Raw genomic sequence first — 72,089 nt, 5'->3', positions numbered from 1 at the left:
TTTTGAGCTCATGTTTGTTATAATGCTGCTGGATCTGGGTTTGTAATATGAATGTACCAAAGGAACAACATCATTGTTAGATTAAAAAACATCAGTGAATCAGGTGATTTCATGATGATTATGAAACCATCAACTGATAGCAGCTATCACACAATCTCATGTCACCTTAGCTTTCTTTGATGTGCTCAACAAACACAGTCACAACAGCCAAGAAAACAAACAAAAGCTATAATAAGATTTAAGAGCTCAACTAATGGAGACACTAATCACTGTTATGGTGTTTAACTATTATGCTGTTGTGGAAATTAAACATATTAGAGTTAAAGCCCTGTTAATTTTCAATAAGAGATAAGAGCTTTTGTAGACGTCTGACAGAAATAAAGTCAGGTTAGTAATAAATGAATCTGGCAATGTTGTTTGTGGAGTTGTTTAATCCTCCTCTGCTCAGAGATATTTAATGTGCTGCCATGCATTTCACCCATTGTTGCAGTGTGGTGCTTATTCTAACCAAAATTCAACGTCTGACTGATGTCGGAGTTTGACGTCAAACAAAGTTGGGTTTAGACATCAACCAGACTTTCATTTTAAACCAAAATGACTGACTGACGTTGGATTATTTGGAGTCCAGCGTTTTCCTGACGTCACATTGATGTACTGTGCCTGCTGGGGTAGTTCACTCAAAAAAAAAAAAATTCTGTCATTAATTACTAGGGATGGGTACCGAAACCCAGTATTAAAATGGCCCCGGGGCTAATTTATGAAAGACCGTAGTATCAGTAAGATCTGACGGTATCGGTTCTGCTTTCGGTACTGGAGGGGAAAAAATGTATGTACTATGTATTTTTGCTTAATAATGTTATCGTGCACATTTTATCTCACCAAACATTTCTAATGTGCGATCATATTAAGACGTTTGTCTGTGAGATCTGCAAGATCTCTCATTGGCGCCGCGGAGGCTGTCTGTCAGTCACACACACACACCACAACGAGCCTGGCGCATGCACAGACATAACAGTATGAAAACTCCCACTTAATAATAAAGAGTGACGATGGCGAAGAGATTTGCTTAATAATGTTATCGTGCACATTTTATCTTACCAATCATTTCTAATTTGCGATATTATTAAGACGTTTGTCTTAAAATCTGCGCGATCTCTCATGCGTGCCGCAGAGGCTGTCTGTCAGTCACACACAGAACAAGAACGAGCGCGGCGCAGACACACGCATAAGGGACCATTCACATATTGCGTCTTTTGCGCGCTCAAGTTCTTTATTTCAAATGTAGACACGTGGTATGCACGCTCATAATGGAAGCGACGCGGTCACGACGCGCACATGGTGCGACGAGCTCGTTTTGTCCAGGTGCGTCCGCCCCGCTTCGAGTTATTAAAAACATCTCAACTTTTCATAATGCCACAAGCGCATCGCAGGTCATATAACTTCCTCACCCTTTCCGTAACATCGTTGAAAGCTCAGCCAAGATGAAGGAACAACTGATAGCTGTATGTGGATTTTTTAATTAATTTAGTAGCAGTGCTACTGCAAGCAGTTTTTAGTGCTGCAAATCCATTCATCCATTGCTGAAATTTCCGCGTCTTCATGGAGAGAGCAGGTCATGGTTGCTTAGCAATGGCAGACTTCTCAGGAGCGTGCCTAGCGTTTTCCACGCATTTTTAGACGCGATATGTGAACGGCCCCTTACAGTATGAAAACTTCTGCTTAATACAAAGAGTGACGATGGCGGAGACAGCAAAACATTCCAAAGTGTGGTTATACTTCACTAGAGTTGATGCAGACAACACTGGTTTGTCATAAGTGCAACAAAACTTTTGCATGTAAGGGCGGAAACACAAGCAATCTGTCAAAGCAACTTTCAAAAGTGCATTATGTGCAAACAGAAAAATGCTAAGTTTTCGACATGCTTAACACAACACAAAGTACCGATAAGAATACTGTTAAAGTACCGGACCATTAAGCAGTATCAGTAAGAGTAGTAATACCGTTAAAACTTTAACGATACCCATCCCTATTAATTACTCACCCTGATGTTGTTCCAAACCTGTTACACCTTTGTTTATCTTCAGAACACAAATTAAGATATTTTTGAAGGGTCCTACCACGATCAAGGATAAGAAAGGTACCAAGAACATCGACAACATGTGACATCAGTGGTTCAATCGTAATTTTATGAAGCTACGAGAATACTTTTTGTGAACAAAAAATAAATAAAAATAACAACTTTATTCAACAATTCTTCTCCCCCGAGTCACCATCTGACTCCATTATGGAGAGTACCACGATGAATGTGCCTGCTTTCCTCTGAACATACACTGTAAAAAATTGTGCCATTAAATAACAGCAATTTACTGGCAGCAGGGGTGCCAGTAAAGTGCTGTTAATTTACAGCTTTCAACCATTAATTTACTACTCTTATTTTTTACAGTATTTTACCATAAATTCTACCATGAAAATTAACTCCACGCCCAGTGCTTCAAACTGTTCGAGTTTAAAAGTTAGCATTGCTACGATGTTAGTACTATCACAACTTATTTCATTTGAGTCCACTGAGAAGGAACATTTCTTAATATAAAAATGTAAACACTTAATGTGTAGCAGTAAAGAAACAAAATGCACAACTTTTACTCAAATCACTGCATCTCATTATCAGCTATAGCACACATGTATGTGCTGAAATACTCAACACAGAGATCACCACTGTATCAGCGACTCCACATTTACTGCCTTTATATAAAGCAGCAGAAGATCAGCGTTTGTGGCTCATCATTGACTGAAGCACAGGTTCTACTCTCCAGCACAATGGTGAACAACAAAACTACATTAAACTAACAGATCTCTCTTGTGCAAACAGACATTAATAAAGTCGAGTTCAGTATTTACTCTCATTATCAGTGTATGACTACATAAATTTATTTCTATGGATGTTCATAAATATTTTAGTTAAATTAACTTTTTTTTTTCATTTGGTAAATCTGACATTTACATTTTACAGTATATTACTGGTTTTCCTTGACTTAACAGCAACAAACTGTAGAAAAACACTTTTTTTGCTGGCAACCATTAATTTACGGCAACAAACTGTAGAAAAACAGTTATTTACTGGCAGCAGAGGTGCCAGTAAATAACTAAATATTTCAAAATCTCCAGTGTTAATTTAACACTCTGAGTGTGGACCCATATAAACTCTGAAGCATTGTTAAAAGTAACACTGAAGCAGAGTTAAAGTTAATGACATAATTAAGAAGTTAATTGAGTAATGATTGACCACTACTGAAGACACCTGATGTTAACAAGCAGAATCACCAAACAAGAAAATCACAACTTGTGTGTCACCATTATAGTGGTCAGTGTTTGCTTTAGTTGGGATCTTGGCTTGTGACTTTTTAGTTTTAAAATTAGTTTGGGAGGTCAAGAGCAAATCTCATTGGGTAGTGATGATTGTTTTAATGTAAACATTGTTTGACCTGAATCACTGAACTCATTTACAGTCTTTTCTCTCAGTAAAGCTTCCATTATTGATTGTAATAGCTGCGATTCTACATTGAAGGAGTCTGTATTTTCTATACATTTTGTAGGCATATCCAGCAAGCGGTTCTGATTTTATTTATTTTTTATTATTAAAGGGGGGGTGAAATGCTCGTTTTCACTCAATATCCTGTTAATCTTGAGTACCTATAGAGTAGTACTGCATCCTTCATAACTCCAAAAAGTCTTTAGTTTTATTATATTCATAATAGAAAGATAGTCTGTACCAATTTTTCCCGTAAAAACACGACCGGCTGGAGGCGTGATGTGTGGGCGGAGCTAAAGAATCACGAGCGCCAGTAGGCTTTTGCGTTGAGAGCATGTGGAAACTGTGACATTACCGTGAGGGAAAAACCATCATCCAAAACAAACCATGGCTTACAGTCAGATTCAGCCGTTTATTTATGATCGAGAATCAGATCCTGAGGCTGAAACTGAACGAGAGCAGCAGCAGCAACGACTCGAACCCGGTTCTCCGGCATGGGAGGGGACACACTAACAAGGAGGCAGAGATATTTTAAGCAGTTTTACTCACCGCCTGCGGTTCCAACACACGATCGTGACCCTTTTTCGTTGGGATTGCATCATCCTTAAAAATGAACGATACGCAAATCCGTCATCAAACTGGGCCTTGTTTGCAAAACAAGCATCTTCGAAATGCAGGGAACAAACAAAAACACTTGTGCAACTCCGTTGATGCTCTGTAAAAATAAACTCCATCCACTGGTCCATTAATGCTGTTTTTTTTTTTTTTTTTGGAAATCTGTGCAGGGTTGTCTTGCCCTGGCAACCAAAAACACACTTCTTTTGTGACTTTTCGCGATGCTCTCGCTCTGATCAGTGAAATGTCTGTGCTCAGCCTCGCTATACGGGAGCACGCGCTCTTCCGGCAGAAGTGCCCTAGGACCCATATAAGGAAATTCCGCTCCCATCTAATGTCACACAGAGCCATTCTCGAAAAAAACTTTCCGAAACTTGTGACAAACCGGAAGGAGTATTTTGGGAACAAAAATACTCCTTCAAACGTACAACAAAATTTTTGAAACTTTGTCCATGTTTAGCATGGGAATCCCACTCTTTAACAGTGTAAAAAATTCAGTATACATGAAATAGCATTTCACTCCCCCTTTAAAGGATCTTTATTTTAGGCAGACACAGATAAAAAGAATCAGCACATGAATCTCTACAATGGTGACAAACAACAAATTCAGATAAACTGATCTACTCTGAACATCACAAAACTAGATACTAAAAATTCACATAAAAACAGCAAATATAAAAAATAGTTAGAATAAAAATGTACAAAGACAATTCAGCTCATAATTTATTCATGCCGCAATGCATGATGGGAACCATGGATGAGTTTTTATTGGCTACAAAATGCTTTTTTGATGGTCAACATTATTCTGATGCTCATGCTGATTCTGGATGTCTGCGTGTCTAAAATAAAGATATATTTCGTTATGTAGAACTAACTTTTAAAAACACAATGCTAATAATTGCTGGATCTCTTTTTTTTCCACCTAATTTATGTGCACAATAAAGAAACCCCAACTCAGGCATTCAAGTCAATCCATGACAACCAGTTCAATACACAATCAATACCACATGATTGCCTTTGCTCTGGTCTGCCTGTATGTTATAAGCAAGTTGCCACAACCACACAAAATTTGAAGTTGATAACTGAAGGGTCAAGATCCCAACTAAAGCAAACACTTACCACTATAATGGTGACACACATATTATGATTTTCTTGTTTGTTGATCTTGCTTGTTAACATCAGGTGTCTTCAATAATGGTCAAACATAACTCAAGTAACTTCTTAATGATCTCATTTAACTTAAACTCTGCTTCAGTGTTACTTTTAACACTGCTTCAGAGTTTATATGAGTCCAAACTCAGAGTGTTAAATTAACACTGGGGAATTTTGCTGTGTAAAAAAAATATGAAAATATTAATTCAAAATGTTAATTCAATAAAAATGATAAATGTACTCTAAACATATTCAGTGGTACAAAACGTTAATCTCAACATTATATTTCATCTTGTTTTTATTTTAATGCATACAGTGTCAAATTTCATGTTTTCTAAACTGTGGAAAATGTTGTTAACCAGTTTGAAAATGTGAAATTGGCTCACCCTTAGCTTCACCCTTAATATTTACACAGATATTGAGCCATAAACACTATGAATGTGTAAAAGATTAATTTAAATATAATTACCTGCACAGTAGGCTGAATAGCAGACAGTTGGACTAACCAACTCATAAACATAATAATTGCCAGGACATGCTTTGACTTTAATGGGGTAAGACCCATAATAGCAGCAGTAATTATTATAGTGACCACAGACATCTCGAGTGACGACTCCATCTTGAACTGTTGGGTGTCCACCTCGAATCCACAGTGGGATATGAGTGCCACAGCTGTACTGAGCAACACACGTGTCTGCAATCTGAGCGCTCAGACCGTTAATAAAGAGACGATACCAGCCGCTCCAGGTGACTGACTGGTCACACATGTAGTTGTAGTAGTAGTAGTAGTAGTAGTAGTAGTTGTATGATGATAATTGATTGCTGGTGGCTCTCCGTGGATCGTACAGCACAGTGTAGTTGAAGCAGGGATCAACAGAGAGATCATCTGTAATGGAAACATATATATGAAAAATATGTTGCTTAAAGGACTAGTTCACCGAAAAATGAAAATTATGTCATTAATGACTCAACCTCATGTCGTTCCAAACCCGTAAGACCTCCGTTCATCTTCAGAACATAGTTTAAGATATTTTAGATTTAGTCCCAGAGCTTTCTGTTCCTCTATTGCTGAGTTTAGCTCCAACCCTGAAAAAAACCGTCCTGTATTCTGAAGACCTTGAATAGCTTGTTCAGGTGTGTTTGATTAGGGTTGGAGCTAAACTCTGCAGGGACACAGGCCCTTCATGATCAACGTTCCCCACCCCTGCTCTATTGTAAGTGTATGTACTGTCAAGCCAAGTCACCGTTATTTATGTAGCGCTTTAAACAAAATACATTGCATCAAAGCAACTGAACAACATTCATTAGGAAAACAGTGTGTCAATAATGCAAAATGACAGTTAAAGGCAGTTCATCATTGAATACAGTGATGTCATCTCTGTTCAGTTTAAATAGTGTCTGTGCATTTATTTGCAATCAAGTCAATGATTACGAAGCACCAGTTAAATCAAATTATTTGTTTGCGAACCAGATATCACTAAACTGCAGTGCTGTGAACACGGTCACAAGAGAGCCAGAAGAGAAGACAATGCTAAATAAAATCGCCATTTTAGTTATTTTTGGACCAAAATGTATTTTTGACCTATTGATGTCACATGAACTACCTTGAAGATGTTTTTATTACTTTTCTGGACATGGACAGTATAGCAGACACACAGTTTCAATGGAGGGACAGAAAGCACTCAGACTAAATCAAAAATATTTTAAACTATGTTCTGAAGATGAACAGAGGTCTCACGAGTTTGGAACGACATGAGGGTGAGTCATTAATGACATCATTTTAATTTTGGGTGAACTATCCCTTTAATATATGTTATAATATATATATATATATATATATATATATATACAGTGCAAGTAAACAGAATTTTCAGTGTAACATTTTTTTTTTTTTGTAATTATATTGTACCTATTCAGTAGCTCTGTGTAAGTATAAATGTGAAATTTGGGGAATAAAGATTTTCCACATATACTGAAAGTATTTTGAAACTAAGAGGTACCTATTCTTATTTCAACTGGTATATATAACCTAGGGGTGGGCAATTGCGCGATATTTAAAATATATCAAAATATTTTTTAAACAATATATGGATTTGGATTTTGACATATCATATATATAGATATATTGTTTTTATTTAATTCTGATTCCGCCACTTTGCTTGTTTGCCTTCTCTGTGCTGTGCTGATTGACCAATATTGAAGACACCTAATGTTAACAAGCAGAATCACCAAATTATAAAATCACAATTTGTGTGTCACCATTATAGTGGTCAGTGTTTGCTTTAGTTGGGATCTTGACCCTTCAGTTATTAACTTTGGATTTTGTGTGGTTGTGGTAACTGAGTTGTAACATACAGACAGACCAGACCCAAGGCTATGTTATGGATTTGATTGTGTATTGGACTAACTGTCATGGAGTGGCCTGAATGCCTGAGTTCAGGTTTCTTTACTCTGTACATAAATTAGGTGGATAAAAAAGTGATCCAGCATTTTTTACATAATATGACATGCTTTTAAAAGTTAGTTCTATATAAAGAAAGAGTTCTTTAGTTTAGACACACAAACATCAAGAATCAGCATGAGCATCACAACAACGGTGACCATCAAAAAAGCATGTTGTATCCCCAATAAAAACTCATCCATGGCTCCCATCATGCATTACGGCATGAATAATTTATGAGCTTTTTTAGTATCTAATTTTGTGATGTTCAGAGTAGATCTGTTTATCTGAATATGCAGTTTGTCACCGTTGTTGAGATTCATACGCTGATTCTTGCTATCTGTCTGTGCCTAAAACTCTTTAATAAAAAAAAAAAAAAACAGAATCACAAGAGATGCTACAAAATGTATAGAAAATACAGGCTCTTTCGTTGTGGAATCAAAGCTGTTACTATTGATAAGAAGCGAATAGGCTGTAAATGAGTTCAGTGATTAAGGTCAAGCAACAATTAGATTAAAACATAATTACCACCACTCAATTATTTTTACTCTTGGCTTGACACACACATTTGAAAATGAAAAAGTTACAAGCCAAGATCCCAACTAAAGCAAACCCTGACCACTAAAATTGTGACACACAAATTGTGATTTTCTCATTTGGTGATTCTGCTTGTTAACATCAGGTGTCTTCAATAATGGTCAATCATAACTCAATTAACTTCTTAATTATCTCATTAAATTCAACTCTGCATCAGGGTTAGTTTTAACACTGCTTCAGTGTTTATATGTGTCCACACTCAGAGTGTTAAAATAACACTGGGGATTTTGCTGTGTATACTGTAAAAAGTGATTTTCTATATTTATTCAATAAAATTGTGTCAAAAATTTACAAGCAATATTATTAATAAATTTAACACATTTTAATTAAGTAGAATTAACCATTCAAAATGAGTAGAATAACAAGAAAAAAATAAGTAAAATTTACACAAAAATATTGATTTCATTGGATAAAAAACAAACAAAAAAAACTATTCTAAAGAATACTATGTTATGCATGCCAGGCCAGTAGTTGGCGATCATGAAACACCCTTCGAAAACATTATATGCATACACATGACATCAGGCTTTTTACAAATTCACATTTTTGTTGCTTACATAGATATGATAAAGGCATCATGTTCAAAATGTTGTAAGGCCCCAAAACAGAATTATTGAGGACACCTAAAGTTCACGAACAGAATCACTGAAGGAAAAAAAAAAATAACTAATTTGCTTACCATTGTAGTGGTCAGTGTTTGCTTTAGTTTGACTCTTGACCCTTAATATTTTTAACTGATTTTTTTTGGGGGGGTTGTTATATGTGATACAGCTGCTAGACAAGCCAAGATGGAAATGAGATCAGGTGGTGTTATTTGTTTTTGCATCATCACTTGATCTGAGTTGGGTGTGTCTCATCATTGAAAGGTGTCCTGTGGATGTACAAGATAAGTTTAGGGGTTTTCAGCATCATTCTAGAAATTCTTAGAAGAACCTTTGATCAAAACCTTGTTTAAAAAAAAAACAAAAAAAAAACACAGACATCAAGAATCATCCTGAGAACATCAACAATGGTGACCATCAAAAAGCATGTTGCACTGCATTCTGGGTGCCACCAATCAAAACTAATTTATGGCTCACATCATGCTTTGCGGCATGAATAAATTATGAGCAACAATTCTATAGTAGCTTGTTTTGTGATTATAACAGTTCATCTGAATATGCTGTTTGTCACCATTCTTGAGATTCATACGTTGGTTCTTGATGTCACTGTCTGCCAAAAGAAAGTTCCCCTCAGAATTCTTAACCTCCCTTTTACTCTGAAAACTATAGACCTTTTATTGTTAAATCACAGAGCTGCTATAATGCATGTTAATTTAACTCAGATATTCAGGTAAAACAAAGATTATGTAAAAGTATAACCAACACCACCTGATCATCTTTTGTTCTTAGCTTGGCTAGCTGTTATAACTGACATACAACAGCAATGCTAAAAGTAATGTTAAAACATCAAGGGTCAAGAGCACAACTAAAACAAACACTGACCACTATAATGGTAACCAATAATTTACCCTTTGATTCTGTTTGTGAATTTTAGGTGTCTTCAATAACTCTGTTTTGGGGGCCTTAAGACACAGCCTTTTGAACATGATGCCTGTATTTTTTTTATGTATGCAACAAAAATGTGAAAATTTGTAAAAATGTTGATGTCATGTGCATGCATATAATGTTTTCGAAGGGTGTTTCATGATCGCCAACTACTGGCCTGGCATGCATAACATAGTATTCTTTAGCATAGGGTTTTTTTGTTTTTTGTCCAATGAAATCAATATTTTTGTGTAAATTTTACTTAATTTTTTCATTTTATTCTACTCATTTTGAATGATTATTTCTATTTAATTAAAATGTGTTAAATTTAATTAATAATATTGCTTGTAAATTTTTGACACAATTTTATTGAATAAATATAGAGAATCACTTTTTACAGTGTATGGAAATACTTTGGTTTTAAGGCGTCGGAAGAACAGCAGGAGGTTGACTACTGTAGGGCCCTATGATTTCCATGATGCGGAAAATGCGGACGGAATCCAGTCATAAAAACAGAATTTACAGTTTAATGGAATGTCACGGAATTTGTCAAATTTTGAATGAATTAAACAGAAGTAGGTCATTACACTTACATCAAATTGCTATATGGACTAATATCTGCAAGTATTAAACCTGAAAAGCCTATTTAACAGAGGTGGGACTTTCAAGTCACAAGCAAGTCTTCAAGTCATATCCCAAGTCCTCAAAGGGTTAAGGTTAATGCGATAATTAATTAACCAATTAAATGATGATTGTGCACTAGTGATGAACACCTGCTGTTATTGAGAATTACAGATTTTCAGATGTTGATGATTTATTGGTTAAAATTATGCCACCATCATGGAGATCAGTGTTTGCTTTGGTTGAGCTGTTGACCCTTGAAAACTGTCACCACTGATGAGGATCGTATGGTAAGGTTGCATGTCTAAAAGCCTGAACTGACAGCTCCCTTTTTTGTCTTTCAATGTTGAAGCATTGCACTGATGTTTATTGGAGGAGCTTTTTCTTCTTTTTTTTTTTTTACTTAGTAATAGAGTGCCAATCAACAATCCAAAGATAAAGACTATTTAATGATGTTCATTCATCATGAGTTATAAGCAGAAAAAACATAAAATAAAAGTTACTGCAAGGTTTAATTCTGCAATACATACATGCTTGTTGCGAAAACAATACTGCAATTGTTTTGAATCAAATTGCTTTAAATTACTAAAAGGGTCAAGAGACTCACTAAAGCAAGCCTTGACCTCAATTATGGTGGCATAGTGTTTTTTGTTGTTGTTGTTTTTTTCAGTTGGAGGCTGTGGCTAAATTCAGTTGTAGTTCTTCTGTTTCTCTTTACTTCAGTGATGTCGATTGTTAACAGCAGATGTTCATCACTTTTGCACAATCATCATTTAATTAGTCACTTAATTATCTCATTAAATTTAACCCTTTGAGGACTTGGGATATGACTTGAAGACTTGCTTGTGACTTGAAAGTCCCACCTCTGCTATTTAAATATGAATTCTGCATGTTCTGCATGTCTGTGTTAATGAATGGCGCAGAAGCGCGTCTTAGTCTATTACACACACGGAACCACGTGTGATGCTCGCAGTGATTTCAGCGTCTGTCGTCTAACTAAATGAGGATGTGAACACATGAAGAACATCTCTAGAACAGCACTGAGAGTCACTTCATGAGCATCTGACCATTTGATTTCAGTAAAACTAGCGTCATATATCACATCATAAACTGTAGTATCACATACACAGAACTGTAAAGGTAAACCCGTCAAAATAAAAGCATTTGCCAGAAATCTATTACTTTTGTTCAGCAGAATGTACATAGCCCACTACTACTAATATTAAAATGAAACGAACATATTTGTTTAAGGAATAATCACACAACATTTATTCCATGTTTTATTTTTAATAGTAAATCCCCTTTGTTTACCAAAAAAGTTTGCTTAATTTTAAATAATTCAAAGATAAATTTAATTAATGTTTTATGCCTTCATTTGGTAACCAGAAAAATTTAAATACACAGAATTTCTGAAGGGGAAAAAAAAAATCACATAAGGCTATTTTAAGAATTTATTTTAACTAATTAAGTAGTTTTTATGCATTTCAATATATATATATATATAATAAATATAATCACCTGCACAGTAGGCTGAATTGCAGACAGTTGGACTAACCAGCTCATAGACATAATAATTGCCAGGACAGGCTTTGACTTTAATGGGGTAAGACCCGAAATAGCAGCAGTAATTGTTATAGTGACCGCAGACACCTCGAGTGACGACTCCATCTTGAACTGTTGGGTGTCCACCTCGAATCCACAGTGGGATATGAGTGCCACAGCTGTACTCAGCAACACATGTGTCTGGGATCTGAGTGCTAAGACCGTTAATAAAGAGACGATACCAGCCGCTCCAGGTGACTGACTGGTCACACATGTAGTTGTAGTAGTAGTAGTATGATGATGACTGATTGCTGGTGGCTCTCCGTGGATCATCCAGCAGAGTGTAGTTTAAGCAGGGATCAGAAGAGAGACTCTCTGCAACAGAAATATATAGATATAAAATACTTTTTTTTGTATATATATAACTATTGACTGTGTTACAAGTATACCACATAATACAGACCTAAAAAAAATCAGAAAAAACAGTCATTTCTAAAATGTCAAACTACAAGTTATTGTCAGCATTTCAACCTCAATAAGGGTGACCTTACAAAAAAGAAAGAAAAGAAAAGAAAAAAGAAAAGAAAATGATGCTGGAATGATGATTGCAGAATTTTTTTTCTTTTTTTTTTTATGGTCACCATTGTTGAGGTTCATATGCTGATCATTGACTGAGGGCCAATGTAGAAAAACACATACAGGCTGTTAAAAAAAAAAAGGAAAGTATTTTAAGTTTAAACCACTGGCTGTTAGATTTTTTTTTTTTACTATGAATAATCCATCTTACTCTTTATCTTAGACATTACTGTTATAGATAATGCATTTAAAGGAAGACAGCTCAACTTACATTTTGCTGAATATGTAATGATTCATGCTTTTTGTACTTCAATATAAAGCAGTGCTGTACTTTAAAAAATATATATACATATATATTTTTTATTTTAATTTAAAATGTCATAATAGTGTTTTTCTAATTATAAATCCAACAGCACAAGGTAAAATTGCTATATACATAAGGGAGTGGAAATGGCAAGTAAATACATGAATTTTGGAGAAAAAAAAATTCACCACTGATTTGCAGAAAGTTTTCTGTGATGGTTACTATTAGGCAGTATTGCAAGGCTACTTTGGAAATGTAATAGGTAACAGTTTACAGGTTACCCTTTTTAAAATGTAATAAGTAGTGTAACTATTTCATTTGCTTTATTTAAGTAATGTAACAGACTACATCTGCTGGTCCTTGCCTGGAAGCTCCTGAAGCACCTCTCTGAGGGATGCCTGTTGGGTCTCACTGAAGTCCTATGGAGAAAAATCCTGGAAATTTTCCTAATAAACCTTCCTGTTTATTGTTGGCGTTTGCACTGCGTTTGAGCTCCGTCACTATATTCTTTTTATAGACTATTTTTGATCATAAAAATAAATTTTATACGCTATTGTTTCTATAACGCGTGAATATATCCTGTATCGTATTCTACAACAAAAACAATCAGAGCGCCTCATTATCACTAGTTTTATTTTGATCTCCCGGGTCCGCTATTAGTTTATAGCCCGTTAGCATCAGCGGCGTGGTTGCAGCTAACTGCGCTTACATTGCTGATACTCTATTCACACACATTACCACTGCTGTACTCACTGTTACTTGCTTTAATGGCGGATGAATGTCTACCTTTGATTGCAGGTGAGAACACGTTCGAGCTGCATTCAGTACAGAAGCAGATTCGTGACCTGGAGGTGAGGCAGGACCAGCTGAGAGAGCAGAGATCCGTGCTGGAATCATCCCGGGCTGACGCTCACAAGTCTGGGGTAAGGATACAGCACGCTGCTAACAGTCCCACCATGTCTACTCCGTGTGATTTTCTGCACAGGCCTGGTGCACCCAGGACGTGATCTTCCATGATGTCCTTCACTCCGGTGCCGGGACACCATGGACCCTGGGTGCATCCACAGCGGAGGAGGCGAGCCAGGCCCGGGCGATGATTTCTCTCCCTCCGGTCTTTGAGATCTCCACCCAGAACTGCTTCGCTCCCCTCTGTGAGACAGGATTCGATGCTGTGATCATCAGAGACTCCATCATCCGACAAATCCGTGCTATGTTAGCCGAAGGTAAAGTGCACACTCATTGTTTCCCTGGTTATTGTGTTCTCGATGTTTCTGCGCAGATACCCGAGATCCTGAAGGCCGACGAGAGCCCCAGAGCGGTCGTGCTTTACGCCGGGGTTAGCAACACCGCGTTGAGGCAGACGGAGACGCTGAAGAGGGACTTCAGCAGCCTGATCGAGACGGTTCGCAGCACAAAGCCCGCGGCAACAATCACCGTGTCAGGACCGTTACCAACGTATCGACGAGGACACAAAAGGTTCAGTAGACTTGTTGCTTTAAATGAATGGTTGTTGTCATGGTGTAAAGAACAGAAACTGCTATTTGTTAATAATTGGAATCTTTTCTGGGAGCGTCCTAGGCTGTTTCGCGCTGATGGCCTGCACCCCAGCAGAATCAGAGCGGAGCTGCTCTCTGACAACATCTCCAGGACACTTCGCTCCATGTGACTAGTAAGACAATTCTCAAATAACTATTATGATGAGTTTTGTTCCACCCGCTTAAATGATAAACGTACTTGCACTGTACAATCTATTAAGACTGAATAGTGAGGTCAAAGTATACATTTAATGTAGGATCTAGAAAAAAATCTTATCAGGATTAAACCAGAAAAATGTAAAGTAAATGAACAAAAACAATTTTTAAAGTTTGGGCTCATAAATATTAGATCACTCACACCAAAAGCAGTTATTGTAAATGAAATGATAACAGATAATAGTTTTGATGTATTCTGCTTGACTGAAACCTGGATAAAACCAAATGATTATTTTGGTCTAAATGAGTCCACTCCACCAAACTACTGTTATAAGCATGAGCCCCGTCAGACTGGTCATGGCAGAGGTGTTGCAACAATGTATAGTGATATTAGCAAGGTTACACAGAAAACAGGATACAGGTTTAACTCTTTTGAAATACTTCTGCTTAATGTTACACTGTCAGACATGCAAAATAAATCTAATGTATCTCTTGCTCTGGCTACTGTGTATAGACCACCAGGGCCATATACAGAATTCTTAAAATAATTTGCAGATTTCATCTCAGACCTTCTGGTTACAGTTGATAAAGCGCTAATCATGGGGGATTTTAATATTCACGTTGATAATACAAATTATGCATTAGGACTTGCATTTACTGACCTAATAAACTCTTTTGGAGTCAAGCAAAATGTCACCGGACCCACTCATCATTTTAATCATACACTAGATTTAATTATATCGCATGGAATCGATCTTACTGCTATAAATATTGTACCTCAAAGTGATGATGTTACAGACCATTTCCTTGTATCGTGCATGCTGCATATCACTGATATTAACTATATGTCTCAGCGTTATTGTTTTGGCAGAACTATTGTTCCAGCCACCAAAAACAGATTCGCAAATAACCTGCCTGATCTATCTCGACTGCTATTTGTATCGAAAAATACACATGAACTAGATGAAATGACTGGCAACATGGGCACTATTTTCTCTAATACATTAGAAGCTGTTGCCCCCATGAAATTGAAAAAGGTTAGAGAAAAACGTACTAAGCCATACATAACAGTAATATTCACTCTCTTAAGAAAGAAACTCATAGTCTTGAATGCAAATGGAGAAATGTTTAGAATTGCATGGAAAAACAGTATGTCCAGCTATTCACCTTATTCCACCCCGCCCACTTTTAATACTTTGCATTTCCGCATTTTGTCATCCGACTTCCGCTAAACCGATACGGCACGTCCGGTTACTAGTTTAGTATTTGTAAGATTGTTTATAGCTAGCTATAACTGTGGCGAAATGACAAAGAATGTTATGTTATAAATTGGGAGCACGATAAAAATGGTCAAATGGTCTCAAATTGTCCCATCCATCGTCGCTGTTAACGTGGGTAATGTTAGACGATATGAAGAAGTGGCCAGAGTTAACCTATATATTTAACTGCCCTGTCAGGAGGAGTTGATGGAGCAGCAAGGAAAAATGATTAAAAAAAAATGTACCGAGGCTTACCAGTATTTACATAGTGAGACAGTGGGTAGTGTACTGTTACACAGCGAGGGTTTTTAAAATTGAACGTGCAACCAGCCAGTCGAGCAATCTAATCTCTCAGCATGGTGCTGGTTAGTTTTGTGTGTGTGTGTGATGTTAATATACACGAAGTTATAAATGTTTAAAAGTATAATAACGTGTTTGATGACCATCATCAGACTAAGTATTTTGTCTAATAACTTAATTGCACAGTGGAGTAAGGTAAGTGAACGTTTATCAATTATGCATTAGAAAAGGAGGAGGCTGGAACTTGGAAGTGAAAAACGCCTTATATCCAGGTATGCATAATTATTAGGCAGATTTTATTTTACAGATAAAACAAGCCAAAAAATATTATATATTACTTATAAAAGATTAAATGCAAAATTAATAGTTAAGATTGGTTTGGTTTAGAATTGGTAAATTTTACCAAATAATATGATCGGTAAATCAGCTTGCCTCTTAATTCTGCACAGTGTATATGCAAAAGGTAAGGTAAAGGTAAGATTTGGTAGCTGTACGTCAAGTCTAATCAATGAATAAGGTAAACGTCAAGTGTAATAATAATGAATGATTCTGAAATAAGACAACTGTGAAAGCTTTGAAATGTATTTTAGGTTTGCCATGTTCTGTACAGAGCTGAGGACCTGTAAGCTGCTCATCTGGGTTCCATCACAGCAACTTCGGTTACATGTCACATACAATCAGCAATTCTGTGCCAAGACTGTAGCTAGACTACAAACCTTTTATTTTAAGTGTATGCTTCCTCGTGTCAGATGAGTTTCAGACAGGCTACCTGCTGCTTTCAACAAGATAGTTGCAGCTTTGTAAATAAGCAGGAATGAGAATAATTAGGATAAGGATAGGATATTAGGTAATTGGGATGGGATGCAGAGGGTGTGGGTGAAGACTAACTATATGAAATCAGTTGTGTTAAACAAGAGACAGACTGTGATTTGTTTTGTAGAACATGGATAATTTAATATAAGTTGTATAAAATCATTTGTGATGCGTTTATCAGTGTTTGTTGTTTCAGGAAGCAGGAGACACCTTCTACTGACCATCCTATAAAATTTCAACATTTAATTTCCATATGTAATAAACCAAGATGGAATTAACTTACAAACTTGACATGACTTATTCCTTCAAATCAGAGATTAAAGATAAAAAAAAAAATATCAAATTAAGATAGATAAATAAAAACTATTTACAGCAGGTAATGTCAGGTGACACTGTAAATGTTCATAATAACTATTACAGCAGGTAACTTCTGGTGACTTTGTAAAGGTTCATAAAAAATAACTATCACAGCAGGTAACTTCAGGTGACTTTCAGCGAGATCAGGGGCATGTGGATCTGATCACCCTCACAGTTGTCCACTGCATGACTGGCGGTCATCGATACATCTGTGGAAATAATTAAACATTTTTACATTAGTACTTGCAATACATCATGAGAATTAATATATTATTTGACCTGAACTTAGAACTGTGTGTGTGTGTGTGTGTGTGTGTGTGTGTGTGTGTGTGTGTGTGTGAGAGAGAGAGAGAGAGAGAGAGAGAGATGCATTAGAGAAAAAAACAGTATACACACTGTTAACTGTAGTGTTCAAACGTAGGTCAGTATCTGAATGAGAAATGAAGCTAGCTGGCCTGCTATCACCTGCAATCTCTGTAGCAGGAATAATGTGAGCTATTGTAATGTACTATAATATCTTGTACTACCGTAAATATTAAATAAATAGGTGGACAATGGTAATCATGGAAAATTCGTTGTACTTTGTTAACTGCCTGTTACTGATCATAAATGTATTCATAGAACGGACTTCATAAATCTAACGTTAGGCGAGCAAACACATAGCTAGTTAAGGGTTAGCTTACCCGAATCTGACAACCTTTTCATCCCCGGCGTGACCTCTTTAACGGAACATCGTAGTCGAGCCATTTCTCGGGGTAGGGGTGTTCGTCAGTCGCCTTCCCGTCCATGAAATGGTACGAACACACATAAGAGTGCTTGGTGGGCGCTTCAAATTTAGCGCAGTCATCCATTTCCTCAGGTGCTTCTCTTCTTTAGGTGGGTGTAAATTGTAAAGTGCACCACAACACTCCGACCGCGTCACAATGTGTTCGCTACATCGTTGGTGCAATTGTTTTTTTTTTAATACAATTGTTATGCAACCCCTAACTGAGCATATATCATACTTCTGTTCGTTCTGCGTTCTGTTATCTAGCCAGCCACTAGCTTAGGTACGTTACATCCGGTCCCTCAGCCAGAAGTAAGATGACAAAACGAGCGCAATGGCGGCACCGTTGTTGCCATGGAAAATAAGGTGAATAGACAGGCTCTAAAAACTGCTAGGGCAGAGCATATATACAAACTCATAGAAAATAACCAAAAAAATTCAAGGTTTTTATTTAGCACAGTGGCTAAATTAACAAATAACCAGACACCACCTGATTCAAATATTCAATCAATGTTTAATAGTAATGACTTTATGAATTTCTTCATTGATAAAATAGATAACATTAGAAATACAATAGCTAATGTAGATTCTACAGCATCTAACATTTCAGTTTCATCCATCGCACCCAAAGATAAACTGCAGTGCTTTACAAGTATAGGACAGGAAGAGCTAAATAAACTTATCACTGTATCTAAACTAACAACATGTTTATTAGATCCTGTACCCACTAAATTACTGAAAGAGTTGTTACCTGTAGCTAGTGATGGGAAGATGAAGCTTTAGGCCAGGGGTGCCCAACCCTGCTCCTGGCGATCGACTGTCCTGTAAAGTTTAGCTCCAATCCTAATCAAACACACCTGAAGCAACTAATTAAGGTCTTCAGGCTCACTTAAAAATTAAATTTAATTAACCTTTAATTTTTAAGTGAGCCTGAAGACCTTAATTAGTTGCTTCAGGTGTGTTTGATTAGGGTTGGAGCCAAACTTTGCAGGACAGTCGATCGCCAGGAACAGGGTTTGGCACCCCTGCTTTAGGCTTTTCAGTCCAGTGGTTCGCAAAAGGGTTAATTTCTGGAAACTTAATTTGCTCACAATACCACCTGGTGGCCAACAAAAGCAGATTGTAAAACAAGCAGATATATTACAGACAGAGGCGTAAAGTCCAGGGGTCAGAAAGTAAAAGTCCTGCCATATTTTTGTTCCACTCATGAACTCAGCAGCTGATTTCATCAGATGATTAACCAAGTAATTCTTTTCAAGTCACAAACGAGTCTGAAGTCAAATCCCAAGTCATCAAATAGTTAAAGTCAATGAGATAATTAAGAGACTAATTAAATTATTGTGCATTAGTGATGAACACCTGCCATTATTGTGCGCTAAAGAGGATCAGATGATAATGTTGTATTGGTTAAAATGATTGGGTTAGGATTAGGGTTAGGGTTAGGGTAACCACTGTTGACGATCATATGATAAGTGCTCATGTCTAAAATCCTGAGCCTGTACAACTTTTAACCCCCCCCCCCATATTTAAGCATTACAATGATATTTGTTTAATAAGACTTCTGTTGTAGTTCAGTAATAGCTGAACATCATGTAACAAACCAAAGAGAGACACCCTCATGAAGGTCATTTAAATGTTTTACATGATAAAAGGGCAGTTTAATTTGCTATTTCAAGCTTTTAATTCTGCAATGTGTTAATATCTACCATGTAACACAACCACAAGTGTTTAAAAGCAAATTACTTTGAATTATTAAAAACTAAAGAAAACACTGATCTCCATGATGGTGGCATCATTTTAAACAATAAATCATCCAATCCTCTGTAATTCTCAATAACAACAGGTGTTTAGCACTAATGCACAATCATCATTTAATTAGTCACCTAATTATCTCACTAACTTTAACTCTTTTAGGACTTGGGATTTAACTTTTTAAAAACTCGTTTGTGACTTGAAAGGTATGACTCGTTTCCTCCTCTGGTGAAATCAGCTGCTGAATTCATGGGTGGAACAAAAATATGGCATGCATTTTACTTTCTGACCCCTGGACTTTACACCTCTGTCTGTAATATATCTGCTTGTTTTTACACTTGTTGGCCACCAGGTGGTATTCTGAACAAATTAAGTTTCCAGAAATTAACCCTTTTGTGAACCTCTTGGCTGAAAAGCTTAAAGCTTCATCTTCCCATCACTACCTGTAGCCGAAGAACCGCTTCTCAATATTATTAACTTGTCTTTATCTTCAAGTCACATCCCAAAACCATTTAAGCTGGCAGTGATTACGCCCCTTATTAAGAACCAAAACTAGAGCCTTGTAGAACTGGCAAATTATAGGCCTATTTCAAATATTCCATTTATGTCAAAAAATGTAGAAAAGGTTGTGTCTGCTCAATTGAGCTCCTTCCTGCAAAAAAAAAAAAAAAAAAAAAAAAATCTGTATGAAGATTTTCAGTCACACAGCAAAATCTCCAGTGTTAATTTAACACTCTGAGTGTGGACTCATATAAACTCTGAAGCAGTGTTAAAAGTAAAACACTGAAGCAGAGTTGAAGTTAATGAGATAATTAAGAAGTTAATTGAGTTATGATTGAGCATTATTAAAGACACCTGATGTTAACAAGCTTAACCACCAACCGAGAAAAATCAGAATTTGTGTGTCACCATTATAGTGTTCAGTGTTTGCTTTAGTTGGGATCTTGGCTTTTGGCTTTTGCAAGTCAAGAGCAAAAGTCATCGGGTGGTGATGATTATGTTTTAATGTAATCATTGTTTGACCTGAGTTACTGCACTCATTTACAGTGTTTTCTCTAAATAAAACTTTCATTATTGATTGTAACCGCTTTGATTGCCATCTCTTGCAAGTGATTGCAAGTTGTTTTTTTTAATTAAAGGATTTTTATTTTAGGCACACACAGATAACAAGAATCAGCGTATGAATCTCAACAACGGTGACAAACAGCATATCCAGATAAACAGATCTACTCTGAACATCACAAAACTAGATACTAAAAATTCACATAAAAATAGCAAAAATAAAATATAGTTAGAATAAAAAGTTAAAAAGACAGTTCAGCTCATAATTTATTCATGCCGCAATGCATGATGGGAGCCATGGATGAGTTTTTATTGGCTACAACATGCTTTTTTTTGATGGCCACCGTTGTTGTGATGCTCACGCTGATTCTTGATGTCTGTGTTTCTAAACTAAATATTTATGTAGAGCTAACTTTTAAAAACATGTCATGTTGTGCCAAAAATTATGGACTGCTATCTTTTTTTTTCACTTAATTTATGTATACATTAATGAAACCTGAACTCACACATTCAGATCAGTACATGACAATTAGTTAAAACCACAATCAATAACACTGTATGTTATAATTCTGTCACCACAGCAACACAAAGACTAAAGTAAACATCTGAAGGTTCAAGATCCCAATTAAAGCAAACACTGACCACTATAATGGTGACACACAAATTGTGATTTTCTCGTTTGGTGAGTCTGCTTGTTAACATCAGGTGTCTTCAATAATGGTCAATCATGACCCAATTCATTTCTTAATTATCTCATTAACTTCAACTCTGCTTCAGTGTTTTACTTTTAACACCGCTTCAGAGTTTATATGAGTCCACAGACTCCACACTCAGAGTTGTTAAATTAACACTGGAGATTTTGCTGTGCAGGTTTCAGGCCCCACCATAGCACAGAAACTGCACTTGTTAATATTACAAATGACCTACTTCTTGCGTCAGATCAAGGCTGCATCTCATTGCTAGTTTTACTTGATCTTAGTGCTGCGTTTGACACCATAGATAGGGATCCTCAAATCTGGACCTCGAGATCCACTTTCCTGCAGAGTTTAGCTCTAACCCTAATCAAACACACCTGAGCATGCTAATCAATGCCAATGAATGCCTTTGGGATCATTAGAAAATCCCAGACAGGTGAGGTTGATCAGGGTTGGAGCTAAACACTGCAGTGCATTGGACCTTCAGGGCAAGATTTGAGGAAGGGGGCCATAGATCATGACATACTCATAGAACAATTACAAACCTATACAGGTATTCAAGGGGCATGCTCTAAGATGTATTAGATCCTACCTGTCCGATGGCTACATTGAGAAAAAAAAAAAAGTTGCGTCAACTGAAAAAAATAAGGCAACTTATTGCAAACACAAGGCCTATTATCTATAAGCATACACAATTTAACCCCTTTACGTGCGAACATCGCCGACGGCCCCAGTTTATTATTGTTTCACTTTCACAGCACATTAAACATCACTGTCTTACTTCATCTGGACAAACTGTGCATCAATGGAAAGTTTAAAGACTCTAGTTTCGATATTTGACCAATATTTTGATAAAACATTGTTGCAGTGACAGATATTTAGTGATTTATGTCAGAAGTGCAAAATAATAAATCCGTATTATGCCACATTTTGAATAGAAATTAATCACTCACTCATATTCAGTCACGTCAAGAGCGGTTTATTTGTGTTCACATAGACTCACTGAACAGCGTCAATAAGGATTTTTAGACCAAAGATGCATATCTGCGGAGATATATGGATATATTTACTGATGTTTACTTCATATTTCTTCAGACAGAATCGTCATTTCTATTCATTTTCCACGGATTTACGCGATCTGATGATAAACAGCCTCTCCCAGCGATCTGTGTGTGTGCGCAGTGGTGTCAGCTCGTGCGGTGTGTGACTCAGACTCTGATAGGGCCTTGCAAGTGTCAATCTTACAGTGTCATATATGGACACCGCCACATCGTGTCACATGCTTCCTGCACACTTCCTGGTAGTTATCTGGCCAAAACAACACTGAAACACCTCTGTACACACGAAATATCCAAATAATAAACCCGCGATTACGATAGTAAAGCTTGGTATGAGAATTTCTTGAGATCTGGGGCGTTTTTATTAAAAAAAATCGAAAATGTACATGGGAAATGCTAACTTGTGCAGCGATGAAAAAGGCTACAAATAACATATTTTTACAACAGTAAACGACCAAATTCCACCCCTGATCGCTAAAGGAAGTTATTATAAACACTCGATCGGCGTTTAAAGTGAGTTTTGAGTAAAAGTGTATTAATAATTTCATAAATTGTCTGCTGTAGCTAGATGCTAACGTTAGCTACAATGCTACTAATAGCAGGTGCTTTTCTTCTTCATAATGCATTTTTGTCTCAATAATTCACGTAAGGTCGTAAGAAAATGTTTTGTTGTATTTTTATAGTAAGACTTTTGATAAATAAGGGCTAAATGCAAAGAGAGACTGAAGTGAGATCGCTGCTTTGTTGCTTTGTAAAGCCTGAAAAACCACAATCAAGGCTAATAAAGGTGGAATAAAAACAAAAGAATAATGATAAAAGAATAATGCGGATAATGTGTCATACCTGGCGGAGGTGTGAAAGACTCGTTTGGTGAGAACAATACAATCATGAAACGGGCAGTTTTCACAGCCAAACACACATATAAAACACACATCAGTGTTTACATGTGAGATCTTACAGAGATGACAAGGGCCATAAATCAATCTGATTTGCCTTCTCTAAAAACACACATGACATGGCCTTAGAAAATATTTCATAAAATTCACAGTTTTACAGATTCGATTATGACATTTTTTATGAAGTTTTGGAAGACTTGTGGCCTTAGCTACACTGTGTTTTCAAACTCATTTCCTACATCAACAATTTTTTAAATACATTTAAAACATATGTTTTTAATATTTTTATTTTTGTTTTTATGTTTGAGCTTATATATCTCTATTATCATAACAGTCTGGGTGATTCTGATTCCTGAACAGTAAACTTTAAAGTGTCAGCTTTGTGAACATATGTTGATTATGTATCTAGTCAGAAAGAATCATGAGCTGAAACCTTTTTATTTTGGGTATGTCATTTCTGTCTCCATGCCAAAAAAGGGGGGTTACTAGTAAGGGGTTAAGTGAAAAAAACTGAAAAGTGACGTGGTGTTCTGCCAAGTATGGTGACCCATACTCAAATTCATGCTCTACATTTAACCCATCCAAAGTACGTACAGACACACACATATCTGGTCAGCTATCCTTGTGTGGACTCTCCATAGGCGTAATGGTTTTTATACTGTACAGACCATATTTTCTATCGCCCTACACCAGCCCTACACCTAACCCTAACCCTCACAGGAACTTTCTGCATTTTTAGATTTTAAAGAAACTTCATTCCGTGTAATTTTTTAGCTTGTTTACCCATGGGTACCTCAATTTAGGTCCCCACCGTGACCCCATGAGTCTGTGTGTATTCAGGTTTAAGTCCCCACCAGAATAGAAAAACAAGTACACACACACACAGCAGTGTTCAGAAGGCATAAAAAACATTAAAAAAAGACGTCATAAAAACATTCTGTCTCCTCAGTGGACGTCTTTTCAACGTCTGCAAAGACATAAAAAGACGTCCACTGGACGTAACTTTGACCAGTGGATTAGGTTGATGTTAAATTACGCAATATAGTAATTTTCAGGTAATAGTTTCTTCAAAAACAAACAAAAATGTTAAATACATGTGACTTCATGCAACAAGACTGCAAACATACAAAGGTATAATTACGGGCCAAGCACCAAAGGTGTGTAGGCACCTATTTTAATCGTTGGCATTCTTTTTCATCTTCTTCTTCCATTTCTTCCAACGCAAGTCTATGGCAGCCCATAGAACCAATTGTAGAAAAATTTTATAATTTGGCACACTGATAGAGGACAGACAAATTTGACGTAAAGCACACAAAAATTGTGTGCGTCTTACCCTGGTAAAGACATGCTGAAAGTGGCGCTTGATTTTGCGTTTGCCTATCACGGGACTGCCCAGTTTGAATCTGCTAAATAGTCAGGCGTGGCCAAAGCCAGTGAAAGTACTTAATTCGCTGTTTTGAAAGCACTTGTCAGAAGAAACAGCCGAGCAACAGAGAAAGACAGCAGCTTGTAAGTGTTTTGTCTTGTTTTCTCATTAGACTACTGTGTGATCGTCATTGCCAGGAAAGTTTTTGGTTTAAATTGTGTGCATCTTACCCTGGTAAATACGTGCTGAAAGTGGCGCTTGGTTTCCCATGACTACCCAGTTTCGATCTGCTAAATAGTGAGGCATGGCCAGCTGACTTAAATCACAGGTAATCAGGCAAATACAAAAGCGGTAGGTTTCACCGTGGCAGCCCTCGTGTGAATCCTTCTCGTGTGAAGACCGACGAGTGTAAAGACAATTGACTCTACCTGCGCAACTCCACCGAGCAAGGACATCGACAGGGCAGTTGAGTATTGCTTTTATCCTCTTTCTCTTCTTTTTGTATAGCTTGTTCTCAATTTTTTCTTACACTTGTTGTCACTATGTGCTTTCAGATCTCTACTATCACTACTAACACTCGAAGAGCACGCTACGTACATCGCAGGAAGGCATGTCTGACAAACCTATGGCCTGTCCCTCTGGCCTCTACTACTACGCTCTCTATTCCAGTTGGTCTCTGGAACTGCCAGTCTGCAGTTAACAAAGCAGACTTCATTTCTTCTATTGCTACTCTTTGCGGTTTCAACCTCATGGCACTGACTGAGACTTTGATCAAACCTGAAAACACTGTCACCCCCGCAGCCCTCTCCACTAATTTCACTTGTTCCCACACTCCTCGTACCACTGGGAGGGGTGGAGGTACTGGTCTCCTTATATCAAAACAATGGAATTTTGATCTTCAGCCATCACCTACAGGCAATGGTTCCTTTGAATCACATGCCATTACTGTAACCCACCCTGCTAACCTGACCCCCCATTATGGGACTCACAACTGAAAGTGCTCTACCTAACTTATAATTGTAATAGTTTCCTACTTCAGTGTGTTATAAACATAATTGTGGTGTCTTTAGAAAGAAGACCCTTTAGGCTTTACTTTTTATCAACCAGATTTGATAATGCTCAAAAAATATTAAAAGTTATAGACACTGAAGTGTCTTGAATTTTTTTTTTACCACTCTTAATTTTTTATTTGATATAAAAATACATGAAATGAGTCCTGGAGCAATCTAGAAAATTAATGGGTTGAAACCCACATGTCTCATGAGTTTCTATTTCAAATCTGATTAAAATATCATGAAAAATGAGACTCCTGCAAATATTTTTATGAGACTATGTCTATACCCCCCACCCCGCAAATATAAGAAAATATATTTCCCAATAGTATTGAAGGCTTCTACAAACTATTTAGTCAGTAAACATACACTGTAAAAAATTGTGCAGTTAAATAACAGTAATTTAGTACTGTTAATTTACAAAGTACTGTTAATTTACAACTCTCAACCATTAACTTACCACTCTTAATTTTTTTTTTTACAGCATTTTACCGTAAATTCTACCATGGAAATTAACTCCACTCCCACTGCTTTAAAGAGGTCGAAAAAAAAAAACTAACATTCCTACGATGTTAGTACTATGCACTTCTTTCATTTGAGTCCACTGAGAAGGAATATTTCCTAATATAAAACTGCAAACACTTTAAAGTAACTTAATGCATGACTTTTACTCAAATCACTGCAGCTCACACGTATGTGCTGAAATACTTAACACAGAGATCACCACTGTATCAGGAATATCCAAATTAACTGTCTTTATATAAAGCAACAAAGATCTGAATTTGTGGCTCATCATTGACTGAAGCACAGGCTCTACTCTCCAGCACAATGGTGAACAACAAAACTACATTAACATATCTCTCTTGTGCAAACACACATTAATACAGTTGAGTTCAGTATTTACTCTCATTATCAGTGTATGACTTTGCATATTTTTTTGTATGGATGTTCACAAATATTTTAGTTAAATTATTTATTTATTTTTTCATTTGGTAAATCTGACATTTACATTTTACAGTATATTACTGTTTTTTCCTTGACTTAACGGCAACAAACTGTAGATAACCACTTTTTTTGCTGGCAACCATTAATTTACGGCAACAAACTGTAGAAAAACAGTTATCTACTGGCAGCAGGGGTGCCAGTAAATAACTGTTTTTTCTACAGTCTGTTTCCTGTAAATTAATTACAGTTTATTACTGTTAAATTATGATTCATGCCGTTTTTTTCTTCGTCTTAAATCTTTAACCCTTTAAACCCCACAACAAAATCCTCAGTTTTAAGTGAACCCTTATAATGTGTAAACACTACAGAGTGTTTGAGTAACACTGAATTAGTTACGTTAATGAGATAATTCTGTGATTAATTGAAGATTGAGCATTAGTCATGAACACCCGCTATTAACAAACAGAATCACTAAAGGAAAGAGAAACATAAGGGCTACAAATGGCTTTAGCCCCAGCCTTGAATTCATCAAATCTCTCAAGATCTGATTAAACAACTCCTAAAACAGCTTCACCAGATTCACATTACTAACCAGACTGACTTTATTTCTGTCAGATGTCTACATAAGATCTTATTGAGAGTTAAATAGGTTTAGGTGTTTGTTTTTTTCACTACCATGATGGAGATCAGTGTTTACTTTAGTTGGGCTCTTGAACGTGACTTTTCAACAACTAAGGTTTTTTTTTTTTACATGCTTTAACAATGCATTTTTTGAACTTGTAATAGCAAGTATCGGTATTGTTGTTTATAGATTGACAAGAACAAACACTCTATTGCTTCTGATTCAATACTGTGTCCTTTCTCTTACTGAATATTGATGAAGTTATGAAAGACTGTTAAGAAAATTTAACTCATCAAAAAAAAAACATCAAGAATCAGCGTATGAATCACAACAATGGTGACAATCCACAAAATAAATAAACAGATCAGTTCTGAAGATCACAAAACATGCTACTAAAACTTAAGACATAAGAATAATTATAAGCACATAAGAATTCAAGAAAATTAGTGAACAATTCAGGGGCATAATTTATTCATGCCGCAATGCATGCTGGGAGTCATGGATGAGTTTTATCCTGTGCTGGTACCCAGCATGCATTGTATCATGAACCTTTTGATTGTCACCATTGTTGAGATTCATATGCTGATTGTTGATGTCTCTCTTTGAGTGTTGTGGACAGTGCTGCCCAAAATATTTAAAACTTGGTACCTTCAGCTTAACCTTATGAAGACATAACTCCTGGTGATTCCAGCTAACCCATTGTTTCATCACAACTTCTCTATACAGCTGGGTTCGTCAACCATTACTCCTTCAAGGACAGCCAGAATCCTAGGAATTGTGATGGATCATCAGTTAAGCTTCACAGATCACATTGCTACCTTCCAATCTCAAATCCTACAGCTGAGTTTCTACTCATTTTCAAGAAATATCTAAAATCTCATCTTTTTCGACAGCCCTTAACCAACAAATTCCAGCACTTTTCCTTTTCTTGTCTCTTCATAAAAAAAAACAAAAAAAAAAACTGGCTATACGTTCTATACTAGCCTAACTGAGACTTGTCATGAGGCTATATCTCGGCAGCGGTTTGGCATTTTGAGGCCAAACTTGGTGTTTGTTATAATAACTATGACCTGAGACTACCTGCAGTGTTTCGACACAGCGCCACCTAGTGGTCAGGGGATATTGAAAATGCATATTTTGGCTTATAACCTCTGAATGGTTTGGCCAAAAATCACACAACTGGTCTCTTTAGATTCAGTGAGTCATGTCGAGTCGAATGATATCCAATTTTCCTGTGTCAGCCATTTTAGGCGTCGGCCATTTTGAATTATGTTTAAAATGCTGTATTTTTTGAACGCAGCATTGTATTGTTACGAAAATAATTACAAAAATATTCAGCTCCATGCCCTGAAGGTACTCAAAAAGATTGGTGGCAGTGCCACCTTGTGGTCAAAAGTTATAATGAAATATCACAAAAATGGCAATAAATTTTGAATAAATTAGACTTTTGAAATGAAAATTGTCTCTCTATATTCTGTGGGTCAGGTCGACAGCATCAATACCAATTATGCAAAAATTGACCATACTTCCTGTCCGCCATTTTGATTCATGTTGAAAACCTACTTTTTCAAACTCCTCCTAGACTGTTAGTCCAATTTTCACCAAATTTTACGTGGGTCATCTTCAGACCATGCTCGCAAAATTTTATGGATTTCGTGTTGATATACAAAATGGTTCTCATTTAGCGCATCAACAAATTTGCTGGAAGGGTGCCAAAATGCATTTGAGGCTGTATCTCTCCAAAGCTTTGACATATTTGCACCAAACTCTGTATATGTCATCGGCACTTCACACTGACCATGCCGCATTAATTTGGTAACAGGGCTACCTATTGGTCAAGAGTAATACACCATTCATTAATGGTTAATAATAACACTTATAACAATGCAAATATCTTTTTAATGCAAGCCTATTGCAATGAAAGTGGTCTCAAAATATTCCCTGGCTTATGCCGATAACATAGATACTAAATATGCCAGAGTTAAGCCGAACTTCCTGTCCGGCATTTTGATTTATGCTGTAAACCTACTTTTTCGAACTGCTCATCAACCGTTAGTCCGATTTTCACCAAAATTGAATCAGATGATCTGTAGACTGTGCTGACAAAATGTTATGGATATGTTATTGTCATTTCACACAGAACACACCAAAATGATTTGATTTTATTTTTGTTCCCAGAACGTTCTCTCAAAAGATAGGGTAACATTCTCTAAAAACATTCTAAAAATGTTTATTAATAACATTATTAGAACAGTATCCCCTAACATTCTTATTAAGATTTAAGCAGTGATTTAGATGTTGATGTTGATGTCTGTTTAAAAGTAATGGTTTGGTTTGATGTCACCATAATGGTGGTAAGTGTTGGGTTTAGTTGTGCACTAACTTGTTGTGTTAGTGATGTGCTTTGACTGCTGTAATCTTTATTATTGCAAAAACAGCAAGTGAGCATGTGGTTAGATGATGCTGGTTGCTTACAGATGATTAATTCATCCCATATGTAGTCTGGCTACCTGTTTTAACTCAGTCTAATGTATGGTGTTAGCTACATATTATTTATTAATGTGACGCAATTGGTCAACAGCCTGTGACCCAGCTGAATTTAAAGCAGATAATTTCAAGGCTTTGAAAAAAACACATTTCTTTGTTACACAAACAATGAATCTCAACAATGGTGACATGCGTCATGCATTGTATTCTAGGTACATCATACAAAACTCATCCATGGCACCCAGAATGCTTTGCATCATGAAGTATGTCACCATTGTTGAGATCTATACAGTAATAATTGAGGTCTCTGTGTGTCTAAGCATTCTCTGTTTCATTGACCATGTAATAAAAAAAAACCAGAAAAAATATGATAAATTTGAAGGCTCTTAAGCACTGCGTCTACTGTCGTCACTAATATTAAATTAGTAGTATAGATTTAACTCCAGATAAAACCAGTTGATCAGTTTACTAAAAGAAATAAGTTCTAATATCTTCAAGTAACCAAAATCACCTGATGAAATAAATCTTGTTTATAATAAGTGAAGTTGGTAATACTGTTTTTGGAGTTATTTACGCTGGAGTTTGACACCAATCAGAGGATGGGTTTTCACTTTCAACCAACATTTGACCTCTGAGCAATGTCAGTCCACATCTAGTGTGATGGGCAGCTTTATTAGAATGTTAGAGAATAATGTTGTAGCAATGTTATCAATAGACATTTTTAGAATGTTTTTAGAGAATGTTATCCTACCTTTTCTAGGTGGGACAATGCTCTGACAAACCTCTGCTAGAGTTTTAATGGATTTTTTGAACCCACATTTGAACCTGACTGTGTTAAACACACTGCATACTAAAGAACATCAAAGGAAATACTCTGCTTACATTAATGTATAATATCAGAAAAGAAAATTCTGCTAACAATTGTGTGTACATGTGAGTTTCTGTTTTTTTTTTCATCAATCAAATCAATAATCCTAAATCAGCAAAGAAGGCAATATAGCAATGTTCTGACACACCTCTAAACATGACCATGTTATACAGGCATCATAGAAGAGAAGATAATAATGATTAAAGAAAATCAGCCAATCAGCTGTGTTTAGGTCAGTGTACAAAGAAGGAAAAAGTTTATTCAGGTCATTTGAGTGACAGCATTAAGCATTGACATTACAGGCAAAGGCAAGAGAAAATTATTTCAGCTGAATAACACCATTCTCACACACACTGACAACACAGATAGTTGTCACACATAGATTGTGTGTGTGAGAATGGTGTTATTCAGCTGAAATAATTTTCTCTTGCCTTTGCCTGTACTGTACTTCAGTTCAATCAAATGTCATGAAGTCTTTGGCAGAAAGTTGAAGGTGATTGCTGATAGGCTGTCCCAATCAGTGTGGTCTGCACAATCCACGTTTGAGAGGGTTTCCGAGTTTTTTATTTTGCACGGATCCGGCGTTTTGGAAGAGTGAAACCGATGTTTTTTGAAACCGGGTCCCATAGTGGATACATTTAAAAACACAACCTTTGCGTTTTTGTTTGGACAGCGAATCCATACATTTTCTGAAACGATGATGTCATCAGTCCATGTCTTGCCCCTAGTCAGACATCGCTACGTCATGTAAAAGCAACAAAAACATGAACAAACACTGAATGATTGTATTTTTATTAACTAACATTAACACAGCTTAATATATGTATTTTTCCATGTTCGTTTGTGTACCACGCACAAGGTTTATCTGTGGCAGAATTACAGTGCCACATGCTGGTCTGGCATGTATACTACATTGCTTTGTGGTTTCGTGTGGACGAGGATATTTCTTGAGAGACGAGGAAAAAAAAGAATTAGCTCAGTCTCCGTATGGAGGGTGCAGAAGAAGTAACGGGTACTTACGGTTATGGATAGAAATTTAGCGGAGTAAAGAGTACAATATTTGCCTCTCAAATGTACTTGGGTAAAGTCATGAGTACTCCCCAAAAATTATTCTCGAGTAAAGTACAGATCCCTAAAAATTGTACTTAAGTACTGTACTCAAGTAAATGTACTCTGTTACTGTATGGCTCTGGTTAAATGTAGAGCATGAATTCTGAGTATGGGTCATCATACTTGGCTGAATGTCACGTCACTTTTCACTTTTTTTCACTTTAAAATTGTGTATGCTTATAGATAATAGGCCTTGTGTTCAGTAAACAAAAAATATTTTGTTCTGATATTTTCTAGGTTAATATGACTATTTATGTTGTGACAACTTGTGATATCAAGTTATTATTTTAAGTTGGGTGGACTTTAATCCCCGCTTGTTAAGTCAAAAAAGCGCTTGAGATAAGTTGCCTTGTTTTTTTAAGTTGACGGAACTTTTTAATTTTTTACAGTCTACCATTTTGTTTATTTAAATGTGGAGTCATCTCATTTATCAACAGTAAAATATGGAGTTCCACAATGATCTGTCCTAGGTCCCCTTCTATTTTCAATATACATGTTGCCCCTTGGTAATATTATTAGACAATACAGGATTAGTTTTCACTGTTATGCTGATGATACTCAGCTATATATCTCAGCGAGACCAGATGCAACTTCTAAATTACCTAAGCTAACAGAGTGTGTTAAAAATGTAAAAGATTGGATGACCAATAATTTTCTCTTATTAAATTCGGATAAGACAGAGATATCAATTATTGGACCAAAAAACAGTACACAGAATCTTGTAGATTACAATTGCAACTAGACGGATATAATTTTACTTCCTCTACAGTCAGAAATCTGGGTGTTATATTATGCAGCCACTTGTCTTTTGAAAATCATATTTCCCATGTTACAAAAACTGCATTCTTCCATCTTAGAAACATTGGCAAGCTATGAAACATGTTATCTGTTTCTGATGCAGAAAAGATAGTTCATGCGTTTATGACCTCTAGACTGGACTATTGTAATGGACTTTTAGGTGGTTGTCCTGCATTTTCAATAAACAAGCTACAGATAGTCCAAAATGCAGCAGCTAGAGTCCCTACCAGGTCAAGAAAATATGATCATATTACCCCAATTTTACAGTCTCAGCACTGGATACCTATTAAGTTACGTATCAGTTACAAATTATCATTAGTTAAGGCCCTAAATGGTTTAGCTCCTGCATACCTAACTAGCTTTATACCACGTTACAATCCATCATGCTCCCTAAGTTCACAAAATGTTGGACTTTTGGTAGTTCCTAGGATAGCAAAGTCCACTAAAGGAGGTAGAGCTTTTTCACATTTGACCCCCAAACTCTGGAATAGCCTTCCTAATAATGTTCGGGGTTCAGACACACTATCTCTGTTTAAATCTAGATTAAAAAGCATCTCTTTCACCAAGCATTCGAATAATGCATCTCTTAAATTGTGACTGCAGTTGGATCTGATTAAATGTGCATTCTTATTCTTTAGCTTGGGTTAAACTCATTAGTTTTACTTTTTGGAACAGCAGCTATGCTAATTATGTCTCTATTTGTTTCTCTGTTTTCCATGGGATTTACATCCCGTGGTAACTAGGATTTTCACAAGCTCCAGTCTGGATCCAGAACACCTGAGAAGAGATGATGCTGACCCCTTAGAGGACCTCAGATGATGCTAACCCTGAATCAACAAACAGAACTAACAAATATTGCTACAAGTGTGACTGCATCATATAATAATTGCTGTTAATAATGTTCATCATCTGGCTGACTACGTTGTGTAACAATTTTTCTGAAAAATCCTGTCATATGTTTACAAACTGACATTCACCACAAATAAGCTACTACTAAATATTGTAGAAACATAATTTTCTGTAAAGTTGCTTTGTAACAGTTTGTATTGTAAAAAGTGCTAAACAAATAAACTTTAATTGAGTTGAATTGAATTCATCAATAGAGACAACAGAGACAGTGTGTTACATTACCAGTTGAGATGGTTGCTGGTGTGACAGTTGTAGATCTGGTGTTAATGTTGCCGATATCTGAAAGTTTGGATGATAGTGATTAATGAACACTAACACATATCAGAAATGTAGGAGCTCATGTAAATATAATCACCTGCACAGTATGCTGAATTGCAGACAGTTGGACTAACCAGCTCATAGACATAATAATTGCCTGGACAGGCTTTGACTTTAATGGGGTAAGACCCGTAATAGCAGCAGTAATTGTTACAGTTACCACAGACATCTCGAGTGACGACTCCATCTTGAACTGTTGGGTGTCCACCTCGAATCCACAGTGCGATATGAGTGCCACAGCTGTACTGAGCAACACATGTGTCTGGGATGTGAGCGCTCAGACCGTTAATAAAGAGACGATACCAGCCGCTCCAGATGACTGACTGGTCACACATGTAGTTGTAGTAGTAGTAGTAGTAGTTGTATGATGATAATTGATTGCTGGTGGCTCTCCATGGATCTTCCAGCACAGTGTAGTTGAAGCAGGGATCAACAGAGAGATCATCTGTAATATAAAAAATATATATGAAAAATATTTTGCTTTATATTTTTGAATATATATATTTATACTTAAAATAATTTTCGTAACACTTTAGATTGCAGCCCACAATTTACAGCGCAAGCAAACCAAATTTTCAGCGTAACGTTTTTCTGCAATTATATTTTACCTATTCAGTAGTTCTGTGTAAGTATAAGGGAATAAAATGTGAAATTTGGGGAATAAAGGTTTTCCACATATACTGAAAGTATTTTGAAACTAAGAGGTACCTATTCTACTATGCCCTGTTATATATAACCTACTATGTTAAACAGCAATCTTTTATTAGCAAGCAATTAAGGGAACAGGAGACAGCTTGAATTGTTCTTGAGACGAGTCTTTCGAGTTTGCAGCGCTCATGAGAGGAATGTGTGCAAAATAGAAGAAAACTAATCAAAGTGAAGATTTTCTTAAACTGACTGGAATGTGTTCTTTTTAAACTGGAGGGTTTTCCCAGAGTACACTGAAAAAAGTAATAAGTAAATTTACTTAATTTTTATTTGGCAAGTTTTTGCACAAGCATTTTTCAAGTAAATTTAACACATTTGGAAATTAAGTAAATCTACTCAACTAAGTGGAGTAAAAAAAATAAAATAATAATAAGTACATTTTATTGAGTAAAATTTAATTAAATAATATTAAATTAATGGATTTAGCAGACACTTTTATCCAAAGCAACTTACAGTGCATTCAGGCTAACAATTTTCACCTATCATGTGTTCCCGGGGTATCGAACCCCCCAACCTTGCACTTGCTAATGCAATGTTCTACCACTGAGCTACAGGAACACTTCAAGATCTTGTGAAAAATAAGTGAAAATTTCACTTACTTACTTTTTTATTTTGGAAAAGTTTTTACACTAACAAAAAACCCGAAACAGATATTCTAGAAATTTCTAAATGTAAAATATTTTTTTTCAAAACAAGTAAATAAGTCTCTCACTTCTGTCCCTTTAAACCAGTTTACAGCAAAGACAGCACGAAGGACTGGATGCACATGATAAATATTCTGCAATTAAGAAAACAGACAAAAGAAATAGCACTGTAAAACCTGATAAGTAAACTTTACTCAAACCGTTTGAGTAAATAGAGTGTCTTGATTTAAACCATGTAAGTTTTAAAACTTTGCATTCAAGTAATTAAGTGATTAACTAAGTGCTGATTGAGCATTAGTGATGAACAGCTGTTAACAAACTACTACAACTGACTTCAGACACAGACTTAGATGAAATCAACTGAAATAAAATACATGAAATCTCTCAAGATCTGATTAAACAACCCCACAAACAGCATCACCAGCTCCACTTATTAATAACCAGACTGACTTTATTTCTGTCAGACGTCTACAGAAGATCTTATTGAGAATGAACTAAGGTTTAGATGTTGATTTATTTTCATTTGAAGTAACCATGTTAGAGATCAGTGTTTGCTTTAGTTGGGCTCTTGACCCTTGATTTCTGTCTTAGTATTTTCTCTGGCTGTTATAACCATGTGTTTCTAAAACATATTTGTTGTAACTCAAAAGCCCAGAAGAAATGCCGTCAGGTGTTAACCTGTACAAAGGTGTAAGGTTGTTATACTGTATATAGGTGATGATAATCATCAATTATTGAACTGTATGGAGTTTAATCGCTGATGAAATAAGTGTTGTGTAATTTAATTGATTAGAGTAAAAGTGATTCTAAGTGCAAGTGGTTCTGTGAAAATCAGTTAATCTGAATGACTTTTCAATCAGTGTGGTCTTCTACGGTGTCAAACAGTCACACAAAGACATCAATAATCAGAATATGAACCTCAACAATGGTGACCATAAAAAATGCTGCAGAGCATGCTGGGAGCCATGGATGAGTTCTGTACTACAATTGTACCCAGAATGCATTGCAGCATGTTTTATTTTGTCACCATTGTAGAGGTTAATATTCTGATTATTAATGTCTGTGTTTGACCAATTACTGGCATAGAAGAAAAAATGTATGTGTACAAAATGTTTAGAAAGTCATTTTTATATTAACTGATTATCACAGAATCACTGGCTCTTAGTGTCACTTTTACTAGAATCACTTCTACTAATTACACAACACCTACTTCATTAGACACCATACAGATAAATAATTGATGATTATCATCACCAATATAAAGTATAACAATCTACACCTAGGTACAGGTGAACACCTGATGATATTTCTTCTGGGCTTTTGAGTTACAACAAATATGTTTTAGAAACACATGGTTATAACAGCCAGAGAAAAGACTAAGACAGAAATCAAGGGTCAAGAGCCCAACTAAAGCAAACACTGATCTCTAACATGGTTACTTCAAATGAAACAATAAATCAACATCTAAACCTTAGTTCATTCTCAATAAGATCTTCTGTAGACGTCTGACAGAAATAAAGTCAGTCTGGTTATTAATAAGTGGAGCTGGTGATGCTGTTTGTGGGGTTGTTTAATCAGATCTTGAGAGATTTCATGTATTTTATTTCAGTTGATTTCATCTAAGTCTGTGTCTGAAGTCAGTTGTAGTAGTTCTTGTGTTTCTCTTTTCTTCAGTGATTCTGTTTGTTAACAGCTGTTCATCACTAATTCTCATTCAGCACTTAGTTAATCACTTAATTACTTAAATGCAAAGGTTTAAAACTTACATGGTTTAAATCAGGGCAATCTATTTACTCAAACGGTTTGAGTAAAGTTTACTTATCGGGTTTTACAGTGCTATTTCTTTTGTCTGTTTTCTTAATTGCAGAATATTTATCATGTGCATCCAGTCCTTCGTGCTGTCTTTGCTGTAAACTGGTTTAAAGGGACAGAAGTGAGAGACTTATTTACCCTCATTTGATAAAACTGTTTTGAAAAAAATTATTTTACATTTAGAAATTTCTAGAATATCTGTTTCGGGTTTTTTGTTAGTGTAAAAACATTTCCAAAATAAAAAAGTAAGTAAGTGAAATTTTCACTTATTTTTCACAAGATCTTGAAGTGTTCCTCTAGCTCAGTGGTAGAACATTGCATTAGCAAGTGCAAGGTTGGGGGTTCGATTCCCCGGGAACACATGATAGGTGAAAATTGTTAGCCTGAATGCACTGTAAGTTGCTTTGGATAAAAGTGTCTGCTAAATGCATTAATTCAATGTTATTTAATTAAATTTTACTCAATAAAATGTACTTATTATTATTTTATTTTTTTTACTTAACTTAGTTAAGTAGATTTACTTAATTTCCAAATGTGTTAAATTTACTTGAAAAATGCTTGTGCAAAAACTTGCCAAATAGAAATTAAGTAAATTTACTTATTACTTTTTTCAGTGTATTTTCTCACAACATTGAGCGGTAAAGCCTGAAACTAAACAAGTCGAAATTAAATAGTGTTTCAGAAGACTGTGGATCAAAACGATAAAATGAAACATGGTAAAATCCTTTTGATTTGCTCTAATACACAGTTTAATCTTGATTTTCAGTGTATATTTTGGGGTGATGGTTTGGTCGTATATAGTTTATTCATCACTAGGTGAAAACATGAACAGTTCAACAAAACCTTCAGATCAAAATTTCTTCTTAAACATAAAGTTGTTGAATATTAATCTTTTCAAAAGAATTTAAGTTGAACTTTATAAGCCGTATAAGGACGGAGTCGCTCTCTCTCCCCCTGAATTTTTCATGTACGCCTATGTTTTTTTTCTGTTTCCTTATATCTTTGTCAATTTCTGGTGTTATAAATATTCACAGTTTATTACTGTACATGTAGCCTGTGTTGTTACGGATGTCTTTTAATATAAAAATCCATTTGTGGTTCATTTAAACTCAGCAGTACAGTAAGTATCAAACAATATTTGAATAAAAAAACAGCCCACCATGTTTATTATTATATTACCTGGTATTTATGACCTACTGTACTAAACAACAATAGTTTTGGAGCAGTTTGTTGTAGCCACTTACCCTGTAACTACATGAAAAAATTAAGAAGGTAACAAGCATCACTTTAACTTATATTCACCTGAATTAAAAAATTGTAAGAAATTAACATGTATGTTAACGTGTTATTATAAAATCTATCAAGAAGTGCAGCTAAAGACATGTCTCTATTTATATTAACAAAATATTACACCATAAATGGCAAGTTAAAATGCTAATATTGAGTCACACACTGCAAATGAACATTAATAGCAGCCGTTCCCAATATCGTTGATTAATATCAATGAATCAACAAACAAAATATAAAAACGGTACATGCACATACTTACCAGCACAGTGTATGAAATAACAGCCACTGAGCCTGACCAAGCCTTACACATTAAATTTGCTTTCTCTGGATTTTTTCTAAGTGGAATTAACTTACAATAATTTGTAAAAAGTAATAAAATCATAAATACAGTAAAGTGTTAGAAAATCTACTATTGGTACAAAATGTTAATTTCAACTGTGGAAAATGCTGTTAACCAATTAGAAAATTTGAAATTGTCTCTAAGCTTCATCCTTATATCTAAATATTAAATATAAATGTTGATACAGATATGGAGACACTAACAAATGTATAAAAGATTAATTTAAATATAATCACCTGCACAGTATGCTGAATTGCAGACAGTTGGACTAACCAGCTCGTAAACATAATAATTGCCAGGACAGGCTTTGACTTTAATGGGGTAAGACCCGTAATAGCAGCAGTAATTGTTATAGTGACCACAGACATCTCGAGTGACGACTCCATCTTGAACTGTTGGGTGTCCACCTCGAATCCACAGTGGGATATGAGTGCCACAGCTGTACTCAGCAACACATGTGTCTGGGATGTGAGCGCTCAGACCGTTAATAAAGAGACGATACCAGCCGCTCCAGGTGACTGACTGGTCACACATGTAGTTGTAGTAGTAGTAGTTGTAGTAGTAGTATGATGATAATTGATTGCTGGTGGCTCTCCGTGAATCGTCCAGCACAGTGTAGTTGAAGCAGGGATCAACAGAGAGACTCTCTGTAACAGAAATATATACAGTGTGGCTCGAAAGTTTGGGCACCCCTTGCAGAATCTGTGAAAATGTGTATAATTTTCAAAAAATAAGAGGGATCATACTAAATGCATGTTATTTTTTTATTTAGTACTGTCCTGAGTAAGATATTGTACATAAAATATGTTTACATTTAGTCCACAAGAAAAAAAAAAAATTGCTTAAATTATTAAAATAACCCACTCAAAAGTTTGGGAACCCTTAGTTCTTAATACTCTGTGTGGTTAGCTGGATGATCCACAACTGTCTTTCTGTTTTGTGATGGTTGTGCATGAGTCCCTTGTTTGTTCTGAACAGTTAAACTGAGATCTGTTCTATAGAAAAATCTTTAAGGTCCTGCAGATTCTTCAGTTTTCCAGCATCTTTGCATATTTGAACCCTTTCCAGCAGTGACTGTGTGATTTTGAGATACATCTTTTCACACTGAAAACAATTGAGGCACTCAAACATCCATCCATCCATCCATCCATCATCTTCCACTTATCTGGGGCCAGGTCGCGGGGGCAACAGTCTAAGCAGAGATGCCCAGACTTCCCTCTCCCTAGCCACTTCTTCCAGCTCTTCAGGGGGGACCCCGAGGCATTCCCAGGCCAGCCGGGAGACATAGTCCCTCCAGCGTGTCCTAGGTCTTCCCCGGGGCCTCCTCCCGGTGAGACGTGCCTGGAACACCTCCCTGGGAAGGCGTCCAGGAGGCATCCGAAATAGATGCCTGAGCCACCTAAGCTGGCTCCTCTCGATGTGGAGGAGCAACGGCTCTACTCTGAGCTCCTCCCGAGTGACCGAGCTTCTCACCCTATCTCTAAGGGAGCGCCCAGCCACCCAACGGAGAAAGCTCATTTCGGCCGCCTGTATCCGGGACCTTGTCCTTTCGGTCATGACCCACATCTCATGACCATTGGTGAGAGTAGGAACATAGATTGACAAGCCATCCAGGCCCGATAGGACTCCTTCTTCAGCTTGACGGCATCCCTTACTTCCGGTGTCCACCACCGAGTTCAGGGATTGCCGCCTCGACAGGCACCGGAGACCTTACGGCCACAGCCGCAGCGACAATGGAGGTGGAGAACATGGTCCACTCAAACACAACTATAAAAAAAGGTTCAAACATTCACAAATGCTCCAGAAGGAAACAAGATGCATTAAAAGCAGGGGGTGAAAACTTTTGGAATTTGAAGATCAAGGTAAATTGTACTTTATTTGTGTACGGGAAACATACAAGTATCTTCTGTTGCTTACGAAGGGCAGAATTAAATTAAAAAAAAAAATTATTTCAACAAAATAAGAAAAATTTGTCCATCTTCATCGTGTTCAAAAGTTTTCACCCCTAACTCTTAATGCATCTTGTTTCCTTCTGGAGCATCAGTGAATGTTTGAACCTTTTTTTAATAGTTGTGTTTGAGTGCCTCAATTGTCCTCAGTGTGAAAAGATGTATCTCAAAATCACACAGTCACTGCTGGAAAGGGTTCAAATATGCAAAGATTTTTCTATGGAACAGTTCTCAGTTTAACTTTTCAGAACAAACAAGGGACTCATGCACAACCATCACAAAACAGAAAGACAGTTGTGGATCATCCAGCTAACCACACACAGTATTAAGAACCAAGGGTTCCCAAACTTTTGAATGGTGTTATTTTGATAATTTCAGCAATTTTTTGGTCTTGTGGAATAAATGTAAACATATTTCATTTACAATATCTTACTCAGGACAGTACTAAAAAATAAAAAATAAATAACATGCATTTAGTATGATCTCTCTTATTTTTTGAAAATTAAACACATTTTCACAGATTTTGCATGGGGTGTGCAAACTTTCGAGCCCCACTGTAGATATGAAATACTTTTTTTTTTTTTGTTACAAGAATACCACATAACACAGACCTAAAGAATCTGAAAATATCAATCAATTCTAAAATGACAAACTACAAGTGACAGTCAGCATATCAGCCTCAATACGGGTGACCATACACAAAAAAAAAAATAAAAAATAAGCGAAAAAAAGAGAATATATGGGGCATTGTCAAGAGGAAAATGAGAAACAAGAGACCAAAAAAAATGCAGATGAGCTGAAGACCACTGTCAAAGAAACCTGGGCTTCCATACCACCTCAACAGCGACACAACCTGATCACCTCCATGCCATGCCAAATTGAGGCAGTAATTAAAGCAAAATTAACCCCTAACAAGTATTGAGTAAATGTATAGTAAATTAACATATAACACATGTGCATTTTATTTATTTAATACACAAGTTTCACAATTTGAGTTGAATTACTGAAATAAACTTTTCCACAAGATTCTAATTTATTGAGATGCGCCTGTAGGCTACTTAAGAAAAGTAGTATAAAAGATGTTTAAATGAGTACAGGAAAGAAGCTTTTAACCCTCAGATTATGAAAACATTTGAGAGCATTGTTGAGGTTCAGCTTTTGACCACGGTACATGCAAATTTAGATTTACTTCAGTTTGCCTACAAGTCAGGCAGTGGTGTTGGTGATTCAATAAGTACTCTATAAAACATGATATTAGTACACTGAAAAAAGTAATAAGTAAATTTACTTAATTTTTATTTGGCAAGTTTTTGCACAAGCATTTTTCAAGTAAATTTAACACATTTGGAAATTAAGTAAATCTACTTAACTAAGTTAAGTAAAAAAAAAATAATAATAATAATAAGTACATTTTATTGAGTAAAATTTAATTAAATAATATTAAATTAATGCATTTAGCAGACACTTTTATCCAAAGCAACTTACAGTGCATTCAGGCTAACAATTTTCACCTATCATGTGTTCCCGGGGAATCGAACCCCCCAACCTTGCACTTGCTAATGCAATGTTCTACCACTGAGCTACAGGAACACTTCAAGATCTTGTGAAAAATAAGTGAAAATTTCACTTACTTAATTTTCACTTACTTAACAAAAAACTACACTAACAAAAAAAGTGTGTGGCATAATGGGTTTTTGTCTAAAATTAAGAATGCCACATAGTTTAAGTGCTAAAATGCAATAGTGCAATGTACAATTACAAATTAATAATGTGTTGAAAATAATCATAAGTGGAGGTGAGTAGTGCCACTGGCACAACTTAACCCAGGCCCTTTGGCACAAATCACCCCATACCCACAAATTTGAAAAACTAGCATGATCCAGCAGTTAAGAGCTAACATCATGCTAACTGTATAGACTCATTGTGTAGCCTGGTAAAGCACTAAAACATGTGTGAAATGTTTTCAAACTTTTCTAGAATCGTTCAGATGCTACAATCAATAGAAATTTTACTTTTGAAGGAAAAAAAAAACAGTTTTTTGAGCTAAAATGTGATTAACTCTCATGCCATGTGTCTCTCTTCTTTGGAGGATGAGTAAAATGGATGGCTTTTTAAAATTATGTGGTCACATGACCAATTTCTTCAATGGTTTTCCAGAAACAAGGGGTGGAACTACTTCCCCCCCGGCACAAATCACCCCACTCTCCCCTACTTGTATACATTTTTTTATTCTTGTGCTATTGAATCTCTCATTACTTCTTAATTTGTGTGCTTGTATGGGTCCCCTTAAAACTGCATTAAGTAACTTTTGTAAAAATATATTTTTTACATATTTGTTAAACCTGTCATTATGTCCTGACAGTACAATATGAGACAGATAATCTGTGAAAAAAATCAAGCTCCTCTGGCTCCTCCCAGTGGTCCTATTGTCATTTGCAGAAATCCAAGCTCCCGTTAAGAAACAACAAATCAGAGCTGCGGTCCGTAACTTTGTTTGTGTTCAAAATGTAGAAAAATGTATATAATAAGCGAGTAGGCTACACCATGAATCCATTTTCCAAACCGTGTTTTTAGCTTGTCCTGAATCACTAGGGTGCACCTATAATAAGTGTTTATATTCGGACTATTTTAGATACAGTAACAGTACCTTTGTGATTCTTCATAGACATAAACAGAGAGAAGTAGTTCCAGCAACGATGTTGTTCCGCAAGACGCAAGCAGTTCTGTTTATTAACCGCTAGAGCGTCAAAAGTTACCTACCGCAGCTTTAACCTTAAAAACAGAAATGGAATTCAGGGTATTGTTATGCTGTGTTCACACCAAACGCGAATAGAACATCTGGCGCGAATGATTTGTTAAGTCAATGCAAAGGTGCGTTTACGCGCATCTGGAGGTCTTGCGGTGCGAATGAGGTGGTTGGTGCGGCGCGGAAGACGCGAATTCGCCTAGACGCGCGAATGGCGCGAATTGAGCGTCTGGCGCGAATTGTGCTTTAGTGCATTTATGTGTTTGACGCGAATTTGCGTCTGCCGCCCGAGTTGAAAAATTTGAACTTTGGCTTCAATTCGCGCCCCGTTAACCAATCAGGAGCCTGCTCAGGAGTTACTCATTCAACATGGAGGAACGACTGATGTTGTCAGTGAGCAGTCAACCGGAGCTTTATGACACAAGTATCACACACAAGTTCATATTTCATGAATAAGGACCTCGCTTGGAAGAGTGTGTTGTAATACACATTTAACTTTTGAGTCACGTACACGTTTATTGACCAGCGGCCTTCGCGCTGTTTTTTTACAACTATAGTGAAGGGGGTAGGTTAAAGATTTTATTAGAAAAAAAGGTGATTTTTTTTTTATAATTATAGGGTAGTTGTGTACACACACTTCCATCACACATTTCAGATTAAACTACTTGTAAAAGTGCATATAGCATCCGATTACACCTTTAATACAGAAAAAGTTAACATTGTGTACCGTTACACCCTTATCATTTACAGATCAGTGAAATTAAAACACCACAGCTCAATACATTACCGCCTGGGGTTGTCCCTTTAGTGACTGTTATAGAGACCAAGACATCTAAAAAATACAAATAAATAATAATAATATTAAATAAATAACACACACACACACACACACACACACATACATACATATATATATATATATATATATATATATATATATATATATATATATAATAAAATGATAATAAATACAAATTCATTCAACGAAGCACAAAGTGATCCGCATTTGAAATAGCAGACAGCTGGCCACACACAAGAATAAAACATCACATAAAAACAGCCACATCAGGAGTCCTTTTTGTCATCAGCTTGCAGATGTATGTGAGATTGATCAAGACACAGGAAGTGATGTGACATATAAATAAGCTCTGTGTTACTGAACAAATTAAATATGAAAACTAGCTTAGCATCTCCTGTGTTGATTTTGGAGAGGATGTAAGCTGATGCAAAAACTGCATTCTTCCATCTTAGAAACATTGCCAAGCTACGAAACATGTTATCTGTTTCTGATGCAGAAAAGCTAGTTCATGCATTCATGACCTCTAGACTGGACTATTGTAATGGACTTCTAGGTGGTTGTCCTGCATCTTCAATAAACAAGCTACAGGTAATCCAAAATGCAGCAGCTAGAGTCCTTACCAGGTCAAGAAAATATGATCATATTACCCCAATTTTACAGTCTCTGCACTGGCTACCTATTAAGTTCTGTATCAGTGACAAATTATCATTACTTACCTATAAGGCCCTAAATGGTTTAGCTCCTGCGTACCTAACTAGCCTTCTACCACGCTACAACCCATCACGCACCCTAAGGTCACAAAACGCTGGACTTTTGGTAGTTCCTAGGATAGCAAAGTCCACTAAAGGAGGTAGAGCTTTCTCACATTTGGCTCCCAAACTCTGGAATAGCCTTCCTGATAATGTTCGGGGTTCAGACACACACTCTCTCTGTTTAAATCTAGATTAAAAACGCATCTCTTTCGCCAAGCATTCGAATAATGTATCTCAGAAATTGTGACTGCAGTTGCATCTGATCAAATGTGCATTCTTATTCTTTAGCTTGGGTTAAAATAATTAGTTTTACTTTGTTGGAATAATGATGTCTCTATTTGTTTCTCTGTTTTGCCACGGGATTTACATCCTGTGGTAACTAGGATTTGCAAAAGCTCCAGTCTGGATCCAGAACACCTGAGAAGAGATGATGCTGACCCTCAGAGGACCTCAGATGATGCTAACCCTGAATCAACAAACAGAACTAACAAATATTGCTACAATTGTGACTGGATCATATAATAATGCTGTTAATAATGTTCATCGTCTGGCTGACTACGTCTTGTATTATTAATTTTTTTGAAAAATCCTGTCATATGCGCACAAACTGACAGTCACCACTTATAAGATACTAAATATCGTAGAAACTTCATTTTCTGTAAAGTTGCTTTGTAATGTTTTGTATTGTAAAGAGCGCTATACAAATAAACTTGAATTGAAACTTGAATTTAATTGATTTAAACTAAACAAAAATATGTATCATGTTTAAAATCAGTGATAAGCAAACCTGATCCTGGAGGGCTGCTGTCCTGCAGAGTTAAGCCACAACTTGCCTCACCACACCTGACTGGAAGTTTCAAGTATGTAAGACCTTGAGCAGCTGGTTCAGGTGTGTTTAATTAGTGTTGGAGCTAAACTCTGCAGGACACCGGCTCTCTACCGAGTCTAGGGACCTGTTTTAAGTGGATCCATACAGGACTATTCTCTTATCAATAGCTCAAAACCTAGTCAAATTATAGAAAATATTTATTCAACATGTCTGCTTATGTGTTATATTCATTTTAAACAACATAAAAATATGTTTATACTTACACAGAATAACAGAGATGATTTCCTGTGCTCTTAAAAAACCTGTGGATTAAAAAATTAAGTCTACTGAATTTGTACATCTACATAATCTTAAAACAATTCTTCAGTTTTTAGTTTTTATACTACGTTCATCATCTGACTGCAGTTCATGTTATACAATAAGGTGACCATATGTGCCCTCTATCCTGAACACGTCCTGGCTAGGATTTCTATACTGACCCAAAACATCCAGGTTTTGGCTTTGTTTTTCTGTTTTCAGGTAATGATGAATGAAGGTAATGATCAAAAAGTATTTTGACCATTAACATGCAGGCATTGTACATAATCCACCAATTGTGGCGCCTGAAAAGTTGGGATCCACAGAGAAAAAATGAAAAGCAATGCAAATATGAATACATATTATGTGTGTTGTGTTTGACTTAATGCACCACTGTGCAGACCGATTGTTGCATCATGACATCAAAGTACTGCGAGATCGATCAAGTATAAGGAATCTACTTTCTGCTCTCTATAGCTCTCACTTTACTTTGATGTCACAAGGATCGGTCTGTGGCATGTTGCTTCAAGTCGGAAGCAAGTATGAAAACAGTAAAACAAAGCCAAATGCTGGATATTATTGACAATATAGAAACATTGGCCAGGACATGTAATGGGGGGGGGGGGGGGGGGGGGCATGTATGTTCCTAAATGAGAATAATTCTTTAAAGACATACTTTTACAAAGGGAGGAAGCCATTGTCAATGTTGACAATCAAGTGTCCAGTCCAGTCCTGTTTTTGTCCACAAAGCAGTTCAGAGGATGAGTTTCCTTTATAAGATAAATAAATAAATAAATAAATAAATAAATAAATACATACGCTTTGAATTTGACTTCTGTTTATTTCCTCTTTGTGCCAAGCACACAAAGGGGAAAAATACATATTAAAAGAGTTAGAATATTCCAAAACACAGTACAGTTTTTCAGAAACAAATTATCTTAAAATCTCAAACAGTTTTCCAAAAACATAATAGAACAATTTTGCAGATCCAGAGTAACTGGATTGGTCTTTAAGTATGTTAAATGGCGTAAAAATCCTGACCTGGTCACATGAATATAATTACTCCACTAAAACTACACACAAATCACATGATCACTCATCATCACATGTGTGTTTGATTTACAGAGACTGACAAAGATCATTATGAGCAGAAACAAAGTCTTACCTCATATTAGCAGATATACAGTGACCTATCACCAACACAACTGACTGCTTAAGTCACTATTGCGTGTTTAGATATTGATCTTTCCATCATCCTGATATGGAAATATGAGCCCAAGTCCACTATTTCCTTCTCAAATTCAAATTCAAACACAAATTTTATACATGAAAAACTCCAATGAACATATCCAGTTCCTTGTCAGTGCATTTTCATGACTGATCTAATCTTTTTTTATTCTTTTTAATTTTTATTTTAAAATAAATAATAAATAAATATTTATTTGTATGTTTATTTAATTAAGATGGGCATAATATGGGCATTTCAAGTCTCACTAATGTCTGAAACCTTCAATCTGACTCATGTCATAAAAATAAATAATGAATTAATAATAAAACAAAAAGGGAATGTGCACTGTGATCAGATTTGCTGAATATTTTGTAAGGAACCACCCACTGGTCCAACAGTGAAATCCAGTAGAATGGGTGAAGGTATTCTGCGTGTAGGTCTTTCACCTGTGCTTTTGCAAAATTCACTTAATTCATCAGGATTTAGTTTCAGTTTTAGTCTAGCTCCATGTGCAATCTGACTCCAGTTTCAAAGTGATTTTCAAATTTAGATAGTATTTTTAATTAAAAACTGATGACAAATTTGGGTCATTTCACAAAATCTGTGCCTTTATGCATCCCTAAGAAATAATCAAACATATAATTATTTGCAATTTAAAAACATAACAATACTATATATTTCATCAATATTACATCAAATTAAAGTCAATTAAATATTATTTTAAATAGTTTAAATAGCATTTATGCAGATAACGGTAAGGTTTTTGGCCTGCCCCCAACTATGATTTCTCTTTATCAGAAGGACATTTAATTTGCATTATGAAGGCAAATGATAAAAAGAAAATCACATTTGTATATTGTTGTAAATACGTTCTCATTGATAAGCAATGATTTTGGCATAAGTATAAACTTTTTCTATAAAATAAAAATCATTTTATTGGTGTCACCAGATTCATTGTTACCCTCACAAGATAAAATACTAATAATAATAATAAATTAATTAATAAAACTCAGCTATTAACAGATTTGACAAGACATTGAAGTCCATTGAGGAGCCAGAATGAAAGTTTATTTATTTATTTTTTATTTTTTTTACTTGTTCTGTACGTCGGATTTAGACATTCAAAGAAACCTCCTTACAAGTTTTAAAATGAGTGCAAAAGTGGTCAGTGGAAATATTTTCAACATCATTTAAGACTCATTTAGGCATAATTTATACTGTTTCTGGACCAAGGATGTGTTAGATTTATACTTGTATTATTTAAATGTAATTTCAAGACACTGTGTTTGTCCTAAAATCAAGAAAATAAAATAATCTTTATGAAATAATTAAATAACTAACGATTGAGCATGTGGTCAAATCAACAGCAAATCAAAGGCATTAAATCTCTGAAGATCTCAGCAGATGAGGATCAAACATCTCCACAAACAGACTTTATTTCTGTCAGACATCTAGAGAAGCTCCTAATGAAAATTAACAGATGTTTAAATGTGGATATTTTAATCATTTGAAGTCACCATTGAGGTAGACAGTGTTTGGTTTAGTTGGGATCTTGGTCCAGATACTTCTTGTCTTAGCTTGTCTTTAGCTGTTGTAACTGTTTGTTATAAAACACTTTTATTGCGGCAGAGAGAGTTGAGATCAAGTGTTAACATCTTGCTTTTAATGGTGACAAAATTATATCAAAAGAAGATATAATTGTATATATATATATAAGATACACTGTTTAAAATCGCTGTAAAAAAGCGGCCAAATTTTGACAGTAACATACTGTTTTTCATTAAAACAGTGCATTCTGGGTAATATTCATCATTTTCGAGAAGGTAGCCTGCTGCTATATATCGTAAATTAACAACGTTCAAAGTTGACACTCAGCGGCTGTGTTTCAAATCACACCCTACACCCTCATTCACTATTCGACATGAGTTAACTAATATAGTCCACCTGACAGAGAGAATGAAAACTAATAAGTGAATTGAACTACATGAACTACAACTGACTTCAGCCACAGCCTTAGATGAAATCAACTGAAGATTTACCAACTTCACTCATTACTAACCAGACTGACTTTATTTCTATAAGATCAGAGATCAGAGATCGAAAGATCTTACTGAGAATTACAGAGATTTAGATGATAATGTTACTGTTTCGTTTGACGTTACCATTGTGGAGATCAGTGTTTCCTTTAGTTGGGCTCCTGACCCTTGACTTTTGTACTTTACATTTTGTTTCATTTCTGTATTTGTATCTCTATGATACATCTGTTACAGCAGTATTAATTTTGATAGTCAACTGATTATGGCTGTTTCTGTCTGGCATAATCTGCTAGACTGACTTAAAGTGTTGCTATAGTAATCAAATATTAATTTGGTGTTGAAATATGTGAACGACTGACACAATTTTTTTTGTTGTTTCTTCAATTTTGAAAGATTAAACATGAATGTGATAACCAGAATTTATGGATTTAACGACAGTTTTAGTTAAGAAATATTTCGGGCAGCAATCCTCACAACACTCAAAGAGAGACATCAACAATCAGCATATGAATCTCAACAATGGTGACAATCAAAAGGTTCATGATGCAATGCATGCTGGGTACCAGCACAGGATAAAACTCATCCATGACTCCCAGCATGCATTGCGGCATGAATAAATTATGCCCCTGAATTGTTCACTTATTTTCTTGAATTCTTATGTGCTTATAATTTTGCATTTGTCTTAAGTTTTAGTAGCATGTTTTGTGATGTTCAGAACTGATCTGTTTATTTATTTTGTGGATTGTCACCATTGTTGTGATTCATACGCTGATTATTGAGGTTTCTGTCTAAATTTCAGCAAAGTTTTTTTTTTTTTTTGAGTGAAATTTTCTTAACAGTCTTTCATAACTTACGGCTCAGCAGTGTTCCTTCTAATGCTGTAGTATCAATATTCAATAAGAGAAGAGACACAGGATTAGTTTAGAAATAATAGTTTTTGTTCTTGCCAATCTTTAAACAACATTACCAGATTTTTGTCTTCTGTGGACTTTTGTTTTGCTATAACAAGTTCCAAAGATGCATTGTTACAGCATGTTAAAAAAAAAAACCTTAGTTGTTGAAAAGTCATGTTCAAGAGCCCAACTAAAGTAAACACTGATCTCCATCATGGTAGAAAACACCATGAAAAACATCTAAACCGATTTAACTCTCCATAAGATCTTCTGTAGACATATGACAGAAATAAAGTCAGTCTGGTTAGTAATGTGAATCTGGTGAAGCTGTTTTAGTAGTTGTTTAATCAGATCTTGAGCGATTTGATGTATTCTTTTATTCAGTTGATTTCATCTAAGGCTGTGGCTGAAGTCATTTGTAGATCTTGTGTTTCTCTTTCCTTCAGTGATTCTGCAGGTGTTTATCACTAATGCTCAATCATCAATTAATCACATAATTATCTTATTAACTTCACTGATTCAGTGTTACTCTAACACTCTGTAGTGTGCACACATTATAAGTGTTCATTTAAAACTGAGGATTTTGTTGTGGGGTTTAAAGGGTTAAAGATTTAAGATGAAGAAAAAACAGCATGAAACATAGTTTAACAGTAATAAACTGTAATTAATTTACAGGAAACAAACTGTAGAAAAACAGTTATTTACTGGCACCCTTTTTCTACAGTTTTTTGCCGTTAAGTCAAGGAAAAACAGTAATATACTGTAAAATGTAAATGTCAGATTTACCAAATGAAAAAAAAAGTTAATTTAACCAAAATATTTGTGAACATCCATAGAAAAAAAATATGCAAAGTCATACACTGATAATGAGAGTAAATACTGAACTCGACTGTATTAATGTCTGTTTGCACAAGAGAGATCTGATAGTTTAATGTAGTTTTGTAGTTCACCATTGTGCTGGAGAGTAGAGCCTGTGCTTCAGTCAATGATGAGCCACAAATTCTGATCTTCTGCTGCTTTATATAAAGACAGTAAATGTGGGTCCGCTGATACAGTGGTGATCTCTGTGTTAAATACTTCAGCACATACATGTGTGCTATAGCTGACAATGAGCCGCAGTGATTTGAGTAAAAGTCATGTATTTAGTTACTTTATTACTGCACATTAAGTGTTTGCATCTTTATATTAAGAAATACTCATTCTCAGTGGAATTAAATGAAATAAGTTCATAGTACTAACATCGTAGGAATGCTAGTTTTTAAACTCGAACTGTTTGAAGCAGTGGGAGTGGAGTTAATTTCCATGGTAGAATTTATGGTAAAATACTGTAAATAAAAAATGAGAGTGGTAAATTAATGGTTGAAAGCTGTAAATTAACAGTACTTTACTGGCGCCCCTGCTGCCAGTAAATTACTGTTATTTAACGGCACAATTTTTTACAGTGTATAGATATGTTGAAAATATGTCCATTGACCACTTTTGAGCTAGTTTTTAACATTAAGAGGTTCTGTGAATGTCCTAATCAGACGTACAGAACATGTAAAATATAAAAGACATCATAAAAACCTAATTCTGGCTCCTCAGTGGACTCCTCCTCTTTTCAGCATCTGCAAAGACATAAAAAGACGTCCATAAGACGTCCACTGGACGTAATTTGCCCAGTGGGACTGTTAATATAATTTTATGACGTATATAACTGTTATAACATTAAGTAATATATACTAAAATGTTAATTAAATCTTAAAACTATTTTGATTTACTATAGTCCATTTTTTTTCTTCCCCAGAGAATCAAATCAATTGGAAATTAATTAGCTAACTTATTCCCGTTTGCTTGCTAGACTTAATAAATTAAAACATTAGCTGAAATTCTAGAAAAAAAAAACTGTTTAGTTTTACTTAGTTTACAAGTATTACTTGATGTTAATAAAAAAATGTCTGGTAAAATATGAAAGGTTGCAGATATCATGACTGGACGGACCATTTATCGGATCAGAGCGGCTAATAAAGCTAGTTGAGCGAGCTGAGCTCACTCATCAGTCCTGCGACAGACACCAGATTCAGTGAAAAGCATTTGAAAACATGCAATGCAATGTTCAGCTATTTTTTGTCAGTTTCAGCTAGTTTCATTGTTATCTCTTAAAAAGATTATCAATCAAATTAAACCCTCCACATCCTCTACGGACCTTTCCCTCCACACTTTTTTAAGAATGTGTGGGAAACAATTGGCTCTCATGTTGAGGAAATTATAAATAGTAGCCTGTCTTCTGGAGTGGTGCCTGCATTTTGTAAAACTTGAATCCACAAATGTTTCAAATTATCGTCCTATTTCAAAGCTTCCTTTTTTTATCGAAAATATTGGAAAAATTTGTATTTTTGCATCTACAGTCTTTTCTGGAGGTACATGGCACCCTAAATACTTTTCAGTCAGGTTTTAAAGTATATCATAGCACTGAGTCTGCACTTTTAAAGGTTTTTAATGACCTGTTTTTAATGACAGATTCTGGTGATTCAGCCATTTTAGTGCTTTTAGATCTCACTGCTGCTTTTGACACAGTTGACCACAAAATTATTTTATCTCGTCTGGAAAACTGTGTGGGAGTCAGGGGGACTGCCCTAAAGTGGTTTCAGTCATATCTTTCAGGGAGATGCTTTGTTGTTAAAATGGGGGGCTCTACTTCATCAACTGCGCCTTTAAACTGTGGGGTCCCCTATTCTTTTTGCATTGTACCTCCTTCCACTCTAAATATTTTTTTAAAAGCATGGCATCTCCTATCATTTGTATGCTGATGATTGTCAAATCAGAAAGCATGAAGGCAGCCCCCTGACACCCCTTCTTGATTGTTTAAATGACGTTGGCTGGCCCAAAACTGTTTAAAACTAAATAAGAGTAAAAGAGAGATTATCCAGTTTGGCCCCACTAACCCCATGATAGATTTGGGCTCCCTCGATGATTTTGTGCATCCTGTTGTAACTAACCTTGGGGTAAAAATAGACAGTGATTTTAAACTAAACAAACAAATAAAGCAGTAGTGAAATCTAGTTTTTATCATCTTCGCCTTTTAGCCAAAGTTAAACCGTTTTTGTCTTTTAACAGTTTTGAACAAGTTACACATGCTTTTATTTCTTCTCTTTTAGACTACTGTAATGCAATTTATATTGGTATAAATCAAAACACACTTTCACGCTTACAGTTAGTCCAAAATTCTGCAGCACGTCTTTTAACAGGAACCAGAAAGCGCTCATATAACTCCAATTCTTGCCTCATTGCACTGGCTTCCTGTTCGTTTTAGGATTGATTTTAAGATTGTATTGTTTGTTTTTAAAGCTGTGAATGGACTGGCCCCAACATATATCTTGGACCTCATCCAAATGTATACGCCAGCGCGGGCACTGAGGTCGGAGGGCCAGCTACAGCTTGCAGTCCCTAAGGCAAGGCTTAAAACTCAGGGGGGCAGGGCATTTTCTGTGGTTGGACCTAAACTATGGAACGCTCTGCCCCTCCATGTCCGAACTGCCCCTACAGTTGAGTGTTTTAAGGCTCGTCTAAAGACTAATTTTTATTCTTTGGCTTTTAACTGCGCGTGAGTTGTGTGGTCCTTTGTGGTATTTATTATTTTTATCTTTTGTATTCTATATATTTTAATTGCTTTGTATGATCTGAATCTTTTGTGCAACACTTTGGAAACTTTGTGTTTGTAAAATGTGCTATAGAAATAAAGTGGATTGGATTGGATTTGAGTTCGCTGAATTTTCTGTTATAAAAGTTAAAAACCCAGACGAAAGAGCGCAGTCATAAGGCAATCCGCTCCTTCAGTGGAAATTTGTAGGCTACCAGCGCCCCAAACTTAAATAACATTACTCCTACAGCAGACGCTTAAGAAGGGAGCGTAAAACAGAAGACAATTGTCTTATTAGAAGTCAGTTAGAAATTATTTATTCTATTTATTTACATAATTATTTGAAAGTGTTATTTTAAGGTAAAAAAAATCCATACATTTGTTTTAATATAGCCATGCATGTTGTATTAAATCCATTAAAGGAATAATGTATAGTATATATTTAATCTTGAAGCTATAACAATTTTGCATTATTAAATGTGTTATACTAAACCATTTATACTTATGTTTTATATAAATGGATTCTGTTGTAAAGGAAAGATTACAACAGCGGAACCTCTGCAATTTAATAGAAACATTTCAAGGTAAGTAATTATTTAATTTAGTGATGTATAAGAGTTTTTTTTTTTTTTTTAAAGACTTGTTTGTTAATGGTATGAACTGTCTCATCTGATGTAGCCTGGTTTCTACCAATACTTTTTTCTCCCTCTGCCACCAAAAAGGGGTTAGTTGCCTGTAACTTGCTCAAAGGATCAAAGGGTCTGTTTACCCCAAAATGAAATTTATGTCATTAAATAAACCTACTGTGTTTATCATATTGCCAACTAAAGTTTATTTATTCTTTCAGGGTTGGTACTAATATGGTGCACTACCCCAACAATGAGACGAACCAGGATCCACATGTCTTGGTGCTTGTAGACAAAGAAATTTCCTTTCAAGTTTTCATCATTTTCAATGGAGAAGCAGTTGAAAAGGACACCGTACTTCAAGTAGTGAATGAATGCTTCAAAATGTTCTACATCTATGACATAAACTTCATTTTCGGAACACAAAATAAAGTATTTTTGACAAAGAACATCATAAGCTGTTTGCGTTTAGTGGGTATTCTCCAAAATGGCGAAGAAGAATTGTTGAATAACTTGTTTTTTTTGTTTTTTTTTTTGCACATAAAAAGTTTTTTCATATCTTAATATTACGGTTGAACCCCTGATGACACATGGATTATTTTACAGATCTCCTTGCTACGTTTACTGATCTCCTTGCTACATTTTTGGGTGAACTATCCTTTTAAGGCATTTATAACACAATACATATGGTGTACACTGTAGCCTTTTTTTTATTATTAAGAATATATATATATATATATATATATATATATATATATATATATATATATATATATATATATATATATATATATAGGATAACGAGAAACTTCCGAGCAGGTGTGAGTTGGAGTTGGTTTTAGCTAAACTCTGCAGAGCTACGGCCCTCCAGGAACTGATTTTGAAACCACTAGCTTAGATCGTTAAAATAGAACCGATCAACTTTGCCAATTGACCCATTGCAAAAACCCGCCCTCCTAATGCTGGGTACACACCAAAAGATTTTCAAAATGTGATAGACCACAAACATGAGGATAAAAAATCCTAGATTTAACCGTTTTGCTCCTATAGTGTATGGTGTCCCATGATGTGACAAAGACAGCACACCACACACAAACAGATTTTCAACCAGAGTCTCATCTGTGAACACAGAAAATATTTCAAAATCTCTTGAGACTTCAGAATAAGCATGATGAATGATATGCAGGAAGAAACTGAAATGATAGTGTTTGGAATTATTTTTTACACGACATGTTGTATAAACATTCGTACTGTTGGCACAAATCAACAAGCTGATCCTCCATCTCGGCTGTCTACATCAATTTCACTTTGTGCTGCGTCATGCCTGCTTCCGTCTTCCATCATCTCACTTCCTGATGGGATTTTGTTTGTTTCATGTGATAATCTCCAGAGCGTGCACTGAGCATTTCTCTGAGTATTACCTTGGACTGATATTGTGACTCTCTGATTCTCTGCCGCCTGCCCTGACCTCTGCCTGGTAAACCTGTTCATGATTTTGGATTTGTTTTCATGATGTTTCTGATACCCCTGTTGTTGTTCTCTGATCTCTGCCTGTTTCACTCTGCTCTTAATAAAGCTTCAAATGGATGTCTGTGCTTCAGAACCCTCATTACAATATGAGTGCAGTTATCTCCCTCTCCGTGTTTTTTTTTTTTTTTTTTTTTTTTTGTCAGTGTGAAACAACTATAACATGTTATACAAGTATAACAGTATATTGTATTTCTCTTAGTCCAAAAGGCAATTTTTCCTTTACATTTGGAGATGAACATTACTGGACTATAGCTACAAAGAAACATATTACATTAATGAGATAATTAAGTGATTTGAGTGATGATTGGCCATTATTGAAGACACTTGATGTTAATAAGTAGAATCACCAAAGACGAAAATCACAAGTCACCATTAAGTCACCATTATTGTGGTCAGTGTTTTAATATTTGGGCACTTTACATTACTATTCATTTTTAGCAGCTGTAACTTTATTGTATAAGCCCGACAAGGTACCACTAATCTGAATACATTTATGGCTCACGTTATGTATTGCAACATGAATAATTATGAGATAAATCTTAACAATTTCCTTTATTCTTATATTTTATTGTTTATTATGTGATTTTTAGTAGCTTGTTTTCTATTGTATAGAGTTGATCTTTTTATCTGAATATGATGTTTGTCAAACGTTGTTGAGATTCCGAAGCTGATTCTTGATGTCTGTGTGTATCGAAGCAAAACTATGTTTTAATTATCAGAACAACTTTTAAGAAATATTTTGAATTAAAGTGGATCTAATAATGAAGAATCGCAGGACCGTTATAATCAACAAGGTAAATCTGTTTCAAATATTAAGCTCTAAATGAGTATGATGATTTGTATCAAATGATTATTACATGTAAATATAACCAACGCTATATGATCACCTTTACTCTTTGCTTGCCTGGCTGTTATGGCCTAATTAGAATAGCCAAATAAAATCAAATATTAAAATGTCAAGGGTCAAGAGGCCAACTAAAGTAAACAGTGACCAATATGTTTTTTTTTTTTATATATATAATTTTGTCTTGGGTGATTCGGCTTGTTAACATCACGTGTCTTCAATAATGCTCAATCATCACTTAATTAATAATTTAACTATCTGCACTGTTTCAGTGTAGCTTTAACAACTTAACACTCTTGAATGAGGTCTCAAAAATATAGTTAATATGACACTGGATTTTTTTTCTTTGCACAATCAACACATGAACACACATAACACATAAACAAATTAGCACACAAAAAAAAAAAAAAAAAAAAAAAAAAAAACAACACACGTTAACACATGCTGCAGTGTGCTTGATTAAGTGAAACTGCCGAAGATGATCTTGAATGTAAAGATCTTACCTGTTGTAAGCTGATATACAATGATCCTCTGCCAACACAACTGACTGCTGAACCAATATGTTTATGTTTAAATGTTCATAAACAATGTATCTGTCCATCATTCTGGCAAGGAAACAAATTTCACTGTTCTCTAAGTTCAAATTCAAATTCACATACAAATGTATACATGAAAATCTCACGTATACGGTTTCTTGGTAATGAATATGCAAATAACAGTATTTACTTAGAAATATGCAAAGACACAGAACAGAAAAGGGTAATACATACAATGGCCGACATCATACTGAACCAAACAGGAATCTAACAGGATGGTTTGATTATTTCATATTTCAAAGTAAGGGATTCCTCTCAAATCAGAGTTGGTTTATTATGGAGATTATTTATTTTGCTGAAATTAGACATTTTAATGCAATAATTGTTTATTATATTGTTTATTATATTTTATTATATTGTTTGTTAAGATATTTTGTAACAAAAATGAAACTAATACATTAAATATTTAATGTGATCTAAACAAAAGCTAAAAGAAATGTAATACGTTTTTAACTTTAATGTTTGTAATTTATGTTTTAATACAAAATTCAAGCCTCTTGACAATACAGACTCACTTTGAATTTCAGACATTATCTGTTCATTTGTTTATTTATTTTTAGAGTTTAGTTTTAGAAGTATAAGTGTTAAGGTGTTGATTTTTATGCTGCTGTGAGCATGTAACACATGCTGCTGCTGCAAAAATAGCATACGCAGTAAAATCCAGAGTGTCCAATGGGCTAGTTGCATATCTCTGCCATCTTGGATTTCCGGTCTTGCGAGTGTGTGCAAAGATACTTCCGGTTGTGCTAAACGTCAGTGCAGAGAACCAGAGAAATCCAAATATTACCTTCTATATGTTTAAAGGATATATAATATCACTTCAAATGCAAATGAGATATACACTGCTATTATTACTATACTATAAATGTTAACTAAGCCAGTGGATTTGAAACTGTGTATGTTTGGGTCTGGTGAATGAATTAAATACACTAATGTTCCTTACTGTTCACGAAATGAAAGTTGAACTCATGGTGTGTATCAACATAATGTATTTTTATCTTACCAATTATGTAAATGTACAAATTACTTATTTCTTGAAAATGTTTGTATTACATTGATTTTTTTTAAATGAAATATTTACCTCGTGAGACGTGGGCTGCAATTTATCTTCAGAAGTATCCATTTCTCAATTGTACACATACATCAGTTTATTTCATCATTATTTCACAACATATTTTATTATTTTACACTGTAAACTGACAAATCTTAGTATCTTTTTCATATGATAATTGATGCAAAAGAATAACAATATACATGCGCTGCTCATAGTCAGATAATTATGCTGCAGATCTTCCACAAAACAAATAAACACTGATAAAAACACACTGTAAAAAAAAGTTGCATCAACTTAAAAAAATAAGGCAACTTATCGCAAGCGCTTTTTTGAGTAAACTTAACAAACGAGGACTAAAGTCCACCCAACTTAGAATACTTGATACTTGATTCATTTGAAGTTACCATTGTGGTGGAAAGTGTTTGGTTTAGTTGGGATCTTGGTCCAGTTGCTTCTTGTTTTAGCTTTTCTCTTGCTGCTGTAACAGTGTATTTGAAAACGCTGTTCAAATGAATCAAGTATAAACATTTAAACCTCTGTTAATTCTCAATAAGAGCTTCTCTAGATGTCTGACAGAAATAAACTCACAGAACCTTGTAAGGAGGATCTGGGAACGTCTATATCGGATGTACAGAAGACATAAAAAACATTTAAAAAAGACGTCATAAAAACATTCTGTCTCCTCAGGGGACGTCTTTTCAACGTCTGCAAAGACAAAATATATATAATATATAAAAAGTAATAATACACATAGTGTCCTGGGGATATGTATGATAATTAATAGACAAATCGTTCAATGAATTAATGGAGAGAAGTCTCCCTAGTGAATGTTTATCTAGTAAATGAAGTGAGAAGTAAACTCTCTCTAAATTTCTCGGGTTGTCTTATCTTGATGATTTTTCTTTGATGCCATGGTGGCCCAAGGGCTGCTCTCTAGATAAATTAAAAAGTAATTTATTTTTTTGCCAACATTTAATTGAACAATATTTATTCCTTCCTTAACATGATGTTGTAGTCCTCAGTGTTGTTTGTCACAGCAAATTAATCTGAAGAGCTTCCTGTACTGCTGCCTGACCTGGACAAGAATGAAAGGAGGAGCCAAGTGACTTCATGAAACACAATGGAGTTTGTTTGTTAAAAAAAAAGAAGAAGAGGAAGTCTGACCTCATTATTGAGGGCACAGTAGATCAGGAAGATAAAGGTTCCCTGCTGAGAGATCAAGATCACGAAGATGATCTCCAGCACCTCACTGCCATTAATGAAGATACCCAGAATCCAGGGGCAACCAAGAACCACACACTGACCCAGAATTTTAAATGCCATAATCCTGCAGAAAAAAAGAGATGGAACAATATTGTATGTCTTTATTGGCTATATGTGGTTTTTATAGAGGAATTAAATCATATTACTTGTTTTTTTTCATCTGTGAAACCTCAACATTGAGATTTTTGAGAGCCGAGTTCACAGTGGTGACGATCTTTATGAAGATAATCATGTTTAACTGAAAGGTAGAAGAGTAATTAATGACTTTGATTTATTTTTAATAAATAGTCATTTATCTCATAGTAATAAGATATAAGAAATGTATTTACCGCTAGTATGACAAAAACAGGACCCTGAAAACTCCAATTGAAGCCTTTATCCATTTTAATCCAGCAGCTGTTTGGGGGGGGGGGGGGGGGGGGGTGTTAGGTGTATGATTTAACTGAATAATGAATGATTTTGTCAAAAAATAGTTTTTCAGGTATTGACTTGTAAAATATTACAGATTTTTATATTGTGCATGATGTTGATACAGCCTCTGTCAAGGGTGTATATTTTATTAAAAAAAAAAAAAAAAAAACACTCACAGTTCACTGCCGTAGCCTTTGGGATCCACCAAAGCAGACACACACACCACAACCAGAGCAACCACATATCCAATCACACACAGGAATCCACTGCTAAGCACCTCCCTCTTCTTGGAGCTGATCTGTGATAGGTTCTTCACACAGATGAAGAGCAGCACAGCTTCAATGAACATCCACACAAAGCCGGAGAGAAAGAGGAAGTGCAGAAGGCCTGAGATCACGGCACACAACACCTGAAGATCATGAGAGAGGGTTATGATGATTCTCAGTGAGGCTGTGCTAAGTTGTAGGTAGTGATGGCAAGAAGAAGCCTCATGAAGCTTTTAGATTTTCAGCCAAGTGGTTCACAAAAGGGTTATTTTCTGGAAACTTAATTTGCTCAAATACCACCTGGTGGCCAACGAGTGCAAAACAAGCAGATATATTACAGACAGATGTGTAAAGTCCAGGGATCAGAAAGTAAAAGTCCTGCAATAGTTTTGTTCCACCCATGAACTCAGCAGCTGATTCCACCAGAGGAGGAACCAAGTCATTCCTTTCAAGTCACAGACTAGTCTCAAGTCAAATTCCAAGTCCTCAAAGAGTTAAAGTCAAAGACATAATTAAGAGCCTAATTAAATGATGATTGTGCATTGGTGATGAACACCTGCTGTTATTGTGCGTTACAGAGGATCAGATGATGATGTTTTTTTGGTTAAAATGATGCCACTATCATGGAGATCAGTGTTTGCTTCAGTTGGGTTCTTGACCTTTGGTTTCTTGTGTTAGATGTTTTTCTGTAAAAGTATGTGTGCTGTGCAGAAAACCACTACTAGCTGGTTTTACATGATGACGTAATTATAAGGCATCAACCTGTATCTTTCCAAAACAATTCAATTTCTTTTAACATATGTTCAGTTTTTAAATAACCTACCTTGTGGAACTGCCGTATGTAAATTAACAATTGGTTTAATAGTTATAAGGAATTAATTTGAAATCTAATGTATGTAATTAATTTAACTTTTTAAAACCTTGTTCTAACAAGATGCACAGACATGATAACCCAGCATATAAATCTCGACAATGAACAAAATGCTTCATGCTGGTATGCACCCAAAATTATTGTCACCACTGTTGAGGATCATATGATAAGTGCTCATGTCTAAAATCCTGAGTTTCCACAATATTTATTCATTACATTAATATTTGTTTAATAGGACTTTTTTTTTTGTAACTCAGTAATAGCTGAACATCATTTAACAAACCAAAAAGAGATGATGATGTTGACTTCAAAGTTGTAGAAGAAAAAAGTGCAATTTAATTCGTTATTTCAAGCTTTTAATTCAGCAATGTGTTAGTGGTGTGTCGTTCGTGAACAAATCTTTTAGGTGAATGAATTGTTCTCGTTCACGCTATCCACTGACTCATATCTCTCGTTCAGTGAAGTTCCTCCATCCACAGCAGCGCGGTGCTATAAGTGATCCGGGTAACTGAACCATTTCATCCCGTCAAAGAATTACTCAACCTCGAGCCAATAGCCTTCGAGTATGAGATGTGACACAGCATGTGATTTGTTCAATGTAGTGAACGAATACGCCCTTCAATGAACGAGTTTCATATAAGTCTTAACTAACGTTAGATCTAGAAATTTTATCGTTCGTGAACGAAATGACTGACTGGTACCCATGTTGTTCGTGAATGAGTTGAATAAACGGATACATGTCGTTCGTGAATGAAATGAACTGGTACATAGCTTATCTTGTTCGTGAACGAAATTAATGAGAGTAAACCGGGTTAGTCTGCCATTAAGCATGTCAATCTCGCAAAATGCAAAGCGCAGTTACAGGTACTGTGCACATACGCTTGTTTTGATATTTAGCAACTCCACGTTTAATCCCCGATTTATGAATGTGAATATATAATATACAAACTGTGACCAAACAATTAATGCTAATTAGGCAAGAAAACTTTGTGCTTGTTCATCTGAACAACTTAATTAAACTTTATATATTGAATGTGATTATACACACATTTTATTAAAGCCAGATCAGTTTTTGTAACAAGTGAATACGTTCGTTGACTAAAGACATAACACATAATACACTCTTTTTTTGCCACCTACTGGCATATTTTGTGTAATACAAAAAAAAATGATTACTGAACAAATCAGTGAATGATTCTGAACGAATCATTTTGGAGAATGAACTGAAAATGAACAAATCTTTTGAAATAATCATCATTTCCACCACTAAAATGTGTTAATGTTTACTATGTAACACAACTGCAAACGCTTAAAAGCAAATGACTTTGAATTATTAAAAGGCTCAAGAGCCAAACTAAATCAAACACTGATCTCCATGATGGTGGCATCATTTTAACCAGTAAATCATCCGATCCTCTGTAATTCTCAATACTAGTAAGATGTTTATCACTAAAGCACAATCATAATTCAATTAGTCACTTAATTTTCTCATTAACTTTAACTCTTTGAGGACTTGGGATTTGACTTAATACTTGCTTGTGACTTGAAATGAATGACTTGGTTCCTCTGCTGAAATCAGCTGCTAATTTCATGGGTGGAATAAACATATGGCATGACTTTTACTTACTGACCCCTGGACTTTACATCTCTTTCTGTAATAAATATATATGCTTTTGCACTCTTTGGCCACCAGGTGGTATTGTGAGCTTTTGTCAAAAGCTGAAAGCTTAATGAGGCTTCATCTCGCCATCACTAGCTGTAGGGCTCTTTCATCATTCTCACCTGCTGAGGCCGTATGAGACTTAAGAAATGCTGTGTGAGAAGGAACAGAAGGTGAGCCAGCAGAAGACTGATGCAGATGTTGATTCGAGCCACATTATTCACTCCAGGGCTCCACTGACAAAGGGCAAAGGTCAACAGGGCTAAAGTGAAGAACACCAGCCCCATGCTCACACACATAAAATTCAACAGATACAGCAGTGAGTCAATCTGAGAAAACATGTCAGAGTTCATGAGTGCCAAATCTGTGCTTTTCTTCAGTGATCACTAGTTCACTAGAAATGTTCAGTACCTCTGGTGCACAGCTGGTTTGCATGATGAGAGCGATTGTGGACAGATGATCACAGGAACACACAGTGTAGCTGCTGTTGGTCTCTAAAACAGAACATCCATCTACAATCCACTCATTGATATTCCAGTACACACAGGACAGAGAACCGTTGGGATCAAACTCCTGAAAAAGAAGATAAAGAAAATAAAACACTGGATATTAGATGCTTCCAGATGTTCATCAGTTCTCAAGTTGGACAAACACATTACAGTCTCTCACTCTGATGTGTCTGAAGGTGAAGTTGACTGGTTTGGTGAGTTTAGTGTTGGTGGTTTTGGGAAGAGTAGCTGAGATCACAGTGGACATCATGGTTTTAATCATGTTTTCTGGTGTGTTAAAGAAGTCTGGCTTCAGTAGATTCTCCATCATTGTGTAGCTCATGAAAGCCACAGCAGCTGATCCTGAGTTACAGAAACAGAAATGCAACAACATGTTAAAATAGCAACAATCACAAAAGAAAATAATTGGATTTATAATAATGGGAATGGCAATGTTTTATGATTTGTTGTTTCACACAGAAACATTTAACATACTTCCATTGTTGTTATTGGCGATCCCAATGAGATCGATTTCCACAGAAGAATTTGTCGTGTCGAGTTGAGGGATTTTATCTAAGGTGACATTTGGTCCAAGCATGAAGACTTGACCCTCTGACAAAAACAAGCAGTTTTCATCTTTTTTTTTTTTTTTAAAGCTAAGTATTACACAATTAACATATAATGTAGCTGTATTTGTCGTTGTCTGCCAACTGTGACCCATTGCTGATCACTAGATATCATATATTATCTTTGTTTCATCATCAGTAATAATTGTGTCTTCACTTACCTATAGCAGCGAGAGTAAAATTGACACTGTAACTTGTGTCCGTTGGCTTCACTAATGTAGAGATGAGTTTCTCACTGGTTTTTAACACAAGGTTTCCAAAGAAGGCTAGTTCAGTTGGGCTTGATAATAATGACGGCTCTAGAATCTTCTCTAAAGTGCTGAAGGCCACAGTCAAAATACTGGTGACAGTCTAATTTATTGATCAGATACATGAAGTTACACTGTAAATATCAACAGTGGAAATGAATGATTTAAACTACTATGTAAATCATCATATAACTGACAAAGATTTTATTAATTTATGATTCTTCTCTTGAATACTTACATCCAATGGGAGTACTGTAATGTTTTCTATCTGATCAAGAAAATTTTGGAAACATGTCTGGGTCTGAAATCACAATCATGAAGGCAGTGTTTGCTTATTTTGATTAAGATTTTTTTTTTAATTATTATTAACAGAGAACCAAAATGAGTTGTTACAGTTATGGTCAACTCTAAATCTTCAAAACATCAACTTACAGTACATTCTTTCTTCAGCGTTAAATTTATACCTGAAAGGAGAGAAATCACCATAAAGACTAATAAAATACAGCTGTGAACAAAAATTAAATCGTGCTTGATAAAACTTTGGAAAATCATTCTTATAAAGTCCTTGTGTCCAATTTGTATTTAGTCCAGAGTGGAAGTTAATGATTTTTTCTCTCAATGACTATTATAATGTTGCTCCATAAGAATAATAACCACAAACAAGTTTAAACTATGTGTCTTTTAGGCAGTCTGCATTGCATGGAGGAGTGAATATTACGCATATTAGCAGCAGCATCTGTGTTTATACAGCTGGAGCAAACACAGTATAGAGTATTTAGGCTAAACGCATCCTAGAACATGCCGATAGTAACTGACATGAATACAGGTTAAAAATGAAATAAGTATTCTCATGTATGTATTTCTACCGGGGTTTAGTATATTCAGCAGAGTTATCTCAACGTCATATTTGCTTAAATTTAATTTTGTTAATTAGCTGTGCTGAGTGTGCAGTCAATTTCATCTGAACCCACCATCAAAAGCACAGGCTTTTATTAACTCTAATGGCTCTATACAATTAGAGAATATTGTTATATTTATGTCAGTTATTAAACTAAGTAAAGGCCTGACTAGGTAAAAAGTCACACCAGAGATGAGCTCAGCTGGTAATGTAGTCTGATGTTTAGTTAGTCAGGAATTGTGATGTTTTGGTTGTAAATAAACAGATCTTGAGATTGAGCTTTAAAGATTCTTTGGTGAGCTTATGTTTGTAAGTGTTAACAAGAATATGCATTGCAGTCTAATAGTTAAGACCCCAACACACACCTGTGTAAATATCATAAATTATTGATTTAACTTAATTTACACTTTTCAAAAGAGGAAGACATTTGTGACTACAGTAAGGCCCTAGCAAATGCTTGGAAACTAAGTGATTCTTAGCTAATTAAAAACCTTGTTCCAGTTCCTCATGCTTAAACTAGGTGCCTGCACATTAATCGAATCCGATAGTAATGCAAATCTTGTCAGTAAAGCCTGTTCTGTGATTAGTAGTAAATCTCCATCACCTGCATTCAGATGGATCAGTATATACTACACAGAGCCGTAGTTCTCCGACAAGCTATGCAAAAAAGTCACACAATTATGAAATTGTAAGGCTCTGTGTAGTAAATGCTGCTCCATCTAAAAGCAAACTTACCTCTTATGTCAGTCGAGAGTATAAAATTAATCATTTTGTGGCTTCTTACACAGAATAAGGCGTAAACAGCAAAATCCCCATTATCAAATTAACACTGCTGGGTGTCTACAGTATGTATGTCCACACTACAAAGTGGTAAAAGTAAAACTGAAGCAGTTTTAAAGTTAATGAGGTAATCAAGAGATTCATTGAGTGATGATTGACCATAACTGAAGACTCTTGAGCTTAACAACCAGAATTACCAAAGAAAATATATTTATATTATTACCATTATAGTGGTCAGTGTTTGGCTTTTGATCCTTGACTTTTTTTTGTGTTATGTTTTGTTGGCTATTAAAATTGCATTATAACAGCCAGACAAGTGGTGAATGTTGTTGTGTTTTTTTTTTTATTTATTTTTTTTTTTGTCCATGCACAGTCCTTATGTGATTGTTTAGTAGTTTGCTTTGTGATGTTCAGAGTCTATCTGTTTATCTGAATATGTTGGTTGTCACAATTGTTGAAATTCATATGCTAGTTTTTGATGTCTGGGTGCCTAATTATTATTATTATTTTTTTTGTTTAATGATGATTATTTTAGATGTGAACAGCTTGCAAGGACTCTTTTCAAAATTTACAGAAAGAAATAGAAAATTCCACTGTGGAATCAGGGGGGTGTTGCAATTAATTTAATTTAAGTCTAGACTAAAGAGTTGAGTGATTCAGATCAATACGTAGAACATAATCGTTAGCACTTAATGACTTTTGCTCTTTGTGTTGGTTGTTATAATTTAATATATATACATTAGTGGTGGGCGATACTGCAAAATTTGGTATCAATCTGATTCCAAATACATATATGACCCTATATGTATTGACGATACCAATACCAATACAATACTTTTTACTTAAAAAAAAAACAATTGTGTAGGGGAGTGCAGTAGGTCTATGTCATTATTTCTGAGGTGAATGAATGATCAATTATTTAGGCAATTTTTTTAGTAATGTATTGAAGTCCACAAAATTATTAGTTATTAGGCACTGTAGAATGAATTCATTATAGCCTTAAAAAAAAAAAAAAAACCTAAATTAAGAATAAAAAAAAATCTCTCCCTTTTTCTGGTTTTACAAGAAAATGAAATAAAGTGCACACAATTATTACTGGAGAACAAACAAAGAACAAATAAACCTGTGCAATTAAATTCCCTGAGCCCCCCTTCTGAATGTGCTATCAGCTTCGCTCACTCTGTTCGCTGCTCCTCGGCGCGTTGTGTCAGTGAGTCACGAGACGACACAACAACGAATCACAGCAGAGCAGCAGGAAGGAGAGGAGTAGAAAAGTGGACCAGGATGTGAAAGCAGCATTTGCTCAGGATTATAGAGGTAGAAGACACGAGCAAAGTTTAATGAACGTAGATGAGAGATATTTAAATTAAAAATATTGATTCAATGACAATTGTACCAATCCGATACCAATACTATTGATATTTAGATCGATCCACACACCCCTAATAAAAATATACAACCAAATAAAAAGCACTTTTTTAAAAGTCAAGGGTCAAGAGCCCAACTAAAGTAAACACTGACCACTATAATGGTGTAAATGGTGTATATTTTCTTCTTTGGTAATTCTGCTTGTCAGAGGTGGGTAATCCAGGGTCCAAAGAGTAAAAGTCCTGCCATATTTTTGCTCCATCCATGAACTCAGCAGCAGAGGAGGAAACAAGTCATTCCTTCCAAGTCACAAACTAGTCTTGAGTCAAATCCCAAGTCCTCAAAGAGTTAAAGTTAGTGAGATAATTTAGTGACTAATTAAATGAAGATGTGCATTAGTGATGAACACCTGCTGTTAACAATCAACATCACTGAAGAAAAGAGAAACACAAGAACTACAACTGAATTTAAGCACAGCCTTGGATGAAATCAACTGAAAGAAGAAAAAGAAAAAAAATCTCTGCCACCATAATTGTGGTGAGTATTTGCTTCAGTGGTGCTCTTGAGCCTTCAAGCAGTTACATTATTGTTTTTACAGCAAACCTTTGTGCAAAGCTGCTACAAATCTTGATCTAGCAGATAACTTATGCTTTAGATGACTGAATGATCTCAATTTAAATTTCTTGGTTATAATTTTAAATAAAATAGTTTGTAGCTTAGTGTTTAGAGAAGACTGCTGTCTGTTCACTGCTCTTTGGATGGGTTTGGGTCACCATACTTAACTGTATGTCATTTTCACAAAAAAGAGAGAAATCTCATTACATAAATGCCACCATAATGCTTCGATATTAAGGAATAAAAAAAAGGCAGTTTAGGATTAGGCATTTAGCCATGATCATTTATCATATGATCCTCAACAGTGGTGAAAATAATTATTCATACTGCAGTGCATTATGGGAGTCTTTCATGTATTGCAGAAGCATTTTGTTGATTGCCACCATTGTAGAGATTCATATGCTGGTTCTTGATATCTGTATGTCTAAAAAGCGCTGGAGTTCAGACTTCTATATGTGTTAAATAAATTTATAATTCACTTCATGCAAATGTTAGCACAATGCTATTTTTTTGTGTATGCTGTAGTTTCATTGTGACTATTCAAAAGCTAAATGTGAAAAAAAACATTATTTGAGATATAAGTAAACCACAGTGTTACTATATGTTCTTCATATATCACAGATCTCTTTTCTCCACAACATCACATACAGAGAGAGACCTGACACGACATGTCAAGGGTCAAGAAAACAGCTAAACCAAACACTGATCTCCATGATGGTGGCATCATTTTAACCAATAAAACATCAACATCTGATCCTCTGTAATTCTCAATAATAGCAGGTGTTAATCATTAATGCACAATCATCATTTAATTAGTTGCTTAATTATCTCATTAAATTTAACTCTTTGAGGACTTGGGATTTGACTCAAGACTCGTTTGTGACTTGGAAGGAATGACTTGGTTCCTCCTCTGATGAAATCGGCTGCTGAGTTCATGGGTGGAACATAAATATGACTTTTACTCTTTGGCCCCTGGATTACCCACCTCTGCTGCTTGTTTACATCAGGTTTCTTCAGAAATCATCACTCAATTGCTCTCTAAATTATCTCATTAAATTTGACACGTAGTCAGTGTTACTTTTAAAACTCTGTAGTGTGCACACATCACTGTAAACCCTGACAAGTAAACAGATATACATAAAGCCTGACAAATTAGGTTTACTCAAACCGTTTGCCTTAATACATTTAAGTTTTAAAACTAATAGTTGTGAGTACTCTGAACTTAGTTCAGGTGAGTTCACTGAAAGAAGATTTACATTGCAATTAAATAATTAAGTGATTAATTGAGTGATAATTGAGCATTCGTGAAGAACACCTGCTGTTAACAAACAGATTAACTGAAGAAAAGAGAGAAAGAAAACTACAACTGACATCAGACACAGCTTCACTAAAACCTGACAAGTTATGTGTATAACTTATAAGGTTTCTTCTGCAGGGTGTATTTGGAGTTTCTTTGGCCTTTGATCGAAATTCACTTCTGATCACAGTCATGCATATCCAGACCACACACCAGTCAGCAACAGAGTACGTTACCTGCTGTAGTTGTCGCCCATGTGACAGTTTTGAATGACAAGTTAAGTGTTAACACATCTGAAAAATATGTATGACCACAAATTAATCAACAACATTCAAAGGCCACAATGAAAGTAGTCAGTTGGCAGTTACAGTTAACCCAAAAATGACAATTGTAATTTATTCTCTCATCATGCAGTTTATACCAGTCTGACTTTGTCTTTCATAGAATACAGAAGAATTATCTGCCTATCCTAGGATTAACTGTTATCCTGACCCATCTTTTTTTAGTCTAAAGTGTCTGGAGCAACATGAAAATGAACAATTAAACTTCAACTCTGTTCACCACATTAATGCCACAGTTCAGACATCTGAATGAAAGAAGTGGTCGTTGTTGTGAGTAGCTTCTCTCCATAGATAAAATAATCACATAGTAGTTATATCAATATAAATTAATACATGTGACCAACTGATTCAGGAATTCTACAGGTTTTGTCAGTGTACCGAAACAAAAGTAAAATAACTTACACAGAATAATAGAGATGATTGTTGGTGTTTTTATAAAAGCTGAAAAATTAAGAAAATGTATTAATAACAACTGAAAATGTTTGAATTGGGTTTGTAAGCACTATATTCATCATATGAGCATAGTTTGTGTAATAAAGTTTTTTTTTTTTTTTTTTTGGTCAGTGAGAATCTACCTTTAAAGACAACAACAACAACAACAAAACAAAAACTCACCTTTATGATATATAGTCATCGTTAGTTTTGAGACACTGGTGTATTTCAGTTAAACACAAACCAGATCAGAGGACAAGTTTCCCTAACTCCTAGAAGAAAAGCAAATTAGCTTTGGTTCTGACTCATGACTACATTTTAAATCCACATGAAAAACAATACACAGTATTTACAGTATAAATATGCATTTACAAGAGTCAGAATTGAGGAGAGTTATTGTCAAAGCATAATGCAATAAAGGATGAAATGATGCTCTTATCAAAGAAGTGTTTTCCCAGAAATTATCATCATCTTAGAATCACAAACTGTTTCCCAAAACCATCACACCTGAAAACTAGTGTAGATCTACAGGTGATCTGGAGTAAATCATAAAGATGTAGGCATCCATAAATAAGCACTGATAAGCATCATTGAGCAGAAGGATCTTACCTGATGTGAGGTGATGTACAGTGATCCACACCCAACACAAATTACTGTTTTCAGATGTTTACAGAGAAGTTATTAATCCATCAGCCTGATAAGGAAATGTTACATCATGTCCACCATTTCCTTCTCAAATTCAAATTCATATACAAATTACATAAGCTCACATTTCCAGTTTCTTGGCAGTGTATCTTCAAACTTTCTGCAAATTGCCACATGTAATTCCCTATCATATTTTGGCATATTTTTTTTCTCAGCTTAGCTCAGCACAACCCTATATGATAACAAAATTATATTCTTACCTTCGTCAATAAGAGGGAAATTTCAAGTATAATCACATAACAGGGTTGGAAAAGTCATCTTTCCCTTTATTTAATACTTGTAGAGCTTCCTTTTGCATTAATTACAGCCATGAATCTTCAGTCCGATTTCATGGTGAGTGGCAATGGACTGCTCTCTTTAAGTCCATCCACAGGTTTTTCTATAGGATTTAGGTCAGAGCTATGACTTTGTCACTCAGGGGCATTTACCCCTTTTATCCATAAGTCACTGCATTGTTTTTTTGACAGTATGTTTAGAATAATTGTTGTGTTGAAAGGTGAATGACCTGCCCATCTTCAGCTGTCTAGAAGACTGGTTGTACTTGGCAGCATTCATTTTCCCTTTAACACTGACCAATTGTTTGCTTGGAAGAGGTGGGCACAGTTTAGTTAGGCTCAGGCGAGGTACACATTATTTCCTGAATATTACTGATGAAAGATCAAAAAGTCGGCTACTGTTCACATGTTTTTTACTAGTGTAGTATTAGAGTAATAATTTTGAACTTTCTCCTGTTTTATTGTTGGTTTCCTCTTTTCTGGTCATTTGGAATGAGGATGAAAACACACACACACACACACACACACACACAAAAACAAACAAACATGCAAATAGGTTCAAACGTCAATTCAATATCTACTATTTCCTGAATGTTATGAAATTTGAGATGGCCGCCCCCTCACGGCGTCATAATATACAAATTAGATGAGTATATTTACACCACACATAAACTTTCGGTAATGTCCAACATTTTTTAACCCTGGTGCCTAAGGGGTTAATGAAAGTGGTTTGTGAGTACACCCCTAAGCACCATGGTCTGTGTACGTTTTGATCATTTTATTTCTTATTTAGAATGCAATAATAAGAAAATGGGGAAAAAAAATCACTCCTTTATTCGTTTTTCCATTTAGTTTAACTGGAAATTTTAAATGGAAAATTTGATTTTGGCTTGATTTCTCATTTTTTTACAAATCAGTTTATGGCTT

General features: G+C 35.4%; 1 protein-coding gene and 1 long non-coding RNA gene across 2 annotated transcripts; both read right to left on the bottom strand.

Annotated features, from left to right (window-relative positions):
- Positions 1 to 59,202: 59,202 nt before the first annotated feature.
- Positions 59,203 to 64,636, bottom strand: LOC113097121 (adhesion G protein-coupled receptor E3-like). The gene is made up of 11 exons (XM_026262321.1): positions 64,625 to 64,636; positions 64,365 to 64,554; positions 64,073 to 64,189; positions 63,759 to 63,940; positions 63,501 to 63,662; positions 63,212 to 63,418; positions 60,469 to 60,701; positions 60,211 to 60,277; positions 60,028 to 60,119; positions 59,783 to 59,945; positions 59,203 to 59,235 (listed from the first exon to the last, which is right to left on the bottom strand). The coding sequence occupies exons 1-11, from the start codon at positions 64,634 to 64,636 to the stop codon at positions 59,203 to 59,205; spliced, it is 1,458 nt and encodes a 485-aa protein (XP_026118106.1).
- Positions 64,637 to 64,657: 21 nt separating this feature from the next.
- On the bottom strand, positions 64,658 to 69,697 carry LOC113097099 (uncharacterized). The gene is made up of 3 exons (XR_003288770.1): positions 69,646 to 69,697; positions 64,884 to 64,915; positions 64,658 to 64,752 (listed from the first exon to the last, which is right to left on the bottom strand). It is a non-coding gene; the product is annotated as an uncharacterized LOC113097099 (long non-coding RNA).
- Positions 69,698 to 72,089: the final 2,392 nt, after the last annotated feature.

The sequence above is a fragment of the Carassius auratus genome, unplaced genomic scaffold (assembly GCF_003368295.1).
Source record: "Carassius auratus strain Wakin unplaced genomic scaffold, ASM336829v1 scaf_tig00216111, whole genome shotgun sequence".
NCBI lineage: Eukaryota > Metazoa > Chordata > Actinopteri > Cypriniformes > Cyprinidae > Carassius > Carassius auratus.
The sequence above is the reverse complement of the archived record's forward strand: the minus strand, read 5'-3'. Positions and strand labels throughout refer to the sequence as shown.

Coding starts and splice junctions, on each gene's coding strand:
- LOC113097121 (XM_026262321.1), bottom strand. Junction 64,190..64,364: donor TTTTACTCTCGCTGCTATAG/GTAAGTGAAGAC, acceptor TGTTTTTGTCAG/AGGGTCAAGTCTTCATGCTT. Junction 60,278..60,468: donor AAAGGCTACGGCAGTGAACT/GTGAGTGTTTTT, acceptor CCCCCCAAACAG/CTGCTGGATTAAAATGGATA.